General features: G+C 53.1%; 1 protein-coding gene across 9 annotated transcripts; it reads left to right on the top strand.

Annotated features, from left to right (window-relative positions):
- The first annotated feature begins 15,051 nt into the window (after positions 1 to 15,051).
- MST1 (macrophage stimulating 1) lies at positions 15,052 to 55,594 on the top strand. Of its 9 annotated transcripts, none has more exons than XM_054035377.1 (18): positions 15,052 to 15,178; positions 16,211 to 16,358; positions 25,487 to 25,599; positions 27,106 to 27,220; positions 43,084 to 43,223; positions 43,971 to 44,091; positions 44,711 to 44,829; positions 45,412 to 45,577; positions 46,562 to 46,692; positions 48,127 to 48,229; positions 48,779 to 48,915; positions 50,017 to 50,052; positions 50,309 to 50,420; positions 51,593 to 51,670; positions 53,086 to 53,232; positions 53,991 to 54,041; positions 54,486 to 54,625; positions 55,171 to 55,260. In XM_054035377.1, the coding sequence occupies exons 1-17, from the start codon at positions 15,124 to 15,126 to the stop codon at positions 54,580 to 54,582; spliced, it is 1,869 nt and encodes a 622-aa protein (XP_053891352.1). In that variant the 5' UTR covers positions 15,052 to 15,123; the 3' UTR covers positions 54,583 to 54,625; positions 55,171 to 55,260. The 9 variants fall into 9 exon arrangements, with proteins under 9 accessions (XP_053891352.1, XP_053891347.1, XP_053891344.1 ...); XM_054035372.1 differs by having other exon boundaries at positions 15,055 to 15,178; positions 50,020 to 50,052; positions 53,991 to 54,097; positions 55,171 to 55,594; XM_054035369.1 differs by having other exon boundaries at positions 15,055 to 15,178; positions 53,991 to 54,097; positions 55,171 to 55,594.
- Positions 55,595 to 60,948: the final 5,354 nt, after the last annotated feature.

Below are 60,948 nucleotides of genomic sequence, written 5' to 3'. Positions count from 1 at the left end.
ATCAATCGTCAATGAGGGTCTGGCTGGAGAATCTTGCCTGCATGCTCGGGGTTCTACTGATCGCCATATTTGGGGTCGGGAAGGAATTTTCCTCCAGGGTAGATTGGCAGAGGCCCTGGAGGTTTTTCGCCTTCCTCCGCAGCATGGGGTGGGGGTCGCTAGCTGGAGGATTCTCTGCGACTTGAAGTCTTTAAATCACAGGATTTGGGGACTTCAACAGCTGAGTCAAGGGAAAGGGGGTGGGTCAGCTTTTGTGGCCTGCGTCATGCGGGAGGTCAGACTAGATGATCATAATGGTCCCTTCTGACCTTAAAGTCTATGAGGACACTTCAGGCGAGCATCTGGGGGTGTCCCATTTTCTATTTGGGCAGTATGGTCACCCTGCAGCTTCCAGCTGCTACGGGCAGAGGGGGAACCCCACAGCTCTCAGCCACTAGGTGGCGGGGGAAATCATGGAGCTGCAGCAGCAAAAGTCATGGACAGATCACGGCTTCTGTGAATTTTTGTTCATTGCCTGTGACCTGTCTGTGACTTTTACTACAAATAACCATGACAAAATCTTAGCCTTAATCATGAATGTTAGCTTCCATGATTCTAAGGAACTGAAGGTGGAGAAAGGCTGTGAGGGGCTAGGTCAGGCACCATCGGGGAGGTGTGCTGGGAGGGGTGAAGGGCAGAGCTCAGCACAGGGGGGTTCTGTGCTGTGGGGCAGGGCTGGGGGGGGCAGGTCATGCAAAGTGAGGCTAGCAGGGGTCCCATGGGGGGTGGAAGCATCTCCACGGCCTGCTGGGAGCTGTGTCAGTACTGCTCCCGGACCTGCCAGACCAAGGGACACCATGTGGGGGGTCACCCCACAAGGGACAGTGCCAGGTGGGGAGGGATAGCTCAGTGGTTTGAGCATTGGCCTGCTTAAACCTAGGGTTATGAGCTCAATCCTTGAGGGGGCCACTTAGGGAGCTGGGGCAAAATCAGTACTTGGTCCTGCTAGTGAAGGCAGAGGGCTGGACTCAATAACCTTTCCAGCTCTATGACATAGGTATATCTCCATTTATTTTTATTATTATTATTATCTCCCCACGAGGGGCAGCATGCAGGGGGGTCTCACCCACATGGAGACTGAGTAAAGGGGGTCTCTCTCCCTCATGTCCACCCAGTACCTGGTCCCTGAGCAGTCATTTTGTTTTCATGTGTCATCATTTTTTATTTTTATTATGGCTGGGGCCTCAAAAGCTGGAAGTGGCCCGGGCCTCCCTGGACCTCTGAGAGGGCTTGCTGCTGCCCCTGCTCCCTGTGGCAAGGTGGCCACATCTCCCTGCCTGGAGGCTTGCTCCCAGGTGCAGCCCTATGCATTTGCTGTAGTTGGTATCAGGGCCATCCCCAGCTCTGATCCCCCGGGCATTGTGTCCTCTGTCCCAGCTGGGTCTCCCTGCTCAGCCCTGGGAGAGCTCGCAGGCCCCATGCTGCTTCCCACTTCCAGGGAGCCCTGGCCAGTGAGCCAGAAACTCAAATGTCTGAGTCCTTGCTTCCAGGATAGGGCCCCCGAATCAGTGCGTGTGCTCTGCGTTCTTTGTCCCCAGCCATCATATTTCCATTTCGCTGTATTCAAACGCAGCCTGTTTGCATGCACTCAGCTTACCAAGCGATCGAGATCGCTCCGTGCCAGTGACCTATCCTTTCGTTATTCACCGTGCCCCAATTTGTGTGACAGCTGCCAACTTTAGCAGTGACATTTTTCTCTGGGTCATTGATACACACGTTAAATAGCGTAGGGCCAAGAACAGAGCCCTTTGGGATCAACTGGAAACACATCCACTCGATGACAATTCCCCATTCATGGTTCCATTTTGAGCCCTATCTGCCAGCCAGCATTTAATCCATTCATCACGTGTCCTGTTAACTTTATATCATTCTAGTTTTTTACTCAAAGTGTCGTTCTGTCCCAAGTCAAAGGTCTTGCATGCATCTAAGAACCTTACATCATCACTGTGACCTTTAGCAGCCAAACTTGTCACCTCATCACACAGACTCTTGGGAAGGTACAGGTGACAGTGCTGGCTTCCCAGGGGTTACTGTGGGAGCTGGAGGAGCCCACTGCTAGGAGAGGATCATTATGGAAGCCAACAGCAGGGTTAGCCAGAGTGAGTGGTGTCATTATGGAGGCATCCCCAGCCCACAGTGCCCACATCTTGCATTGTTCCATGTGATCTACTAGCCGGGATCTGAGCAGAGCCAAGGCCAGTGCTGCCATCAAGCCCTTTGCTCTGCCAACAGCAGGCAGAGGGGGCATGGACTGGTGCCAGTTTGCCTTTTACAGTCAAGCTGGGGGTGGTTTCTGGGGCACATTCTTCTTACATTGCTGATAATGCCCCTCACCCCCCTGCTCAGCATTATCCTGCCCTCTCCAACTCTCTGCCATGCCTACCCCACAGCCACCTGGCTCCGGACACACAGGCCCTACCTTCAGAAGGGCACAGTGGGTCCCTCGAGGGAGGCAGCCTTCCTCAGAGAGTCACCTAGCACTGGGTGTCCTGCGGCACTCAGAGTCCCTGCTGTCTGCCCTCGGATGAAAGGTCCAGTACAAGGACATGTTAGTTCATACGTCATGTGTCCAACTAGGGTTGCCAACTTTCTAATCGCACAAAACCAAACTCCCTTGTCCTGCTCTCTGCCCCACCCCTTCTCCAAGGCCCTGCTCCCGCTCACTCCATCCCCACTCGCGCTCCCCCACCCTCACTCACTTGCTCATTTTCACCGGGCTGGGGCAGGGGGTTGGGGTGTGGGAGAGGGTGAGGGCTCCAGCTGGGGAAGTGGGCTCGGGGTGGGGCCAGAAATGAGGGGTTCAGAGTGTGGGAGGGGGCTCCGGGCTGGGTCAGGGAGTTAGAGTGAGGGAGGGGGTGTGGGCTCCAGCTGGGGGTGCGGGCTCTGGGGTGGGGTCAGGTATGAGGGGTTTGGGGTGCAGGAGGGGATTCCAGGCTGGGGGTAGGGCTGAGGGGTTCAGCGTGTGAGAGGGGGCCCCAGGATGAGGCAGGAGGTTGGTGTGTAGGAAGGGATATGGGCTCCAGCTGGAGGTGCAGGCTCTAGGATGGGGCCAGGGATGAGGAGTTTGGAGTGCGCTCAGGACTGAGACGGGGGTTGGGGTGCAGGAGAGGGTTTGGGGTACAGGCTCCAGAAGGAAGTTTGGGTGTGAGAGGGGGAGAGGGGTGTGGGCTCCGGGCGGCACTGATCTCAGGCAGCTTCCGGAAGCAGCTGGCATGTTCGGCTCCTAGGCGGAGGCACAGACAGGTGGCTCCGTGCGCTACCTCTGCCTGCAGGCATCATCCCTGCAGCTCCCATTGGCCGCATTCCCGGCCAATGAGAGCTGCGCAACTGGCACTTGGGGCAGAGGCAGCACGTGGAGCCCCCGTGACCGTCCCTGCATCTAGGAGCTGAACATGCCGGCTGCCAGGTAGGGAGCCTGCCACCCCTGCGCCAACTGGACTTTTAACGCCCCGGCCAGTGGTGCCCACCGGAGTCGCCAGGGTCCTTTTTCGACTAGGTGTTTTGGTCGAAAACCAGACACCTGGCAACGCTATGTCCAATGCCAGCAGCACGGGGAGGGCCCAGGCCAATGTGGCAGCCAGCCATAGCTTAGGAGAGCCTCACAACATTCCTGACACAAGGGAATGTGTTTTAGGGATGGGAGCTTCAGGGTCTCGAGGATCTCCCATGTACCAGAACTGTCCTGAGACCTCTGTCCTGGAGGCCCCCAATGCCCAGCCCACCTCTTCAATTCCATAGCATTCTCTAGCCAATCCTTTGGGCCAGGATCGTGTCAAGTCAGGCAGCTGTGTCTCTTCCATTCCATGGCTTCCAGACAGGGCTGGCTCGGGCTCGGGGCCATGCAGCTTGTCTGAGCGAGTTCTTAGACACTGATTTGTGTTTTTAAAAAGGCAGGAGGCGGGGATATTAAACAGCCTAGTGTTTGCCCATCTCAGAGGCCACCGTCACCCACCAGCCTAGACATGCACACAGAGAACCACCTGTAACAAGGGCCCATGTGGGGCCTTGGCTCTTACTCAGCTTCCAAGCACACAAAAAATCTTCTTGCCTGAAGGTGTGGGTCATGGGAAACGGGTATCATAGGCCCCTAGCTCATTTCCTTGCAACCCCACCTAGCCAGGTGTCATCTGCAAATGTTATAAGCACACTCTCCACTCCATTCTCTAAGTCATTCACTCAGTTGTTTTCGCCGTCTCTTGCTTGCACCACTTTCAAATCTCCTCTTAATAGTGATCTATCTGGTCAATATATAGCCTATCCACACTTGAAATATTCTGCTGTAAATAAGTAGCTTATCTACACTTGAAATCTTCTACTGTAAATGTGTACACAAATGCTGAATGGTACACAAATGCTGAAAAGACTTAAAATGAAGGAATCATAGAATATCAGGGTTGGAAGGGACCTCATGAGGTCATCTAGTCCAACCCCCTAATAGATTTTTACCCCAGTTCCCTAAATGGTCCCCTTAAAGATTGAACTCACAACCCTGGGTTTAGCAGGCCAATGCTCAAACCACTGAGCTATCCCCCCCCCAATAGAATACTAATTAAGAACACAAAATGACACAATCAGACAGGTTATTATCCTTATCACCAAATCAAAACTCAAGCATGCAAGGTATAATATAACAAGCTGAGCTGAAGACAAAGGGATGACATATATATATATATATATATATATATAGAGAGAGAGAGAGAGAGAGAGAGAGAGAGAGAGAGAGAGAGAGAGAGAGAGAGAGAGAGAGAGAGAGAGAGAATAAACACAGACATGGATACAGACAGAGGGATAATGTCCAAAAATTTCAAACGTGTGTCCTCACAAAACTCACTGTACAAGATTGTCCTCACAAATTTTCACCTTGAATCTGGGCCTATAGACTACGAAAGCCTATGATGATGGCCAAACTACCGAGCTAGGGCTCAACCAACCAACCAGTCACCTCTTTTAGCTACCATATGAAGATAATAATGAGGAATTCTCACACATAAATAATTCCTTAGTCAACTAGACGTAAAACTATAAAGACACTAAAATGTAACAATTCTCTACCTTTCAACACACACTTGATCCAGCACCTGCCACTAGTAGTGGTTTGTTTATATAATCAGCTGATCTGAGAGGACACATTCATCATGGTCTAATCTTGTGCCATCAGAACCGCTATATTTTTAATTAATACTTATGAACATCTTTAACTCTTTAATATGACAAAATCTAGAGAACAGACCCCTGCATCATCCTCTCAGCAAACACCCAGGTGCTCTGCCCAGCTGATCCTTCTCCTCATGGATCACGTGGGACCAGCCTCCATGGGAGAAGGGTTAGGTACACCCATTATTCTCTCTGTTCCTAGCAGGCTGCCCATCCTTCCCAGGTGATTTACACTATCCACAGAGAAGTCATCAGCTCCCCCAAAATGCAGCCAGCTCTGGAGCGGGACATGGCAGCTCTGTATAATAAGATTACAGCCAGGGTGCAGGACGGCTAAGCAAAGGAGACAATGTCCCCACCACAGCACAGGGAGCACGGCTGATGGACAGCGTAAAGTGATCCACGTTGGAGCCTTAATGAGCTCTAGTGTTTGGGGCCAGACTTTTCCATCTGAGCAGGCCAAGGCCTGCCCGCACCACAGCCTTGCCCTGCCGATGCCTGGCGAGCACCACAGCCCTGGCTGTACCACAGCCCTGCCCGTGCCAAGGCCATGCCCATCCTGAGGCCAGGCCCGTGCCAAGGCCTGCTTATGCCAAGGCCCTGCCCGTGCCACAGCCCTGCCCGTACCAAAGCCCTGCCGGTGCCAAAGCCCCGCCCACGCTAAGACCAGCCCACACCATAGTCCTGCTTGTGCCAAGGCCCAACCCACGCCAATGCCCCACCCGCACCAAAGTCTGTCCACGCCAAGGCCTGCCTGTGCTAAGACCTGCTCTGCATGCTAGGAACTGCATTTTGACCACCAGGCACTGCTCACTGGGTCAGCTGAATTCCTTGTGCTCTCTGCCTTCCGCAGCCTTCCTGGCAGGCCAGCGCCCCCCAGTGGCCGGTCTGAGGGGCACAAGAGGGAAGGCAAGCTGGGGAGCGAGGGCCAGCCCAGCTCTGCACATTTCAGCGATCTGGGTCTGGTGAAGGAGCGAGGGTTGGGGCTGCTCAGGCATTGGCCAGCAACTAACCAATCTTGGCATGAGGCTGGGGGCAGGTGGGCTGAGGCACACCCTGGGCTCTCCGGGGGGTGCAGGCAGTGGGGCAGGCCTGAGTCTGATCTCAAACTAGTTTCCCCTGAGGTAATGCTACTGCTCTCAGTGGAGTCGCTGCTGACTGACGCCAGCATCATGGTGAGCGGATCGAGCCGGCGCCAGCCTGCTCCGTGTTGGCATTAAGCAGCTGGAGTGAGGTGAGGCAATCGCTGGCCCAGCTCCAAGGGGAGGAGGAGAGCACATGCAGAGCGGGGCTCCAGCAATGAGCAACCACCCACCCCAGGGTGCGGGAGAGGCAGCCCGGACCCAACCAGGGCTCAGGACGGCAGACGCACAGTGTCCATCTGTGCCCAGTGAGGGGAAGGGGAGCTCTGGGCTAAAGCGAAGGAAGGGAAAGTTCAAGAAAGACTTGGACAAACTCTCTGGAGCCAGCGCGAGGGGCGCTTTCTGTGTGTATGTGTGTGTGTGTGTGTGTGTGTGTGTATGAGGGGCACTGTGTGTGTGTGTGTGTGTGAGAGAGAGAGAGAGAGGGGTGCTGGGTGCGTGTCTGTGGGGCAGTGCTGTGTGTATGTGCACACACGTGTGAGGGGCGCTCTGTGTGTGTGTGCGCGCGTGGGGGGGGGGGCATTGTGTGCGCATGTGTGAGGGGTTCTGTGTGTGTACCAAATAAGGCCAGGCGCAGCTGGAGGGGACTGGGTCTGGGGTGTGAGTCACCCCGCTGGCCGGTCCCGGCTCTGCCTGGACATGCTATCTGTGACCCGAGTTTATCAGCACTACTTGTCCTCGCCTCAAGGGAGCGGGGGATCCAGAGTTGGAGGCATTCTGGGGCCTGTCCCTGGCTGCTCAGGGGCCATGTACTGGGTGGACATGAGGGAGAGGAGACACCCCCACCCACTCAGTCTCTATGTGGGTGAGACTCCCCCTGCATGCTGCCTGTCGTGGGGAGATCCTGCCCCACACTGTCCCTTGTGGGGTGACCCCCCTGCATGCTACCCCTTGGTCTGGCAGGGTGGGAAGCAGTACTGCCATAGCTCCCAGCAGGCCATGGAGATGATCTGCCTCCCCTGTCCCACAGCACAGAACCCCCCTGTGTAGAGCTCTGCCCTTCACCCCTCCCAGCACACCTGACATGGGGAAAGTCTCTTACCCTTGTCCCCCGTCCCCGGGGACTTGAGGCCACTGCTTGGTGGCTGCTGCCCCAGCCCTTCCCAGGAAGCAGCTGCAGACAAGGCATCACTCTGCCCTGCTCTGGACTTGGTACTGTGCCGGGCTGGAAGGTTGAGTGGGGGGCTCCTGTGGGGCGAGGAAGCAGCTGCCCCCACCCTGGCTGTCCTGCCAGAGCGGTGAACAGGCAGTGGGCTGGGTGTACTGAACACAGAGCCTCCTAAGGCTGGGTGCTGTTCAGCGCCCCAAAGCCTGGTACCCTGGCTCCCCAACCCTCCCAGGGCAGACGTCTGCTGGGACCTTTGGGGCCTTTTGCTGCTATGGGGCTGAGGAACGTCTCATGGGCGGAGACACGGGTGCATCTGGGAAGCATGCAGCAGTCTCTGACTTGCCAACTCCTGCCCGTCACCCAGGGTGGTTATATTTCTGAGCTGGCCCATTCCACTGTCTGGCCAGTTGAAGTGGTGCTAACGGCCTTGGCAGGACCTGAGCTGCGCTGACTAAAACACTGGTGTGGGGCCCATAGCCAGAGCTTCTGGCTTTCCAGTCAGATGTGCTTCTCCCTGCTCTCAGCCTCCTTGGGGCTTACAGCACCCTGCCCTCAGGGGATCCCTGCCCTCAGGGGATCCCTGCTCCCACCAGTCCTATCTTCCCCCAAGGCCTATGAGAGCAGGGTGGGGGCAACAGTGGCTCCGCCACAGAGAGTGGCAGTCTCCAGGAAGCAGGAGTGTGAACACAAGCCACGCAGAGACACTGCACGGAGGCAACCTGGTTTGGCACCAGGGACTGAGCTCAGCACCAGTCCCATGGCAAAGCCAGGCGATGGGGAACCACAGGACCATGGTCTCTACCTGTGCTGCTGAGATTCTCTAGCGAGAACGTCCCTGGCCAGTGCACAGGTCCCTTCCGGAGCCCTGCTCTGGGGCAGATTGGACCCGGATATGGAATGATCCAGACCCAGAGCTGGGCTCCTGAGGCAGCAGATCCACTGGTCCACGTGCAGCAAAGCTGGGTGCTTTCTGTCATGCCCCACGGCAGTCCTTGTGCCACCCTGCAATGCCCGTCCTGGCGGGATGCACGCACATGCTAGGCAGAGGGATCACTGGTGAATGGACGCTGCCAGTCTCTGGGCTGAGAACTCGGGGAGACAGGTCCAGCAGGCACTGAAGTGACAACTGGAATCCAGCATGTGTCCACTGGATCTTAGTTATGCAGTGAGAGGCAATGTGCCTGAATGGGAGCAGTGTGGGCTGGGAATGCCAGGAAAGGCAGCTCGGTAGGGCATGGGACCATGTGGAATTTATCCTGTAACACACGCAGCTGGATCCATGTTTCTCAGCAGTAATAACATAGCAAAGCAAATCCAGCTGCTCCTAACCCTGTTAGCCAGCCAGCCCAGAGGGCAGAACAAATCGGTGCATGAGAGAGGAATGTGGCTAGACGGAAAGGGGCCAGAGAGAAAGAGCAGCAGGTGCTGAGCCCCAACAGATGGACAGACACCCAGACAGAACGTGTCTCTGCGAGGTGTGGGAGGAGCTGATGGGCGGGCGATGGAGGCTGGGGATGTTGGTGGGGTGGAGGCAGGTTGACGCTTCCATACACTGCTGGGGAGGTGATGAGCCATGTCAGAGGCAGAGGTAGCCAGAGTTGGCCAGGAGGAGGCAGCAGCACCAAGGAATGAGAGACTGAGCATGGCAGAGGGTGGAGAGGAAACAGCAGGGTTTGGACGTGGCCTGAATACTGGGTCCAGTGGGCAGGTGGAGTCAGAGTCTGAATGATGGGGGGGCGGGGTAGTAGCCAGGAGGGTAGAGAATGAGGAGGTGCTGATCTCTGACCCACACCATGCACAGGTTCCACTGCTCCCAAACTGTGGGCAGCTGCTAGCACTCAGTGACGCTGGCAGGCACTGCTGGGGCTGTTCTCTCCTGTGGTCCGCGATCCCTCTGAACTCACCTGCGCCATCCTGTGCCCCGGGTGCTCTGCACTGCAGGTCACTCACTGCTCATCCCAGAGCTCGCACTAAACATGGTCCTGGCTGGATCTCAGGACTGGGGACCAAGGGGGATTCAGGGCTTGAATCTATGCCCCTCAGCAGCCCTGCATACTGCCCACCTGCTCCTGCCAGCTCCTCCCTGCCCACAGTCAGGGCTGCAGACCAGCCGCTGTGGCTCCTCCCAGCCTGCTCCTCCCCAAGCTCTCTGGCTCTCTCCCTGCTCAGGAAAGTGGCCCCAGGGTCCCTTTGCCCTTCTTTTCCCCAGGTGCCTCCATGGTCACCTAGGGGTGACCCTCTGCCTGTGATCTGCTGCCCATGATCCATGTGGTAGTGGCACAGACCCACTCCCATTGCAGCTGCCACCTGTCTGGGCACAGCATCTGCCCTCTGCTCAGGTTCTGCATGGCCCCTTGCTGCAGCATCAGGGCACCCACCGCTGCCAGGGGGGCTGGGGAGGCTGACCTCAGGGCCTCGCTCTCCTCCCGGAACCCAGCCCCAGCACAGCACAGGTGGGAACGCCACTCAGTGGCCTCCTGCATCCCAGTGCCCATGCAGTGCCAGTCACACCCCACGGGATGAGCGAAATATGCCACGTCCCCATCCCCATAGACCTCATCCACAGAGCCAACCATGCCCCTACCACTGAGACCCCACCCACAGAGACCGTCACATCCCCTAACACTCGGACCCCACCCACAGAGACGGTCACGCCCCCCTAATACATCCGAACCTGCCCACCCCCCAGCACTGCCTGAGACCCCATCCACATGGATCCCAGCCAATAGCCATACCCCTGCACCCTGACATTGTCTCCAGTGTCCTGCTGCCACGCACTGCCCTTGGGAAGTGTCCCCTGGGCTTATGACTCATTACACCTTCTGCACTCCCCCCTACAGCCTCTCCTGCCTGCCCACCCCAGGCAGCTTCCCAGGCAGAGCTGCTGCCAAACCCCACTGACGTGGGGAAGGGTGAGGGTGGGGTGTCAACCCCACTGTGCTCTCACTGGGCCCAGGTGACAGCACAACTGGCTGGGGCCCACCTGCCCAGCCCCAGCGCCTGCCCTCAGCTGGGGACGAGAACCAGGCTCTGTGCTAACAGTGTTAGTGCCTGGTCCCCTCGGGGCTGCAGCCCTGGATGGCAGCTGAATGGAGCCCTGTGCTCACGAGGGTCTGAGGCTGGCGCCAGGGCGTTCCCAGCCCTGTGACTGTAACACCCACACCAATGTGACCCCCACCATGCAGGGCGCTGAGCAGGGCAGACAGCCCAGCCACGGTGCCCCTTGGCTACCTGTCCTCCCCTCCTGGAGTTCTGTGGGCCTCTGCCCATGCCTGGGGGACACCAGCCTGTGCCACAGGCTCAGCTTTCCACACCAGGGCAGTGACAGCTGGGTGATGCCTGGCTGTCCAGACCCACCAGCAGCACCATCCTCTCCCACTCCTGCACTGCCCCCTGGCAGATTGTGAGCAGCAACTGCTGTCTCTCTCAGATGCACAGTTAGTAATAAGCAGGAATCCTAGTTTTCTGTGATAAAAAACAAAATTCTCTGATAAACAACCATAAAAATCCACATTTTTTCCATGATTAAAATGAAACACTGACCTTTAGTTTCCCTAGTCGCAACATATACAAGTCTCAGGTGAACACAATATTTTATTGATATACAGCAGAGCCCCGTTTATCCGAGCCTCCATTGCACAGCTCTCCGTATTAACTGAACCACCAGCCACCTGGTGCTGACAATGGTGGGGTCTGGGGAGCTCAGCCTCCCACCACCTGAGCCCCAGCCCCCTGAGCCCTAGCCACTGTCAGCCCCAGGCTGCTGGTGGTTTGGTTAACATGGGGCTCTGGTTAACGGAGGCTCCGATAAATGGTTCTATTGTATGCCAATTTAAAGCACATTCAAAAATCAACCCCAAGAGGGGGAGGTTGTGCGCACTGAATAAGTGACACTGGTGCTGTCAGTGAAGTTTAGTTCATAGTTAATGGATGTTTTCATTTTTTCACAAAATGTAAAAACTAAAGATTCGCTGTAAAAATGCACATTCTGCATTTCTCTGTGGCAAACAGATTTCTAGGCTCCTGGGTAATAAGTTCCACTGGGCCCTGGCATGGCTGCCTGCAGACTCAAGGGGTGAAGTCCAGTAGCTCTCCACTGGAGATCTGCAGCCCCTCTCATGTGAGCTAGCAGACCTCCCTCCCCAGGCACCTTCCCCTCACCAGCCCCCCCTCGCCCGGGAATCCCCCCTACATCCTGCCTGGCCAAAGGCCCTCCCTAGCTGCACAGGGAATTGGGCCTTTCCCTATTTCCTGCCCCCTCGCTGCACTGACTGGCACATGGAAGATCCCAGACATCACAGGGGGATGTTTCAAGTACAGAGGCAGGAGAATTTGTATTACTCCTGTAAGAGGTGAGTCAGGATTTGACCTGCTGCCGATTCCCATGTCAAAGAGGAGCCCTTCCCTGCGCCTCTGGGGCTGCCCAGCTGGCCCTGGGAGGAAGTGCCTAATGGTCACAATGAGATTTGAGATGCACAGCTCAGTGAGCTTTTCCCACTTCTGCCAGAATTTAGCTAGGAAAAGAACCTGTGATCATTTGTAGACAAAGGCAGTACCTTGCCGCTGACCCACATAGGCCACCACATGGTTAACCAATTGGCCATATGGCATGAGTGTGTAAATAATTAGTGGGTCATGTAAAATTATAGGTGATAGAACTTTCACCGTGCCTGCAAGAGCTTCAAAGCTAAGATCACACGAGCAGCTAGTAAGGCCTTCATGACACTGCAGAGTTTTGTCAGCAAAAGTTTTGTCAACGATCAAAAAGCGCTGAAAGAAAATTGTTGTTTCATGTTCACACCGTCTTTCTCTGTTGGCAGAGTGCATCCACACTTGGGCAGTAGCACTGACAGTGAGAACAGTGTACAGTGGGTAGCTATCCCACACTTCTGCCCCAGGTCTTCTAGGAAGGTGGAGTGGATTGCAGCGCATCATGGGTCTGGGCTCAATGTCCCATGATGCTTTCCACCCCAGCATTCCATGAGCTTCCATCTTCGGTTTGTGGCATTTTTCAACAGCCCTTGTTTGCTGTTCACCTCGCCATCTCTGTGTGAAAGGATGGGTCCCCCACTGCTCTCCACTGCTCTGCTAGCTGTCAGTAGCACATCGCGAATGGCAGTGCAGTTAATCATGAACTTCTGAACTCAGCAGGATTCACACTTGCCTGACATCGATAGGGGCAGTGTTTCCCCCAGGAATTTAAATGAGGGCGGGGGGGGGGGTTTCAAAAATACAAGGTGGGGGGTGAGGACCGATGAGGGGTGAGACGGTTAGAGTGAAGGTGGGCTGTATGGCACCATAGTAAAAACTGAAAAATGTTTCACAACCATTTTATTAGCTTTAACTCATGTTTTTAAATCACACAAAGTAAAGTTGACTACACAAGCCTACTATGAAGCACTATATCTACATCTTTCTTGGTTTCTTGTAATTTTGCACAACTCTGTTAATGAACTTCTTGAATGCAGTGTGTTCATTTTTGGTGGCTTTTCATTTCCAGTACTTCCAGTCCTTCATGATATGCTCATGATCATGCAGAAGGTGACTTCTTTCAGAACACAAAATTCTATTCAATGAGGAAAAAGAATGCTCAACTGTAGCTGTTGTGACTGGGAGTAGAAAGAGATGAATTCCTATTTTTTTTCATCCCATGAAACATAGCACAAAGATTGGGTCAAACCACTAGTGATGATAAAGAAGTTGAAGTCAAATCTTTATTCGTTCATCATATGATATTTATTGTGTTCAAATTCTCTATTCTGTCCTGATCACATGGCAGCCCCATTGCAGGTAGTGCCTCACTCCACTCAACTGTCAGTGTTTTATAAGACAGGCATCTGTAAAAGCTACGTAGAGTTTGATCTAAAGCCCTGCTCGGAGCTGGGCTTGGGGAGACAACTACCTGCAAAGCTAGAACAGCCCAATGCTGGCTTGTCCCTGGCCTTGGCATGGCTGATCAGAGCGTGTGCTGGGCCTGTGTTTCTACACTGCTCAGGCTGCAAGTGAGAGGCAACCCCAGAGCCAGCCGCTACCTGTTCTTTCGGTGCTGCTCTCTTCTTTCCCCTCGGGGATGTTTTTGGTTTGATTTGTCTCCTATAAAAAAATGGGTTAGACTTTATCCCCATCTCATCCCAGGTCACTGCTCCCTGTTCTCCAAAGCCCAGATATGACCATCTGCGAGCTGGCCAGACAGTGGCTCTCCTAGAAAACATTCTCCAGTTAAAGGGCCCGGGAACAAGGGACTGTGTCATAGCAAAAGCCTGACTCAGCACTTTGCATGTCATAGAATCATAGAATATCAGAGTTGGAAGGGACCTCAGGAGGTCATCTAGTCCAACCCCCTGCTCAAAGCAGGACCAATCCCCAACTAAATCCCCAAATCTCTCCCTCAAGGATTGAACTCACAACCCTGGGTTTCAAAGGCTTTAGCTGTTTTTCTGACTCTTCAGTGCAAGTTCTACAGGTTGTGAATGGTGCATGTTGCCGTGGACCTGAGCAGGCTGAGATTATGGTACGTCAGGCTCCAGACAGTGTGCATCAGTTCTTCAGTGTAAGTATGCTGCAGGGAGAGGTGCATGGAACTCTAGGCCCATTGACCCCAGCAACACTAGCCCAGTGGTTAGCCCAGGCCACGCATACATGGCCCCCAGGAGAGTCGGCGCCTGAATGACAATGATGCAGGGACAAAGCCCCTTGGAGATAGTTTAGGGACTTCACAGCCATACGGACATTTACCCGCTGGGGTTTAATGACAAAAACAGCCCTATATAGACACTGCCCCCCTGTGGAGTATTATCACAGTGCTGCAGCGACATTTCCCCCGGGAAGTATTATTGCAGTGCTGCAGAGACACTGCCTCCCTTTGGTAGGATGAAGGTCTAACCGATGTGCAGATACACAACCCACCGTGGGTATTACCGCAGTGTGGCAGAGACACTGCCCCCCTGTGGGGGTATCGCAGTGCTGCAGCAACACTGCCCCCTTGTGGTGGATTCTTGTCTCTACATTCCTGGGCTGTCTCTGACTTTGCTCCAGCGCAGGCTGGCTGCTGACCTGGCCTGGTGCATGTTCACATTCACCCTGTGGGGCCGTGTGCGTCTCTTCCCTCTGGGCTCTGCTACAGCCTTGGCTTACTCAGGGTGGCCAGGGGCTCTGCTAGCACTGCCCTGCTGCCCCCACCCCGCTCGCGGTGCCCGGCTCCTGGAGCTGTGAAAGGGCCCAGGGTCGGCTGCATGGGGTGTGGCTCCACCATGACAGGGCAGCTCTAGGAGTCATGTCAGTTATTGCAAAGAGAGGAGGGAATTATTGGCCGAGTCCTGCCGGAGATGGGCATAGAGCAGTTTCACAATCTGCCTCCTCTGGGTCGATATGGCCATGCAGGGGGTGACTGTTTATTGAAGCCCAGGAACTTTTGGTGGCAGGGAGCTGAAACCCCCATGAGCTGGGTGTGTGTTGGGGGTGAAGGCTGCTCCCCTGTGCCCTGCCTGGGATCCCTTGAATGGTGACGTTCACCCTCCCCAGAGCTGCATTATTGGCTTGTGGCCCAGAGGCAAATATTTGCCCAGTGGAGGGGATGGGGGATGGGGACTCAGGGCACAGCCCTGCTTGGCCAGTCCAACCTCTGCCAGAGCGTTTCTGTACAGGCTCCGCGACAGTCCCTGAGGCTGACAGCACAGCAGGATGATGCAGGCCAGAGCAGTGCTGCTGCTTGCCCTGGCCTGTGCCCTCAGCACAGGTAGGAGTGCCCGCCTGAGGCAGCCAGGGCCTGCTGTGAGCCTGCCCTCTCAGTGGAGCAGGGACTAGGGCAGAGGGGCCCCTCTCAGGCTGACACAGGGCCCAACACTCGCCTCTCCCTCCTGCAGCTCAGTGCTGCTGGCAGCTGCCCTGCTGAGGAGGTCTGGGGGCAGGCAGCCGAGAGTAGGGTCCAGGGGAGACCCTGGGGAAAAGCCCCATCAGGCAGGGCAGGAACAGCCTCTCTCCCCTTAGTGCTCAAGCCCCACAGAGCAAAGGACTCTGACCAGCATAGCTGGGTCATGGCCCCAGCCGAGAGAGAGGTGGACAGCAGCGAGCAGCGGTGCCCCTGAGTGGGCCCAGGCCATGGGCTCTGTGGGGCAGGGATGCTGGCAGAGCCAGTAGGGCAGTGGCCCAGTCACTGGCTGCAGTCTCAGATGTGCTCTGTCCTGGCTCGGTTGGCTGGGGCTCTGGCTCGGTTTTCCCTGTCTTTGGGCAAAGACGTGCTGAGACATCTGAGACAGTTTCTGGGGCAGGGTGTGGAGTGCGGGGGTCTGGAATCAGGGCCCCCAGGTGCTGAGGAGCTCCCATTGGCACCCCACGCTTGGACCTGGCCTGGCACTTAACAGGCCAGTCAGACTATGGCTGGGAATTTTAGTTGATACAAAACACAGCTTGAAACAGCCCCTTGCTGCAGCCATAGATGTGCCCCAGTCACACTGCCAGCCCCACTGCTGGCCACTCTGCCGGCCCGCCAGACCCTCTGCCTGCCCATCAGCCCCACTGTTGGCCCCTCTGCTGACACTACTGCCGGCCCACCAGCCCGACTGCTGGCCCTTCTGCCAGCCCACCAGCCCCACTGATGGCCCTGCTGTCTGTCCATAGCTTTGCTGCCTGCCCAGGCACCTCTGCCTCCCTGGCCCCACTGCTTCGCTGGACCCCTCTTGGTTCCATGCTCAGGACAGGGAGAGAGGCCAAAGCTGGGCACCCCCAGCCATGTGGTTGCAGGGAGTGTGTCTCTCGCTGTGTCCCCCAGGGCAGCGGCGCTCCCCTCTGAATGACTTCCAGAGGCTCAAAGCTACCCAGCTGCTCTCCATGAGCCAGCAAGGCCCTGGCCCAGAGCAGGAGGAGCCTGCAGACACCGAGGAGTGTGCCAGGCGCTGCACTGTGCTGCTGGACTGCAGGTGAGTGGGGGAGGGGCCCAGCTAGGGGTGCACACGAGTGTGTGTGGCTATATGTGTGTGAGCTCCCCGTGTGATGCATGAGCGGGGCAACACTGCCTGCCTCAAGAGAGCCGCAGTCAGGAGTCAGATCCCAAAGTGCTAGCTCAGGAACGCAGGCTGCCCCACGTTTTGCACAGGCTGGCGATTATTGCCCCCCCTCCCGTGTGTGGGTGACAATCAGCATCACCCACTCTCCCAGATCTACTGGGGGAGGGAATTCTGTCCCCCGACTTCTGCCTGTCCCCAACCTCTAAATCAGTCCTTCCCCCCAACTCCCATCTGCTCCTCCTAGGGTTTCTCACCCCCCCTCTCGCAGGCCAAGGGCTCCAGAAGGACCCTTCTCCCCCTTCCCATGTGGTGGTGGGGAGTCCAGGGGCTGCTCACCCCCCCATCACTGCCCAGGTGGGAGCAGGGTGGCAGAGTCACTGTCAATGTTCCCTCTAATTTTTCCCATACATGTGCGGGATGAATTTTGTTATGTGCATCATCGGAGGGCACATAGGTCACTGTCCCATCCCCATTTCTCCTGGGGGGCCGTGAGCTGTTGGGCACGCGCACACACACACACACTCACCCCTTTGTGTTGCTGGGGTGAGGGAGAAGAACTCTGCCTGTAGCAGGTCTGATTGGCTGTTTGGGGCCAGGAGGCTAGTTTTTGTCTGTGTTTTGTTGTACTATGCCTAGCTGTGCTGCCACTTGCTTGTGTAAAGCAGCTATGGTCTCTATTAGGGTTTGTACCCATTCATCTGTTACCACCTTCCCAACCACCAACTTTCAGGCATGCTCATTTGCCTTCCAGTCATAAGTTCAAAGGGAGTGTACCCATGGAGCCGCTTAGAGTCATTAAGATGATTGGTAGCTTTTCATCCCAATCCCTCCCTGAGCTCTTTACTTGTTTTCTTAAAGCTTCCTTTAGCACGCGATTGGTTCGTTCAACTTGTCCAGAGGACTCAGGGTGTCCAGCTATGTGGAAATATTGCTTAATACCTAAAGCCTTACATAGCTCTTGCATAACATCTCCCACAAAATGGGATTCCAAATCTGAATCAATTACTCTGAGAATTCCCATTCTTGAGAAAACCATGTAAAAGAGCCTCTTAGCAGTGACCAAGGCAGTGTTGGTTTTAGTAGGGATGGCTTCCACCCATTTAGAGAAGGGATCTACTATTACCAGGCAGTATTTATTCCCTCTACTGGTGGTGAGTAAAGGGCCTATGTAATCTATGTGAATCCAGGACCAGGAACCCTATATTTTTTGGTGCTCCAATGCATTTTTTTGAACCTGGTGATCAGCATTAACCATGGTGCACTGCAGACAATTATCACAACACTGATTTATATCCGCTTTCATGCCTGGCCACCACCCTGTATCTTTAACCCTATTTAAAGTATCCTGTTTTCCTCTATGCCCTTGCTCATGTACAAGCAGAATCAGGTCCCCCTGTACCTGGCTCGGGACTATCCAGTGACTTTGACCATCTGCATCCACTGCCCACCAGACATCTCCAACCTGCTCAGTCCTGTCTTGGCTAAGGACTGGATCTCTGTATTCCCCATCTTGAAGGGTACTTAAGCCCAAGGTATCTATTCCTTTCTCTGTTCCATTCTATATGCATCCGAAGAAGTGGGCTGTAGCCCACGAAAGCTTATGGTCTAATAAATTTGTTAGTCTCTAAGGTACCACAAGTACTCCTGTTCCTTTCTCTGTTCAACCAAAGGGGGAGCCACACAGTGATTGCTCTGGCTGTCCAGTCAGAGTCAGTGTAAATAGTAACAGAAGTGTCCCAGGATTCATAAGCTAGGACAGCTCTAACTGCCTACACCTCGGCTGCTTGCGCAGAATGGAGGCGAGCTTGTCCTTGGCGCATCTCTCCCTCATTTACCCAGCTGGCTCCATACCCTGTTTGGGGATGACCCAAAGGTAGAAACTTGAGCCATCTGTAAACCACATTTCAAACCCCTTCTGTTTAGCGTCTGCAAACCTAATGCCTCCTTTGGCTGGCCACTCAAAAGTGTTTTACAAGGGGGCGGGAGCAGGTATGATCCTCTCCTTCTATAATTAGCCCATACAGGGCTGGTGAAACTGCATGTTCTTTTTAAACTTGATTCGGTTTACTAGGGTGAGGGTCCATTGAGAAATGCGAGGGTTAGAGACCTGGCTGTCCTGTAGTTTCCCTGATATCATAGAATCATAGAATATCAGAGTTGGAAGGGACCTCAAGAGGTCATCTAGTCCAACCCCCTGCTCAAAGCAGGACCAATTCCCAGCTAAATCATCCCAGCCAGGGCTTTGTCAAGCCGGGCCTTAAAAACCTCCAAGGAAGGAGATTCCACCACCTCCCTAGGTAACGCATTCCAGTGTTTCACCACCCTCCTAGTGAAATAGTTTTTCCTGATATCCAACCTGGACCTCCCCCACTGCAACTTGAGACCATTGCTCCTTGTTCTGTCATCTGCCACCACTGAGAACAGCCGAGCTCCATCCTCTTTGGAACCCCCCTTCAGGTAGTTGAAGGCTGCTATCAAATCCCCCCTCATTCTTCTCTTCTGGAGACTAAACAATCCCAGTTCCCTCAGCCTCTCCTCATAAGTCATGTGCTCCAGACCCCTAATCATTTTTGTTGCCCTCTGCTGGACTCTTTCCAATTTTTCCACATCCTTCTTGTAGTGTGGGGCCCAAAACTGGACACAGTATTCCAGATGAGGCCTCACCAATGTCGAATAAAGGGGAACGATCACGTTCCTCGATCTGCTGGCAATGCCCCTACTTATACAGCCCAAAATGCCGTTAGCCTTCTTGGCAACAAGAGCACACTGTTGACTCATATCCAGCTTCTCGTCCACTGTGACCCCTAGGACCTTTTCTGCAGAACTGCTACCTAGCCATTCGGTCCCTAGTCTGTAGCAGTGCATGGGATTTTTCCATCCTAAGTGCAGGACTCTGCACTTGTCCTTGTTGAACCTCATCAGGTTTTTTTCGGCCCAATCCTCTAATTTGTCTAGGTCCCTCTGTATCCGATCCCTACCCTCTAGTGTATCTACCACGCCTCCTAGTTTAGTGTCATCTGCAAACTTGCTGAGAGTGCAGTCCACACCATCCTCCAGATCATTAATAAAGATATTAAACAAAACCGGCCCCAGGACCGACCCTTGGGGCACTCCACTTGAAACCGGCTGCCAACTAGACATGGAGCCATTGATCACTACCCGTTGAGCCCGACGATCTAGCCAGCTTTCTATCCACCTTACAGTCCATTCATCCAGCCCATACTTCTTTAACTTGGCGGCAAGAATACTGTGGGCGACCGTATCAAAAGCTTTGCTAAAGTCAAGGAATAACACATCCACTGCTTTCCCCTCATCCACAGAGCCAGTTATCTCATCATAGAAGGCAATTAGGTTAGTCAGGCACGACTTCCCCTTCGTGAATCCATGCTGACTGTTCCTGATCACTTTCCTCTCCTCTAAATGTTTCATAATTGATTCCTTGAGGACCTGCTCCATGATTTTTCCAGGGACTGAGGTGAGGCTGACTGGCCTGTAGTTCCCCGGATCCTCCTTCTTCCCTTTTTTAAAGATGGGCACTACATTAGCCTTTTTCCAGTCATCTGGGACCTCCCCCGATCGCCATGAGTTTTCAAAAATAATGGCTAATGGCTCTGCAATCTCACCCGCCAACTCCTTTAGCACCCTCGGATGCAGCGCATCCGGCCCCATGGACTTGTGCACGTCCAGTTTTTCTAAATAGTCCCAAACCACTTCTTTCTCCACAGAGGGCTGGTCACCTTCTCCCCATGCTGTACTGCCCAGTGCAGCAATCTGGGAGCTGACCTTGTGCGTGAAGACAGAGGCAAAAAAATCATTGAGTACATTAGCTTTTTCCACATCCTCGGTCACTAGGTTGCCTCCCTCATTCAGTAAGGGGCCCACACTTTCCTTGATTTTCTTCTTCTTGCTAACATACCTGTAGAAACCCTTCTTGTTACTCTTAACATCTCTTGCTAGCTGCAACTCCAAGTGTGATTTGGCCTTCCTGATTTCACTCCTGCATGCCTGAGCAATATTTTTATACTCCTCCCTGGTCATTTGTCCAATCTTCCACTTCTTGTAAGCTTCTTTTTTGCGTTTAAGATCAGCAAGGATTTCACTGTTTAGCCAAGCTGGTCGCCTGCCATATTTACTATTCTTTCTACACATCGGGATGGTTTGTTCCTGCAACTTCAATAAGGATTCTTTAAAATACAGCCAGCTCTCCTGGACCCCTTTGCCCTTCATGTTATTCTCCCAGGGGATCCTGCCCATCTGTTCCCTGAGGGAGTCAAAGTCTGCTTTTCTGAAGTCCAGGGTCCGTATTCTGCTGCTCTCCTTTCTTCCTTGTGTCAGGATCCTGAACTCGACCATCTCATGGTCACTGCCTCCCAGGTTCCCATCCACTTTTGCTTCCCCTACTAATTCTTCCCTGTTTGTGAGTAGCAGGTCAAGAAAAGCTCTGCCCCTAGTTGGTTCCTCCAGCACTTGCACCAGGAAATTGTCCCCTACACTTTCCAAAAATTTCCTGGATTGTCTGTGCACCGCTGTATTGCTCTCCTAGCAGATATCAGGGTGATTAAAGTCTCCCATGAGAACCAGGGCCTGCGATATAGCAACTTCTGCTAGTTGCCAGAAGAAAGCCTCGTCCACCTCATCCCCCTGGTCTGGTGGTCTATAGCAGACTCCAACCACGACATCACCCTTGTTGCTCACACTTCTCAACTTTATCCAGAGACTCTCAGGTTTTTCTGCAGTTTCATACCGGAGCTCTGAGCAGTCATACTCCTCTCTTACATACAACGCAACTCCCCCACCTTTTCTGCCCTGCCTGTCCTTCCTGAACAGTTTATATCCATCCATGACAGAACTCCAGTCATGTGAGTTATCCCACCAAGTCTCTGTTATTCCAATCACATCATAGTTCCCTGACTGTGCCAGGACTTCCAGTTCTCCCTGCTTGTTTCCCAGGCTTCTTGCATTTGTGTATAGGCACTTAAAATAACTCATTGATCGTCCCTCTTTCTCAGCATGAGACAGGAGTCCTCCCCTCTTGTGCTCTCCTGCTTGTGCTTCCTCCCAGGATCCCATTTCCCCACTTACCTCAGGGTAATGTACTTGAGTGGGGAATGTACACAGTCTGAACAATGACCTTTGACCTGCCAATAATAAATTCCCAATGCATGAGGCTCCAGACCAATGCAAGACACTCTTTTTCACAGGGGGTAAAGCCTGGCTCTATTTGATCCAGGAGCCTGGAGGCATATGCAATGACTCTGAGCTTGTCACATTGCCTTTCGTTGAGAGTAGCTCTGAGACTTGTCTCTGAGGAGGCCAATTGAATCACAAAGGGCAGGGCAAGGGCAGGTTAAGCCAGGGCAGAAGCACTAGCTAAACCTTGTTTCAAGGTGACCAGGGCAGTCTGTTGGTCTGGTCCCCCAATCCAAATCCTGTTTTTCTTTAATAATTGGTACAGAGGCTTGGCTTTGTCAAAGAACATTTCAATGAACTCTCTGCAGAAATTAAAAGTTCCCAAGAGAGCTCATAGGGAGTGCGTGTCGGTAGGATCAGGTTCCTTTCCTATCATTTTTCCCCTTTGTTGATCAGAAGTCAAGCCATCCTCCCCAAGACACATACCCAGGTACAGTATTTCACTTGTTGCTGTACTAACTGAGCCTAGGGTGCTAAAGGAGTTGGCGGATGTGATTACAGAGCCATTGGCCATTATCTTTGAAAACTCACGTGATTTGGGGGAGGTCCTGGATGACTGGAAAAAGGCTAATATAGTCCCCATCTTTAAAAAAGGGAAGAAGGAGGATCCGGGAACTACAGGCCAGTCAGCCTCACCTCAGTTCTTGGAAAAACCATGGAGCAGGAACTCAAGGAATCGATTCTAAAGCACTTGGAGGAGAGGAAAGTGATCAGGAACAGTCAGCCTGACTAACCTAATTGCCTTCTATGACGAGATAACTGGCTCTGTGGATGAGGGGAAAGCAGTGGATGTATTATTCCTTGACTTTAGCAAAGCTTTTGATAGTGCCTCCCACAATATTCTTGCTGGCAAGTTAAAGAAGTATGGGCTGGATAAATGGACTATAAGGTGGATAGAAAGCTGGCTAGATCGTCGGGCTCAATGGGTAGTGATCAATGGCTGCAGGGAAGCCTGCACTGCAAACCCCTCATCCCCGGCCCCACCCCAGAGCCCACACCCCCAGCCAGAGCCCTCAACCCCCCCCGCACCCCAACCCTTTGCCCTAGCCCTGAACCCCCTCCCACACTCCAAAACCCTCGAACTTACCCCCACCACATGAATTTTGTTATGTGCACCAATATGGAGGTCACACATCACCTCCATATTGATGCACAGAGACTCATAGAATATCAGGGTTGGAAGGGACTTCAGGAGGTCATCTAGTCCACCCCCCCCCCCCCCCGCTCAACTAAATCAGCCCAGCCAGGGCTTTGTCAAGCCTGACCTTAAAAACCTCTAAGGAAGGTGATTCCACCACCTCCCTAGATAACTCATTCCTGTGCTTTACCACGCTCCTAGTGAAAAAGTTTTTCCTAATATCCAAACTAAACCTCCCCCACTGCAACATGAGACCATTACTCCTTGTTCTGCCATCTGGTACCACTGAGAACAGTCTAGATCCATCCTCTTTGGAACTCCTTTTCAGGTAGTTCCCGCAGCCTCTCCTCATAAATCTTGTGCTCCAGCCTCCTAATCATTTTTGTTGCCCTCCACTGGACTCTTTCAAATTTTTCTACATCTTTCTTGTAGTGTGGGGCCCAAAACTGGACATGGTACTCCAGATGATCTGGACATCCCTCTATCTGCAGGCAATGCTCCTACTTATACAGCCCAAAATGCTGCTAGCCTTTTTGGCAACAAGGGCACACTGTTGACTCATATCCAGCTTCTCGTCCACTATAACCCCTAGGTCCTTTTCTGCAGAACTGCTGCCTAGCCACTCAGTCCCTAGTCCACAGCAATGCATGGGATTCTTCCATCCTAAGTGCAGGACTCTGCACTTCTCCTTGTTGAACCTCATCATATTTCTTTGGCCCAATCCTCTAATTTGTCTAGGTCCCTCTGTATCCTGTCCCTACCCTCCAGCGTATTTACAACTCCTTCCAGTTTAGTGTCATCTGCAAACTTGCTGAGGGTGCAATCCATGCCATCCTCCAGATCATTAATGAAGATATTGAACAAAACCGACCCCAGGACCGACTCTTGGGGCACTCTGCTTGATACCGGCTGCCAACTAGACATGGAGCCATTTATCACTACCCATTGAGCCCGATGATCTAGCCAGCTTTCTATCCACCTTATAGTCCATTCATCCAGCCCATACTTCGTTAATTTGCTGGCAAGAATACTGTGGGAGACCGTATCAAAAGCTTTGCTAAAGTCAAGGAATAACATGCCCACTGCTTTCCCCTCACCCACAGACCCAGTAATCTCCTCATAGAAGGCAATTAGGTTAGTCAGGCATGACTTGCCCTTAGTGAATCCATGCTGACTGTTCCTGATCACTTTCCGCTCCTCTAAGTGCTTCAAAATTGATTCCTTGAGGACCTGCTCCATGATTTTTCCAGGGACTGAGGTGAGGCTGACTGGCCATAGTTTCCCCAATCCTCCTTCCCCTTTTAAAGACGGGCACCTACATTAGCTTTTTTCCAGTCATCTGGGACCTCCCCCGATCGCCACGAGTTTTCAAAGATAATGGCCAATGCCTCTGCAATCACATCTGCCAACTCCTTTAGCACCCTCAGATGCAGTGCATCCGGCCCCATGGATTTGTGCTCATCCAGCTTTTCTAAATAATCCCGAACCACTTCTCTCTCCACAGAGGGATGGTCGCCTCCTCCCCATACTGTGCTGTCCAGTGCAGTAGTCTGGGAACTGACGTTGTTTGTGAAGACAGAGGCAAAGAAAGCATTGAGTACATTAGCTTTTTCCGTATCCTCTGTCACTAGGTTGCCTCCCCCATTCAGTAAGGGGCCCACACTTTCCCTGACCTTGTTGCTAACATACCTGTAGAAACCCTTCTTTTTATGCTTAAAATCTTTTGCTATCTGTAACTCCAGGTGTGATTTGTCCTTCTTGATTTCCTTCTTGCATGCCTGAGCAATATTTTTATACTCCTCCCTGGTCATCTGTCCAATCTTCCACTTCTTATTAGCTTCTTTTTTGTTTTTAAGATCAGCAAGGATTTCACTGTTAAGCCAAGCTGGTCACCTGCCATATTTACTATTCTTTCTGCACATCGGGATGGTTTGTTCTTGCAACCTCAGTAACGATTCTTTAAAATACAGATTCTTTTAAAATCTTTAAAAAATAAAAATTCTTTAAAATCTCCTTGACTCCTTTCCCCCTCATGTTATTGTCCCAGGGGATCATGAGGGAGTCAAAGTGTCTGCTTTTCTGACGTTCAGGCTCTGTATTCTGCTGCTCTCTTTTCTGCCTTTTGTCAGGATCCTGAACTCGACCATCTCATGGTCACTGACTCCCATGTTCCCATCGACTTTTGCTTCCACATAACAAAATTCATCCCGTACATGCGTGGGAAATAGAGGGAACACTGGGCCCATCACCACCCTTTCCGCCTGTAGTCCCGCCCCCATTCTGCCCCTTCCCCCCATGGCCACACCCTATTCCACACACAGTCTGCCCCATTCCAGCCCCGCCCCACTGCAGCCCCAGGAGCTGGGGAATGGAGCCGGGGTGCTGGAGGAGCTGGGATCCGGTGCCGGGGAGGGGGAGGAGCCAGAAGCCAGAGTCGGGGCGGGGGCGGAGCTGGGGTGGGGGAGAGCTGAGGGCTGGAGCCGGGGTGCGGGAGGACTCTGTCACCTTGCTCTGAACTCCCCCAGGTTCGCTAGCTGTGGCCAGGCATGGGTGATGACTCCTACTCTGGGGATGGAAGGTGCTGGAGAGGGCACATGAGCTGAGGAACTGGCTCTGTCCCAGCCCCTGAGGATGAGGTGGGGGGGGTCTGTCAGGGATTGGGAACTTGTGGTCCACTCTGAGCTTGGATGAGACTCTTGGGTTTGATCTTCAGGGCCTTTCACTACAACCACCAGCGCCTTAGCTGCCAGCTGCTGCCATGGACCCAGCATTCAGCACAAACCCACATTCAGAGGAACGTCCACTATGACCTCTACCAGAAGAAAGGCAGGTGGGGGCAGGGGTGAGGGGTGGGGCAGGGATGAAGGCCAGGGAGTGGGAACGAGGGCAGGGATGAAGAGCAGGGGTGAGGGGCTGGGGTGGAGTGAAGGGCAGGGAGGTGGAGGAGGGCAGAGATGAGCGCAGGGGGTGAGAAGCGGGAGAGATGGGGCAGAGGTGTAGGGCAGGGGGTGGGGATGAGGGCAGGGGTATAGGGCAGGGGACGAGGGGTGGGGGACAGCAACAGATGTGGAGATCAGGGCAGGAGGTGGAGACGTGGTCAGGGGGGCCAGGGGCAGGGGTATATAGCGGGTGTTGGGGATGAGGGCAAGGAGGCTTGGGGCAGGGGTGTAGGGCAGACGATGGGGACTATGGCAGGGTGTGGGGACAAGGGCAGGGGACAAGGTTAGTGGGGCCCAGGAGCAGGGGTGTAGGGCAAGGGTGGGGATGAGGGCAAGGGGTCCAGAGACATAGGTGTAGGGTGGAGATAAGGGCAGGGGGTGAGAGCCAGAGGGACAAGGTTGTAGGGCGGGGAGTGGGATGGGGGTGGTAGGGGCAGAGGTGGGGGGGTGGGGATGAGGGCAGGGAATGAGGCAGGACGGGAAAGTGTGTAGGGTGGGGGGTGAGGATGAGGGCAGGGGGTGAGGGCAGGCGGGAAAAGTGTGTAAGGCAGGGGGTGGGGACAAGTGATGGGGGAGTGCAGGGTGGCCGAGGCCAAGGGACAGGGCTGTAGGGGGGGTGGGGACAAGGGCAAGGGGTGAAGGGCAGGGGCAGCAGTGTTTTTGCCTAGTTTGACCTCGGGCTGATCAAATCGAACTCCAGGATCCCGCTGCTGGCTTTTGCCAACCAGGTGCTTCCTACCATGAGCCAACCCTGGGCTGGCTTTGCCCTGGAGGCTGACACAACAGTGCCCGTCTATTGCCTGTGTGTCCGGCTGCAGAGTAAGCCCAGCTGAGGGCAGCTCCCAGCCCAGCAGAGGGTTTGCAGTGAGCGAAGGGGAGCCTCAGGTAAGAGGGCAGAGTGAAGGCAGCAGTATTTCCAGAGCAGGCACTCGACGGCTCACACGGCCTGGGAGAGGGCATGGCCGTCTGTGCTGTATGACAACACGCCCGGCCATGCTCACAGCTGCCAGGCTGCTGGGTTTCAGCCTTACAGTCATTGACTCCTGCCACCCTGCCTACCCCGTGCCAGCCTCTCCTAGGGCAGTGACCTCCTGGACCCCCAAACTGGCCATCTCTGCACTCCACAGGAGCCAGCTCTCTCAAGCCACCAGTGCTCTGGTGTCTGGCTCTGTGCTCAGAGTGCCCCGGCCCGGGCTCCCGACTGCAGGGAAGCTGCCCAGTTCTGCCCTAGCTCTCTAGCTCCCCAGCACGCTTGCTACGGGGTGATGGCTGCCTGCTCCGCACTGCTGGCTGGAGCTGCTGTAGAGCTGCAGGAGCCACTCATGCTGAGCGCTGGCTGCTCTCCCCACAAACATTCTCCCTGGGCTCATGGGGGCACCCTTTTCACCCACAGATTACATGCAGAATTGCATTAGGGCAGATGGGAGGAGCTACCGGGGCATACAGTCCACGACGGAGAAGGGAAAGAACTGCCAGCAGTGGAGGCTGAAGTTTCCCCATGATCACAGGTGCTGTGAGGGTTATGCCCACCCCATGCTGGTGGGGCTCTCCCATGATGGATGGGGCTGTGCCACCTGGGGGCCCACTGGCATGGGCAATGAGTATGGAAGGCCAGGGGAGGCTAAGTCTCCCCTAACCAAGGCTGTGGCCTCGCCCATGCTTCCCCCTCTTCCCTGAAGCTGACGGAGACTCAGCTTCAGTCAGCAGCTTGGAGCTTGGGGCTCGGGCTGGTGACCAGGGGCTGGAGTATCCAAGGGCAGCTCGGGCCGGCCAGCAGCTGAGGGTGGCTGGGGTCAGCCCAGGGTCGGGCCAGTCAGCCAGGCTGGGAAGCAGGGCCTCTGGTAGCAGGGGCTAACTTTCCCGCAGCTCTGCCCCCAGCATGCTCCTCTTCTCATTGGGCTGGTATTGCAGGAGCTAACAGCTCTGGGAGTCTAGAGTAAATGGTGCCTCTGTCTACGTGCCTCAGTGGGTCACAGCTGAGTATGTCAAATTCAGGACAGACTGTGGAGAAATAGGGCAGACTCACTCCAGATTGGTGGTTGTTTTCTCATTAGATATATCAAGCCAGTAATCAAAGTAACTTCTGTCTCACCACACTGATAAACAGGAAGTGAAAGATGCAGTCTTCTTAGGCATCACTGCACTTGGCTCACCACCCAGGCACTGGACTCTATGATGAGTGGTTACTGAAAACCAATTTCATCGAACAAAGGGTCCTTTTAATCCCAAGCGATCAACCACACAGCCAGGTCAACATATAACCCAGATTTTACCCAGCAATCATGCTAGTGCCAATCCTGTAGTAACTCAAATCTAAAGATTTAATTATAAAAAAAAAAGAAGAGAATTAATAATGTTTAACAGATCATATACATAGAAGTGATTGCAAAGTCCTTTTATCAGGTTTCTAGCAGTGATGGAACAGACTGATGGCTTGTAAAGTCTCTCTGGTAACTTCCAAAAGATTGGAAGGTCCTCAGTCCATAATTCAAAATGCTCCTTTGAATTGTAAATCCACAGTCCAGAGAATCAGGGCAGGAAATGGAGGGTCAAATGGAGATATCGCAGGGATCTTTTATCTCCTCTGCCATTTGCCTGGAAATCTACTGTCTCAAACAAAGCTCACAGCACAGGTGCATGGAAAGTTACTGGCCCAAGATGGAGTCCAGGGTCACATGAGCATATCCCATGTCCTTAGATACTGGATGACCCACAGGGACAGCCATTGCCCATGTTCTGGCTGAAGCCTCCCTCTGTAGGAAGCGCTATCAGGGCAGAAGAAGTTTCTTCTATGGCCCATTGTGAGAGCTGTGTGTCCTTGATGGGACATCAGCACAAAGAGGCCTGATCTCAGTTTAAATTTTATCTGGTGGCTGTTACCCGGACAACACACATGCATGAATAGTTAATATTCATAACTTCAGATACACAAATTGTGCATGCATACCCACAGGATAATCATACTTAGCAAATCATAACTTTTCCACTGACACCTTACGTGACATACGTTGTACAATATTTGTTGTAATTGTCTAACAGTGGCAATATCAATTATATAAATGGTCATAGTCAATCGCACAGCATCACAGCCTCTCACAGAGATGGGAATGCCTGCCATTAGTGCTACACAAAGGGCACTGGGGCCTCTCAAATGTGCTGGGGCCCTCCCAAAATGGGTGGAAGGTTCAGAGATTCCCAGGTCAGAAGGGACCATTGTGATAATCTAGTCTGACCCCCCCTGTAGGACAGAGGCCAGAGAATGTCCCCAAAACACTTTCTGGAGCAGAGCTTTTAGAAAAGCAGCCTATCTTGAGTTAAAATGGTCACTGATGGAGAATCCACCATATGAAATTTAATGTTGATAAATGCAAAGTAATGCATATTGGAAAGCATAATCCCAACTATAAATATAAAATGATGGAGGTCTAAATTAGCTATTATCACTCAAGAAAGAGATCTTGGAATCATTGTGGATAGTTGGCTGAAAACATCCACTCAATGTGCAGCGGCAGTCAAAAAAGCAAACAGAATGATGAAATAATTAAGAAAGGGATAGCTAAATCCATGATATGCCCACATCTTGAATACTGTGTGCAGATGTGGTTGCCACATCTCAAAAAAAAGATGTATTGGAATTGGAAAAGGTTCAGAAAAGGGCAACAAAAATGATTAGCAGTATGGAACGGTTTCCGTATGAGGAGAGATTAATAAGACTGGGACTTTTCAGCTTGGAAAAGAGACGACTAATGGGAGATATGATAGATGTCTATAAAATCATGACTGGTATAGAGAAAGTAGATAAGGAAGTGTTGTTTACTACTACTCATAGAAGAAACAGGGGTCACCAAATTAAATTAATAGGCAGCAGGTTTAAATCAACTAAAAGAAAGTATTTCTTCACACAACGCACAGTCAATCTGTGGAACTCCTTGCCAGTGGATGTTGTGAAGGCCAAGACCATAACAGTGTTGCAAAAAGAGCTAGATAAATTCATGGAGGCTAGGTCCATCAATGGCCATTAGCCAGAATGGACAGGAATGCTGTCCCTAGCCTCTGTTTGCCAGCTGCTGGGAATGAGTGACAGGGCATGGCTCACGTCATGATTACACTGCTCTACAGCCAAAATGCTTCTGAAATAAATGTAGTCAAACTTTACTAATTCTGGATCACTGAGAACGAAAACGATGCTTAAAATTGTTGATTGGCTCTAGTTTTCAAGATATGCTATTGGGTCAGTATATACGACCCTTGACTTGGGAATGGCGGAGGATAAGTGAGTTATAAAGGGAGGGATCTCAATTTAAACCAGAAATGACTAAAATACATCTTTGACTGGATCTATGAATAAATCTATGACTGGGTTTGGACAGTACTTGCTTTTTAGGCAAAATAATGAATGATGGAATCTGAAGCTGGTATTGCGTCATACATGATATGAATTGCATCATGTTATTCCTAGAAGTCATGGATGATGCAATCATAACGAAGCTTACATCACTCTGCTGAACAAATTGCCCTATATCAGCTCTAGAAATCATACAGTGTCGTGCTCTCTTATTTGTCAGTGTTTGATTTTGCAAAGGGACAATTTCTGTTTAGCCAAAGTGAGCAGAGATGCCTCGTACTTGTGTGAACAGTGCAGATAACTTCTGCTATGTTTGTGGTGAAGTGACTTTTGCATCACAAAAGCGCAGTATAACCACTATGGTTAAGAAAGCCTTTCACCTTTATTTTGGCTGCAAAATTGGAGATCAGGACAAGAGGTGGGCCCCACACATATGCTGCAACACTTGTGCAACAAATCTTCGCCAGTGGTTGAACAGGAAAAGGAAATCTATGCCTTTTGCAGTGCCAATGATTTGGAGAGAGCCAACAGATCATATCAGCAATTGTTACTTCTGCATGGTGCCTCCAGTTGGGAAAGGTGTGTCAAAGAAGAAAAAGTGGACTGTGCATTATCCAAACATTCCATCAGCTATACGCCCAGTACCCCACGGAGAAGGACTGCCGGTTCCTGATGCACCAGAATCATTCTCACTTGAGTCAGACGAGGAAGAGGATGAAACTTCTGGTCTTGAACCATCAATGTCACAGGACCCACATTTTCTCCCATCCTCCTCCTCTGAACCACACCTCATAACACAAGGTGAACTGAATGACCTTGTCAGGGATTTGGAACTACCCAAGAGTAAGGCAGAGCTGTTGGGCTCCAGACTACAGCAGTGGAATCTCCTGGCAGGTGATGTTAGGGTTTCCATGTTCCGTGACCGTCAAAAGGATCTTGTCCCATTCTTCTTCATGGAAGGTGATCTTGTAGCCTGCAACAACATCGATGGTGTGATGGCAGCCCTCAACATCGTTCACGATCCAGATGAGTGGAGACTGTTCATTGATTCATCGAAGATGAGTCTTAAAGCTGTTTTACTGCATAATGGCAATGTTTTGCCATCAAGTCCAGTTGGTCATGCGGTCCATATGAAGGAAACCTATGACAACATGAAACAACTTTTGAGGTGCATAAACTATGACCAACATCAGTGGCAGCTTTGTGACGATTTGAAGGTTTTTGTTCTCCTGATTGGTCTGCAGACTGGATACACAAAGTACTGCTGTTTTCTCTGCGAATGGGATAGTCGTGCAAGAGATTCCCACTACATCAAGAAAGACTGGCCACTCCAACAGTCATTGGAGCCTGGGAGGAAAAGTGTTCAGTATCCACCACTTGTTGAATCAAGGAAGATTTTGTTACCACCCTTACACATCAAGCTGGGTCTGATGAAGAACTTTGTCAAGGCCATTGACAAAACACAAGCAGCTTTCAAGTACCTCCGTGGAAAATTTCCAAGGTTAAGTGAAGCTAAGATAAAGGAAGGTGTCTTTGTTGGTCCTCAGATTCGTGAACTTCTTCAAGATGATGCATTTGACCATGCACTGTGTGTCAAGGAAAAGACGGCATGGAAAGCCTTCCAGTTAGTGGCAATAAATTTTCTCGGAAACAACAAGGCAGACAACTACAGCTTGTTGGTGGAAAACCTCCTCAAGGCATACAAAAGCCTTGGTTGCAACATGTCACTAAAGATACATTTTTTGCACTCTCATCCAGATTTTTTTCCATCAAACTGCAGAGCAGTGAGCGACGAGCACGGCGAGCGATTTCACCAGGACATTGCAACAATGGAGAAACGCTATCAGGGCAAATGGAGCCCATCAATGCTTGCAGACTATTGCTGGACAGCGACAAGAGATGCTCCATTTAATGAATACAAGAGACAAGCCAAGAAGCGCCGAGTAGACACTGAATAGGACTAAACTATGTACATAACAGTTTTTTGCCTTTTGTTTCATAATAAATTTTATTTATATAACCCTTTTGCTGATTTTTAAAGTGTTACATAAACAGGACAGATGAAATATTATCATGTAAAGCAACCATAAACACATGAAAAGACCTAGGTTTACAATTTATGATTAAAACTCTACTATCTACACAATATACACAGACATAAAATGTAAAAACTTAAATATCTTAGAAACAGTAGCCAATCAGTTGTTTTAATTGTCATATTTGAATTCAGCACATCAAAATACATAATAAATAGCACATTTTATCTCTGAAGCAGATGACTTCTCAAAAATTGTAGACCAGTGTTACCTGTTCTGGTCATTCCCTCTGGGGCACCTGGCACTGGCCACTGTCGGAAGACAGGATACTGGGCTAGATGGACCTTTGGTCTGATCCAATAGGGCCATTCCTATGTTGTTACATGGTTCCAATGGCTAATTAGTCTCACCATTATAAATGTACACCTGATTTCCAGTCTGAATTAATCTAGCTTCCACTCTAGGCATTGGCCGTGTTGGATCTTTCTCTGCTAGACTGAAGAGCCCTATGTTACCAAATGTTTGTTCCCCCACTGGTGCTTATAGATTGTTAAACTAAAGAGATTGAGCTCTGTGACTCAGTTACTAATCTTTGAATCACTCTCATGGCAGGGGGCTGCATAAGCTCTGCGGGTGCAGCTTTCTGAGGCTTGGTTCCCAGTTGGGTTACTGTGCTGCACAGAGCCCCCGCAGCTGTGCCAGAGCACCTGGGGAGGCAGCAGGGGCTCTCAGAAGTCCCTTGTTGTGACCGTAATTCCAGGGAAGTCAGCGGAAGTCCCTCAATTAGGGTGAACTGCAAAGAATGGGGCAGGCAATCCCCAAAGCTGGTGGATATTCCAATACTTAGATTTACCAAGCCATCACAAAACAGCTTCTGTTATACCTCACAGGTTACTCAGAAGTCAACAACACAATTCCCTTAAAGTAACCCAGCCTCAGGCCACCCCCTAGTCATCCAAGTCAAATATGATGAGAATTAATGAAAATCTTATTCATCATTATGAAGAAGATGGCTGCCAGGCATAGCAGGGGTTAAAGAAAACCTGTGGGTTCAGCGAGCCCCTCCTCGTTATACCTGCAGCCAATGCCAGGTCTGGAGGAGGGAGAAAAGAAGGGAGCCTGGCTCAGCCAGTGGCTGACTGGCGAAGAGGCAGGAGCTCTCTGTGTGTCTGCCTGAAAGCACAGACACAACCTGCCTGCCAGCGCAGCCACTGGAAGCAAGTAAGTCTTCCCCTGCCAAGGGGAACTAACCGCCAAGTCCCAATTGTGGTGAAACTGGACTAGCAAGGCCACGCCCCAAACTAAAGGACTTACATAGGGAGCAGCTCAGACAACAGGTTCTGAGCCCTCTCCCCAGCCAGCCCATCTGAAGAACCCCCTCCAGCAGTCACTCCCCCTCCCCCCGACTCCTCCTCTAGCCTTTGTCCAGTTTCCCGGACAAAGGTGTCACCTGGCCCAACCCCCCTCCCGGCTTGGGTTACAGGCTCAGGTATCTCCCCTCAAGAAAAGTCATCCCCTGCTATCCCATCCCCAATGCAGACAGTCTAGTAAAACTAGATTTCATTACCAGGTCAGTCTGCCCCGCTCCTTACTGCGCCACAGAGAGGAAGGGAGAAAAAGCCCTTGAATGGAGATGGACCAGCTGCTGAAATGGATGGCTGAGAAAAGCACCCATCATCAAGAGCAACTCCGGCAGCAGATGGCCATGCAGCAGCGGCAGCTAATTCGTGAGTTGGCAGCCCAGCAGCAGCAGCAGCAAGAACAGGTGGCCTCCATTTTGCCATCATTGCCCACCAGAGCTGCCTAACCCCGCCTCTAGCCGGCTTGCCAAAATGGGACCTGACAATGATCCTGAGACTTTCTTAGAGACTTTTGAGTGGGCGGCCATGGTAGCCCGGTGACCCCAAGACCAATGGGCTGCAGTGCTGGCCCTGTACTTAACCAGAGTAGCATAGACCTCATATCGTGCTTTAGACTTCACCGCTGCCCAGGACTATGCCTAGATCAAGTCAGTGATCCTCGATGGCCTAGATATCTCAGAGAAAATGTTCTGGCAATGCTTCCAAGAGGAGTGGTACCCGCCGGGAGCCCAACCCCACCTGGTCACCCAGAAGCGGCGTGACTCATGCTGGAGATGGCTCAAACCAGAAGCAAAGATGGGGGTGCAGGTCGCTGAACGGGTTCTACTAGAACAGTTTGTCCAGATCCTGCCCTCTGGGGGAAGAGAGTGGGTGTTGCAGCATCACCCTAACGCCATGATGGAGGCCATTCAGCTCATGGAGAACTACCTAGGTGCCAAGTCCCTTCAGGGTTGGCTGGAACCAAGAGTCCCGTGCCCCTGAAGGATTAAACCATCCAGGGACCCCTGGATCATGAGGAACATCTGGATATAGGTCCCACAATGTCCACAGATACTCTGGCAAAGTATATAATGGGTAAAGGCTGCAGTGGTACCTTGCTAGACCCCTTAAGTCACAGCTCCTGCAGTAATTTTTCTGAGTCATACTTAAACAGCCAAAAGAAGTTCCGCCTCTACCTGTCACATGTTCTTTCGAGCCCTAAATGATCTCCAAATGGCCCATCATGAGCTAATTGAAGCAGCTCTCCCCTATACTTCTCTGGAACAACTATTTGCTGATACAGGTCTTTGGATAACCTCTTCCCTGTGGGTGCTTCCCTAAACAATATTCCATCTCTTACCAAAAAACTTCCCCTTCCTTCTTCAGTTGGGCCATTACTCTGAGCACTGGCCCTGGCCTGTTCTAATGAAACATCGCTCTGCTGGGCCGCAATAAATTCCTGCTGAGTTTCACTTAAATTCAGAACCATCTCTGGCACATCAGGAAGATTTTCACCTGATCCCCCTGCATGGGGGCTGCTAGAGGCTATAGTCAGAGGGCTGGAGGCATTTTCCTCCCTTTCACAGCTCTTTTCATTGACATCAGGCAAGCTAGAGGCGTCACCATCATACGTCCCTTGAGACCTTGTTGTGACATTAACCATATTAAACTTAGTCATAACGTCATTCCCTGTCACAATGTCCGCCGGAAGTTTATTTTGAATGCCTACCATCAGTTCACCATTAAATTCCCCCACTTCAGGTGGATCTTAGCTAAAGGAACAGTTACAGGAAACTCAGCTAGAGCCAGAGCAGTTATGTTCTTGCCTGTCAGTTTGTCCTCCTCTCAGACATAACACTCCTTAACAATCCACACTATTCACCTTTGCGCTCTTAGTAAATTTATCACTACTGCTCCAAGACTCATTTCTGACATAATTCACAAGACACTGTTGTTGCCGGCACAGAGTGCCCGAGGACAGCAACAGCGGGGTTCATTGCCCGGTGTGCTTTGTGCCAATAAACACACCAGGGTGGAGAAGCAATCAAAGTTTATTTGAGATCTCAAAGCAGTGCAAGGAGACTGGCACGTCTCAAATCAAGCACACCCATCATAAGCAGTTTCTCTCTTCTTATACATTTTTGCAGCTAAGCGTCACCCCCTCCACCCCTCCCTTCCCTGGTAACAGTTACTAAGCAAATAGCAATTACATTTAAGCAGTTAAGTCATTCTTGGCAGCTATACGTCTAGCTTGTTAGTAACTTCTTTAAACCATTATCTTGTCCTATTTCCCTTTGAACTGTTATTTTCCCTTCAGCCAGAAACATGCAGGCCTCATTATTACCGCTTGGTGCCGGTATGAGCAGGGGGTTGCACACAGATAACTGGTTGCTTACACATTCCAATTGCATCTGGCTTGTGAGGTCGATTAGAGTTTAAACATGGGAGAAGTTTGGTTCTTTTGGGCCTAGTGCAGGAAGGCTTCATTGACACTAGTGGCCTTCCACCCTCCCGAGTTACGTAGGGTTATGCCTAGTGACACCAACACCAACACTGTCCTTCCCCTACATTCTTCTTGGGGCTAGGGAGACAATGTTAACATTTACAGGGTTAGCATCTGCACTCACAGTTAAGGCATTGGCACTCACGGGAATATCAGGTCATGGGGTGATTTGGAATTTTGGACAATTTGGCTTTATGTACCCAGGCATTTCACATTGGTGTCAGATAACTGGCATTCCTTCAGGGTAAGAGGTTTTGAACTCTTGGTTCCCATGAGCTCTTTTATCCATTTGGGGTTAGGTTTACTCTGAAACCCTCTCTTTATTTTAAACTGGGGTGAATAGTGATTATTATTTCCCAGGGGCTTATTTATTTCATGACTTCGATTCTGCAGAAATTCATCTGCAATTTCAGCAGCATGCAAACAGACCTGGGCTTTTTATCACATATAGCAGCCCAGACCTCATCTGGCACCAAATTTAACATTTGTTCAAGTGTAATTCATTGCATTAATAGTTCAAAATTACTGTAACAGGGTGCCCATAGAGCCCCTCTGGATTCAGCCCCTTGGCTCCTCTCCTCCGTGAATCAGGGACACTTCAGTCTGCAGCAACACCCATGGTCTTTATTCGTGATCAGTTTCCCACCACCAGTTTCCAACTATATACAGGCTTTACAACTGCTTGGCCTACTGCAGGCCTGGTCAGCAACAGAATAGGAGGAACCTACTTCCTCTGAGTCTGACCTCCTGCTCGTAGTCTCCACCCCCATTTCCCTCACTTCCTTCCAGCCTTATAGCGCCTGCTAATGAGGTGTGGTCAGTTACCAGGCAAACATAGTGCGGTTCACCCAGCCTCAATCCATTCTTCCTGACTGGGGAGGGAGTAGCAAGAGCTGCTTAAGGGCTTCTCCAGCAGTGCCCTAACACAATTACTTCATGCTTTCTCACTAGTAAGCCACTTCCTGACTAAATTTAACAGTTTATGAGCACATTCCACATAAGAAATACCATTAGACATTTTAAAATTTCTAAATTTCAACCTGCAAGTTTCAGAGGTAACCTTAAAACGTTTAACACACTGTCTTTATAGTTTACATAATTCAATGCTTCATCCGTATCCATTTCATTGAACAGTTCCCTGGCTTTCCCAGTCAATCTGGTCAGCAGGACAGTCATGCACAATACTTCTGGGCTATTGTGAATTTCACACAAATGCTCAAAGGTAGATAGAAATTTCTCTGTGTCCTCAGTATCTTTGTAAATGGGACAAATTCTTTCCCAGTTTTTATTGTCATAAGGGGATGGATCTCCAGGTTGTGGTAGCCTTTTCTGCTCTTCCAAGACTTGGAGCTGAAGTCTGGCACATTCCTGTTGCATCTGGTGAGGCTTCTCCTCAGCAGCCAGCAATTCCATAAGCTTTAAATGGGCTTCTTTTTCCATATCGGCTATCTTTTGCAATTGAAGATCTATTAGCTTTTGTTCATGTTCCAGCTGCTGCTGGTGTCTTATTGCAGGCATTTTTGCTGGGTCTGCTTCCTTATCACTGGCCATTAACAGATTTTTCAGATCCTGCTCTGGAGCCTTTGTTTTAAACAACCCGCTCTGTAAGCACAATTTTTCAAGGGTTTTTCTGTCAAGATCTTCATATGAGTGTGGGTCACTCATTGTAACTGATTTTTAATCCTTAAACTCCCCAATATCAAAATTACTTTTTGACAAGCATGTGGTTCTGATAAAAAAAAACCAATTAACCTGTGGTAATGTGTATATGAGCATAAGTATACCACTGTGACCAGGATCCCAGGGGAGCCACCTGAGGTAACTCAATTAGGATGAACTACAAAGAATGGGGCTGGCACTCCCCAAAGCTGGTGAATAGTCCAATTTACCAAGCCACCACAAAACAGCTTCTATTATACCTCTCTGGTTACTCAGACGTCAACTACACAGATCCCTTAAAGTATTCCAGCCTCAGGCCTCCACCTAGTCACCCAAGTCAAATATGATGACGATTACTGAAAATCTTATTCATCATATAAAATAAAAGATTCTACCAGTCCCAAATGATCGGACACATTACCGCCCAGGTTAATGAATATTCCAGCTCTTACCCAAATACACGCTTACAGCCAATTCTTATTAATTAGACTAAAATTTATTAAAGAAAAGGGAGAGTGAATTGGTTAAAAGATCCGTGTACATTCAGACATTAGTCAATCTTGAGATTCAAATTCATAGCGGAGATGGTGAGCTTTGTAGATGCAAATAGTTCTTTTAGAAATAGGTTATAGTTATAGTCCAATGTTATAGGTTATAGTCGAATGTTTGTATTCAGAGCAGTCCAGTCAGAGCTGGGATCTCAGTTCTTGAGGCTTAGGCTTCTCCTGCATGAAGCCGCAAGCAGATCTGAGATGACAGGATCAGGACCCAATCCATTTTTTTATACAGTATCAGGCCTTCTTTGACAGCTCGGAGTACCTCAGTGAACAATAGACCCTCATTTCCTAAAGTGTCAGGGGTAATTATCCACACGGATCAACATCAGGCAATTGCCTGCTTTTCCACCATTCACAGATGATTTGCTATACATTTCAAAGAAAGATGAATACAGCGATATCCTAGATTTACAGTTCATTTATGTCCCTTTGATCTCTGAATTAATAGAATATGGCATAGACAGCAACTGTTTGATCACATTGTTGATCACCATCAATATATATGTAAATACACAAAAACACAAACATTATCTTCCCATATGTCTTTAAGGGTTGAATTTGTGTGAATGACATCCTACAGGATGCTTAATCATTTCCCATTATGCGTCACACTTGGCATGTGAGTTTACTGGCTCTATGGTTGCACTACAATGTGGTTGACACAAGTTACATCAGCGTACAGCTGCCAATGGTTGTATATCACGCAGGCACATTCATGCTCGGCAGTGTGCATCAGCACTGCACATGCTCACCAGGAGGGCTGTGCCAGTGCCGCACAGGTAGGCATCCCAGCACAATGCCTTCTGGGAAATTTTTGCAATGTGTTTTGGGATATAAATCACCAGGAATCTCTGGAATCTAGGGGTCACATTCCCAGCATGCAACTTTCTCCCGCTCATAATGTCATCCATATCCCATAATTTTCCTACTATTTTAAAAAATCCCACAAACCCATATGGCACTTCCCAGTCTTTGCCATATCTGACAGAAGCATGGAGCCCACAGAAATATGCACTGATCTCATGAATGTGGCAAATACAGGATGCACCATGCTCCAGGATTTGCAGGGCTACAGGAAGAACTGCAACAACGGGGGACATGACCATTTCTCTGAAGACAGTTTGCTAAGGGACATAGCAAAAAGCAACTTAGGGTTATTGGTGGCATCCATGGAGCAGCAACAGATGGTAGAGCACTGATTCGGTGCCTGAGAATGAGCACTGATTGCTGGGATTGCACCGTCATGCAGGTTTGGAAAGATGAGCAGTAGCTGCAAAACGTTTGGATACCCAAGGCCACATTCCTGGTTCTGTCTGCTGAGCTCACCCCAGCTCTTCTGTGCAGGAACACCAGAAAGCTTCACTGACCATGTAGCAATGAGTGGCAATTGCACTCTGGAAGTTTGCAACACTGGATTGCTACCAATCATTGAAAAATCATTTTGAATCTGAAAATGCACAGTGGGGCATGCAAGTGTGTAGGGCCATTAATCACCTCCTGCTCTGTAGGACTGTGACTGGATGGATTTGCAGGTGTCTGTTCCTTATCTGCAGTGAGGCAACAGAAAGGGCTGCTTTTCTATGGTTATGCAAATATTGGTGGCTCACCACAACACCTCACCGATATCAGTGTGTGCTGGTCGAGGAAGGTGCCTGACACTTGTATCCTTAAGAACTCAGGACTGTTCAGAAAGCTGCAAGCAGGGACATTTTTTTCCTGACCGGGATATTACCATTATTGTCACTATTAAAATGCCAATAGTGATTCGGGGGAACCAGCCTACTGCCCTGGTTCATGAAGCCGTACACCGGCCACCAAGACAGCACCAAGGAAAGTCAACCACCAGCTCTACAGGTGCAGAACAACAGTGGAATGGTACTCTTGGTAGACTGAAATGGTGTTTACTCACCAGATTGGCTTTCAGTAAGAAAATGATCCCGATGGTTATAGCTGAGTAGTATCTTGAGGCAAAGGGGAAAAAGCTGACACTCAGGTGGAGGGCAGAGGTGGAGTCTGCTGACTTTGAACAGTCAGACATAAGAGCCATGGAACTGTGCAGTTGACTGTTCTCTGGGCCTCGTGCTGCTGAGAACTGTGCAGTGCTTGCTGCACATTTATAAATATGACTGGGTATGTTGATGCTATTGTGATAGTGCTGCCCGTGGGAGCCAGCTGAGGTCACTCAATTAGAGTGAACTGCAGACAAACCCCAGACGCTGCTGGATATTCCAATACTTAGATTTACCAAGCCAGCACAGAACAGCTTCTATAGTACCTCACTGGTTAGTTAGAAATTCAAACAACGCAGTTCCCTTAAAGTACCCAGCCTCCGTCCAGACACACACATCAGATCTGATGATTATGGAAAATCTTATCTCATCATATAACAGAAAAGGTTCTTCCAACCCCAAAGGATCAGCCACATACCCAGGTCTAATTATAACTTAATTCTTACCCAAAATCCACGCTTATAATCAATTCTTATTAACTAAAATAAAATTTATTTAAAAAGAAAAGAGAGTGTTGGTTAAAAGATCAATATACATACAGATTTGAATTCAGTTCTTGAGGTTCAGATACATAGCAGAGATGAGCTCGTATTTGCCAAAAGTCCTTTTAGAAATAATCCATAGATTATAGTCCAATATCCATATTCAGGGTGACGCCAGTCAGTGACTGGGGATCTCAATCCCTTGTAGTTTAAGGTTTCCTCCTCTTGAAACCCAAAGCAGATCTGAGCTGCAGAAGGATCGTGTCCCAGGGTTCTTATACATTTCCAGCAGCCTTTTGGCCTGAGAAAACAATAGGCTTAACGCTCCTTCTTCCAAACATCCTGGCAATTAGCACAGGGTAATTTATCCATTAAAAAGTTCAGATACAGATTACCGCAATCTTCAAAGAGACATATAGACACTAATACTATTTCACTCAAGTATCTTCCTAAATGTTAATATTCCCTTTTTGATCTTTGAATCAAAGCTATAGCAATAGACAAGACTTCTTTGCTTACGTCCCAAGACCTGAGCAAACACCTACCCGTCTACCTCTAACAATGCAGACTTGCATTTCAAAGCTCTATTCATTTACATATCTTCCTAACCAGTTTCTAAAATTCGGATATGGGTCAGGTCAATCTGTGAGTTAATTAACTCTTTCTGGTCCTGTCACCTTCCCGTGAAATATTATATTACACTCATAACGTCACAGCTATGAATTCTATGCTGTTTGCTGTACATTTCCAAGCACTGTGTGCTTTGAGTGCTGCTCTGCACGCTGCACTATGTGCTGTGAAGTATTCTCCAAAAATAAACTTTATGAGAGGGGAAAACAATGGATTAGGGTTAGTCCAGAGCCTTCCCCGTACATCCCTCTGTCCCACAGGCTACAAACTGGCTTCCTCTCTGCAGACAGCCTCTCCTTAACTCTCCCGTGCCTCTTCTTCATGTGTGTGATGGCAAAGCAGACTCACTGGATGAGCCAGTGACTACCATGCACTGGACACCAGAATTACTTTAATTCCAGAATTAAAGTATTTCACCTTTCCAAATATTCTTCAAGAAGTGCAATATTGCTTTTTTCATAGGGCCCCATTCTCTAGACACTCTCACTAGGTACTGCAGCAAAAAATGTGATACTTTAAGGCCTCTATGTTTTTCATATAAATATCTTCTTTCATGTCCCACTCTGCACTTCCAAAGCTTTATACAGAGTAAAACGGATTAATTTGGGGTTTGGATCCCGTTGAAAGCTGGGTGTCTGGGAGCTGGTTCAGGTAACCAGCAGAGCTGTTTTCACTTAAACCATGCAGCTTTGGGGGCATAGTCAGGACCCTGGGTCTGTGTTGCAGCAGGCTAGCATGTCTGGTTCAACAAGGCAGGGTTCTGGAAGTCAAAAGCTGGCAGGAAAAACAGGCTCCAAGGTAATTTCAGCATATCAGATGACAGTCCCAAGGGGATCTCTGTGACTGAACCCGTCACAACCAGTTTCTGGCAAAAAGAGGCTCGGGATTTTGAAGCACTTCAAGAAGATGAAGATGATCAGGAACAGTCAACATGGATTCACCAAGGGCAAGTTATGCCTGACCAATCTGGTTGCCTTCTATGATGAGCTAACTGATTAGGTGGACAAGGGGAAAGCAGTAGACCTGATATAGCTTGACTTTAACATCGCTTTTGATACGGTCTCCCACAGCAGGTTAAAAAAGTATGGATTGGATGAATGGACTATAAGGTGCTAGAAAGCTGGCTAGATTGTCGAAGTCAATGGGTAGTGATCAACAGTTCGATGTCTAGTTGGCAGCCGGTATCAAGTGGCGTACCACAGGGTTTGGTCCTGGGGCCAGTTTTCTTCAACAGCTTTATTAATGATCCGGATGATGGTATGGATTGCACCCTCAGCAAGTTTGGAGATGACACTAAGCTGCGGGAAGCGGTAGATATGCTGGAGGGTATGGACAGGATCCAGAGTGATCTAGACAAATTGGAGGATTGGGCCAAAAGAAATCTGATGGGGTTCAGGTTGGAAGAATCCACACCACTCTGGTGTAAGTTAGTCAACGTAGTTAGGAGTTGACGTAACTTAGGTGAATTTACTGTGGTGTCTACATCGCACTGGGTTGATGGGAGACACTCTCCCGTTGACTTATCTTACTCTTTTCGTTCGGGCTTGAATATGGGGGTTGACCAGAGAGCGATCTGCGGTCGATTTGGTGGGTCTTCACTAGACCTGCTAAATTGACCCCAGTGCATTGATCGCCAGAGCGTCAATCTGGCTGTAGTGTAGACATATCCTAAGTCTCTGCCAGGCCACTTGCATTGACCTACTTTGTCATGTAGCCTGGCCTGAGGGCTGAGAGCTCCTCCCTTTGAGCTGTGCCCCCAGAGCCCCAGTCACTGAAACCATCCCAGCCCCCTGCGCGCTCTGTGTCCCAGCAGGTTTTCTCCCTCTCTGCGGAACGGCCTTGAGGAGAACTACTGCCGGAACCCAGACAGAGATGAGCGGGGTCCCTGGTGCTACACCATGGACCCAGCCGTCCGGCACCAGAGCTGTGGTATCAAGAAGTGTGAAGATGGTGAGTGAACCGCCTTCCCCCAAGCACAGGTGCCGACTTTTCCTTTTCCCAGGAGGTGCTCAACCCCCACTTCACCTGAGGCCCCAACCCCGCTCAGCCACTTCCCCCAAGTCTTTGCTCCGTCTCTTCCCACCTCCACTCTGCCCCCCTCCCCGAGGCTCCCACACACCCACCACTCTCCACCCTCCCCAAGTCCCCGCAACCGCCAAACAGCTGTTTGACAGTGGCACCACCCCCATCAGCTGTTGGGCAGTGGTGTTCCCCCATCACCTGATGAGCAGGGGCGGGGAACAGCTGTGGCTGGTCGGTGCTGAGCACCCACTATTTTTTTTCCATTCATGCTCCAACTCCAGAGCACCCATGGACTCGGCATCTATGGAGTAGCTATCTCCCACGTGCAACAGCCGGACATCTCACCTGCTGGATGCCCCCTCCCTCCCCACATGACAGCTGTTGCCTGTGCACCAGCATTCAGGCAACACATGCCCTATCACCCCTGCGCACCGCCATGCACAAATGTGGTGGATCCAGGGTTCTACCCACAAATCCTGGCACTAGTCTGCTGGGTGATGGTCTGTGATGTGGGGGGCTCTCCTGGGGGCAGAGCTGGGAGGATTGGGGATGCAATGGATTCTCTGGGTTCAGAGCCAGTGACATTCATCTGCATAGCTGGCAAAGGCCTTCAGAGCTGCCAGCCTGCACATGTCCTGCCTTGCTCCATGCCTGAAGCATGATTCTTTCTTGCAGCCGTGTGCGTGTTGTGCAACGGGGAAGATTACCGGGGCCTGGTGGACCACACGGAGTCCGGGCGGGAGTGCCAGCGCTGGGACCTGCAGCACCCCCACAAGCACCCATATCATCCCCACAAGTATCAGCCCTCCCCGCTTGGGGCAGGGATTGCTCATCCCCCACGGGATGGTCTCAGTGTGGGATGGGAACAGTCTGGCCTTCACGGGGGGGCTCAGGAGGGAGCAGGTCTGGGTGATAGTGGGGCATCTCAGCACTCTGTCCAGAGCAGAGAGTTCCCCGAGGTCCCAGGTTACTGCCCATGGATTCCTAGGGGCTGGGAAGCCTGAGCCCCCAGCACTACGGAGGCCCTGCAGTGAATGCAGACCAGCCAGGGGACATGGCACTCTGGGATAGGCATTAGCAGAGACCCTCTCAGCTGCCAGTGCTGAGCCCCCAGGCTGGCAGTGCAACCTGCAGAGGAGCATTCTTGGCACTGCCCAGACCCACCACCATGTACAGGCAAGGCTCAGCCCCGAGATTCTGTGGGTAACATGGATCCTGGCCATGTTCCCCCAAACAGGGCTGGTCACTGCCGAGGGTCAGGCTGGGGCTGCGCTGCAAACCCACTTCCTGGGGGTCCGAGCAGGGGAAGAGCACATCCCAGAGGCTCTTGGACCAGGAAAGGATCAGAATGTGGCTTTGTAAATATCAAGGTTTCCCTCACCTCTTTCCCCCCGCCTTCTCCCTATCCCATCCAGATATCCTGAGAAGGATCTGGATGACAATTACTGCCGCAACCCTGACAGCTCCGTGGGCCCCTGGTGCTACACCACAGATCCTGCCCGGGAGCGGGAGTACTGCCACCTCCGCAAATGCAGTAAGTGCTGTGTTGTGGGTGCCAATGGGCATGACTGGGATGTGTTGCCCACACTGCTATGTCCGTATCATTGTTAACCTCACTGACGTGCCCAATCCGGCTCTGGCCCCTGATGGTGTGAGGTCTAGCCACCTAGCAGGGCCACCCCATGCTGCAGTGCCCGGTTTGCTGCTCCCATGCCTCAGCGGAGTCGAGACATGTAGCCATGACAGACCTTTCCCTGCCAACGCCCCCCTACTGCCACTGCCCAGCACTGCTCTGCTCTGCTCCAGTGCAGGGGATGAGTAGTACCCTAACCCCTCGCACAGCGCCCACCCACTGGCACTCAGGAATATGCTCCATGCCCTTAGGGGTATTTCATAGAGCTCATGAGGTCCAACCTCTGGCTCACAGTCCTGAGTGCATGGCAAGGCCCTGCCAGCGAAGAGTCTGCAGCGTGACCAGTCCCCTGGTCAGCGGGCTGGTGCTAGGGTGCAAGGTGTCCCACCTCCCACAACATACACCACTCCTCCCTGCTCCCTGGTGCTCCCAAGCCAGCCCCCAGTGACGCTTGGCCTTTCCTGCTGCCCACATCCATGGAAGCAGAGAAACGCCCACGCCTCGCAGACACCACCACCAGCTGTTTCAAGCACAAAGGCGAAGGTTACCGGGGCAAGGTGAACGTCACCACGTCAGGAATCCCCTGCCAGCGCTGGGACGCCCAGACTCCCCACCGGCACCATTTCCGGCCCGAGGCATACGAGTGCAAGTAGGCGATGGAACACTTGGGTGGGGGAGGGAGGAGCTCCTAGAGGTCTATATGCTGGAAAAATTCAGTGCGCATCTGTGTAGAGATTGCTGGATGGTCCCTGGAGGCTAGCTGGGGGATGGGTAGCTGGGGGACAGGTAGCTGGGGTCCTGGGGGAACTATCTGGAGGAGGGGGTTGCTGGGGGTCCCTGGGGGAAGCTAGTTGGGCGGGGTCGCTGGGGTAACTGGAGGGGGGAACTAGCTGGGGGAGGGGTCCCTGGGATCCCTATGAGGGAGGAGCTAGCTGGAGAAGGGGTCTCTGGGGGGCCTAGCTGGGGGGGGGGAAGGGTTGCCAGGGGGTTCCTGGAGAGGTACCTGGGGGAGGGTTACCTGTTCCCCCCAAGATGAGGCCAGGCACCAGTGCACACTGCGCTAGCTGCCTGAATAAACATTCAGGGTCCTGGACCGCATGAATATCTGTGCTGCTCGCTTGAGATGGCTGGGTCCAGACTTCCTGGCTCAGGTCCTGGGTGCTGCAGGCTCCCTCCGTGGCTATGTAGCCATTGGTCTGACGGCTGCAGCATTGCCCCAGCCAGAGCTGGGCAGGAGGAGCTGGCTCTGCAGCTGGGCGTCACAGAGTGGGAGCCAGCCTAAGGACCCAGCCAGTGCTGGGAGTGTGGTGTGAGGCCTGGGCGGGATCGCTGGTTCTCGGGCTGCAGGGCCTGAGACTCCAGCACAGGTGTGGCCCTGGCCCAGATGGGGTGGCACCAAACTTGCAGGGGGCCTGCCTGCAAATGCCCATAGCCTGATGCCACAGCTCGGGTGGAGGTGCTCCTGGCGTGTCTGTGGGGGGTGATCTGGGCATCCAGATCCTTGGAAATTCCAGCCCGCTACCCACAGGAACACCTCCACGGCTGGGCGTGGCTCCCATGTTGGGGGCTGGCAGCTGCTGGACGCTGTATCATTGGCTGGGATGTTCCCAAGCTGAGCTGATGTGTCTACCAGGGACCTGCGGGAGAATTACTGCCGGAACCCTGATGGCTCAGAGGCCCCCTGGTGCTTCACCAGTCTGCCCAGCATGCGCGTCGCCTTCTGCTTCCAGATCAAACGCTGCACTGACGAGGTGGAGGTGGAGGGTGAGGACTGCCCTGGCGGGGAGGAGACACTGGGCTGCCCTGCGACTCTTCAACAACAAACCAATTCTCAGCGCAGTGCCCCAGAGCAACCCTACAATAACTAGTGCCCACAGCCCAGTGCCCAGGAGCGACCCTACAACAAGAAATCATCTAGTTATCTTAGGTGCCTGAATACAAAAAGCCTGGGGAACAAGCAGGAAGAATTGGAAGTCCTGGCACAGTCAGGGAACTATCATAGAAACATAGATTAGGCTTGGAAGAGACCTCAGGAGGTCATCTAGTCCAACCCCTGCTCAAAGCAGGACCAACACCAACTAAATCATCCCAGGCAGGGCTTTGTCAAGCCAAGCCTTAAAAACCTCTAAGGATAGACATTCCACCACCTTCCTAGGTAATCCAATCCAGTGCTTCACCACCTTCCTAGTGAAACAGTCTTCCCTAATATCCAACTTAGACCTTCCCCACTGCAACTTGAGACCATTGCTCCTTGTTCTGTCATCTTCCACCACTGAGGACAACCGAGCTCCATCCTCTTTGGAACCCCTCTTCAGTTGAAGGCTCCGATCAAATCCCCCCTCACTCTTCTCTTCTACAGACTAAATAAGCCCAGTTCCCTCAGCCTCTCCTCATAAGTCATGTGCCGCAGCCCCCTAATCATTTTTGTTGCTCTCTGCTGGACTCTCTCCAATTTATCCACAGCTTTTCTGTAGTGAGGGGCCCGAAACTGGATGCAATACTCTAGATGTGGCCTCACCAGTGCCAAATAGAGGAGAATAATCACTTTCCTCCATCTGCTGGCAATGCACCTACTAATGCTATGATGTGATTCAAGCACTGTCATGGATGGGTATAAACTGTTCAGCAAGGACACACAGGGAGAGAAAAGATAGAGGAGTTGCACTATATGTAAGAGAGTAGTATGATTACTCGGAGCTCCAGTATGAACTGGAGAAAAGCCTGTTGAGATTCTTTCGGTTAAGTTTAGAGGTGATAGCAACAAGGGTGATGTCATGGTGGGCATCTGCTATAGATCACCAGACCAGGAGGATGAGGTAGACGAGGCTTTCTTCAGACAACTTACAGAATCTTCTATGATTCTATGATCAGTGCGCACAGCCCAGTGCCCAGTAGCGACCCTACAATAAGAAACCAGTGCACACAGCCCAGTGCCACGGAAGGACTCTACAATAACAAAGTAGTGTGGACAGCCCGTTGCCCAGGAGCAACCCTACAATAACAGAACACAGTGTGTGTGTTACCTTCTGGGCAGTCTCTGGGGGTCTGGGTGCAGAGCAGGGGAGGGAGCACTAGGCTGGTGGTATCAGGATGATCCCTGAGTGGTGTCATGGTGGGGACTGGGGCCAGGGAGTTTGGGGTGGGGGGGGGAGCCATGCACATCCGGTAATAGGTGTCATTTCCATTTCCTTACCCCAGGCTGTTACCATGGAAATGGTGAGCTGTACAGGGGCAAGATCAGCAAGACCCGGAAAGGCATCACTTGCCAGAAATGGTCAGCAGTATCGCCCCACACACCCCAGTGAGTGCGAGGGTCTCCCTTCCTCCATCAATGTCCCCCACAGCCACTGGGAGAGGTCCCCGGTGGGGAGGTCCCTGCACTGGGCCCAGGAACCTAGGCGTGTGACCCTGCCATGGAGCCCGGGTCAAGGCGAGCAGCAGGGCCAGGGGCAGTGGGAATGGCACCGCCTCGGGGGGAGGGTTGTGGGGAGTGTTGGGATGAGGGATGAGAGTTGTGCGAAGGTTGAAGGGTTGGGGGGCTTGAGGAAAACCAGGGTAGCAGGGGGGGTTGAGGAGGCGGCAGGGGAGAGGGCTGAGGGGTGAGGAGCTGTGGGGCAGAGGCAGGAGGGTAGCTGAGGTGTGGGAGTTTGAGGGGCGGGGCAGGAGTGTGGCTCGGGGGCAAGGGGCTGGGGAGAAGGGGCAGGAGGGGGGCTGAGGGGTCTGGGTATCTGAGGGCTGAGGAGCAAGAGAGTGGCTGGAGAGGTCTGAGGGTGGAGGGGGCTGAGGCGCAGCAGAGGGGGGAGGGGTCGTGGTTGAGGGACACAGGGCTGATTTCCCCACCTTCCCCCAGGATCTCTCCCGCCATGTTCCCTGCCATGCACCTCGAGGAGAATTATTGCCGCAACCCCGACAACGACAGCCACGGGCCCTGGTGCTACACCATGGACCCCAGCACCCAGTTTGATTACTGCACCATCAAGTCCTGCGGTGGGTGCCTGGCATGCAGAGGAGACAGCTCAGTCTCATGGCTGCTGCCCCACGCCATGTTCTCTGGGCAGGGTCGGCTCCAGGCACCAGCTGAGCAAGCAGGTGCTTGGGGCGGCCAAGGGGAAGGGGTGGCATGTCGGGCTCTTTGGCGGCAATTCGGCAGAGGATCCCTCTCGGAGGGAAGGACCTGCTGCCAAATTGCCACTGAAGAAGAAAGCGGCACGGTGGAGCTGCCGCTGATCGCGATCGCGGCTTTTTTTTTTTTTCGCCGCTTGGGGCGGCAAAAGCCCTGGAGCCGGTCCTGTCTCTGGGGACTGGCGTCATGCTGCTAAGCTGAGAAAATGCAGTGAGCTCGTGGCCTGGCTCCCCTCTGCCGAGCTGGCCCATGGCCCAGCCTCCTGTTGACCCAGTGCACCACACTGGTGAGTGGCAGGGCCACTGCCACGGCCACCTCTCCAAGCCCATAGGCTGGGCTGCCCCCTCCAGGGGCCGTCTCCACAGCACAGCCAGCCCTGGCCACCTGGTGTTCGGCATGTGGATCTGAGCCTACTCAGGGCAGACCTCGGCTCTGGCCTAGGTAGAGAGATGGGCGAATTAGTCGCCACAATCTTGCTCCCTTAAACTGCCTTGTGAGTTCCAGGTACCCAGCCGTACCTGTGTCAGGCAGGTGGTGCTCTGGGGCCGCGGACAGGCCAGGGACAGAAGATGCTCGGGGGTGCACTGGAGGAGGGGATGAAGAGGTGCGAGTAAGGACTCAATCACCCTACTCCAGTGATGCAATTATGGGCTGGTTCAGTACCAGTGTGGTGCTGCTGGGCACACCCCAGAATGGCGGCTCCTTGGCGTCCGCTGCTCTGGAAACCTGGAGGCATTTTCAAAAGATTTAATCAGCAGTAAAAGGCGCTTGGTCTCTGTAAAGTGGGGGTGGGGAGCTGGGTTGAGGGCTGAGGGAATGAAGCCCCAGGACTGTGCCGTTGTCCAGCACAACCCCAGGCTGTGCTTTGGCCATTCCCCAGGCCTGGACCATCCATGCTCGGCTCACCTACTCTGACCCACGTCTTGGGGCAACTGACCTTCACCACCTTTGGTTTGTTTCCCCAGCAGGTGACAAGACACCATCCATCCTGGAGACTGCAGGTAAAGCCCGCCAGCTGTGGCCAGAGTCTGGGTGCTGGGGCCAGTTGGGGGCAGCTTAGCTTGGGGGGAGTGCTCAGGAGCAGAGGCCACAGAGCCCCTAGTTGACCCCACCTCCATCTCAGGACTGGGGCACGATCCAGATCACCAGGTGCACAATGGGCATCTGGCTCTGGCTGGGGAGTCTTTGGGGAGCTCCTACTGAGCCTGCTGCTGGCCCCGGCTCCCGAGCGCTGCCCTCATCCTCCCCATGCCTCAGATAACGTGGTCTTTGCCGAGTGCGGCAAGAGGGACGAGCGCCTCCAGCTGAAGGGCCGTATCATCGGGGGACGCCCTGGGAACTCACCCTGGACTGTCAGCATCCGCAACCGGTGAGCAGTGTCCCCCGAGATTGGGGGCCCAGCTAGGGTGGGGCTGGGGCAGGAGATCTGGAGTGTGGAACCCTGCTGGGTCATGGGGAAGCAGCTGCAGCAGCCATGTGCCATTGGTGCCTGACCAATGCTCTGGTGACTCGAAGTGGAGACTCAGCAGGGAGCTATTTGAACTCCATTCAGTGGGGCAAGAGTTTAATATGTGCGAAGCAGCAATGTGTGCATCTCCCAGAGCAGCTAGAGCCTGGCTAGCTGGCATTGCCTTTAATAGCCCCAGCCTACTCTGAGCAGCCTCCCACATGGCTCGCCAGGCATAGGCTGGGGGTCAGCAAGCCACCAACATTGGTGCCTGCTTCCGGGCCTAACAATGCACATTGCAGTTCCCCAGCATCCAGACCCCCCAGGCACTTGATAGCTGCAATAGCAGGGGCCTGGGGACTGGCACTTGCAGAACAACCAGTGGTGGTCACACCTCCTGCCATGGGTTCCCCACAGAGGAGAGAGGGGACAGGGTGAGCTGCACGGAGCTGAGCCCCACGGTACGATCTCACAATGGGCTGAAGTGCCATGCAGACCAGTTACCTCTCTCTCACTGTGGCCAATGTCACAGAGGCAGAGACTCCCCATGGGCCTCACTGTCCCATATCTGATCTGCTGGAGGTCTAGCGCGCCCAGTGCTCAGCGAGGCATGGAGATCTGGAGATTCAGACATTCCCAGGCCTGAACGGACCATCGTAATTATCCAGTCTGACTTCCTTTAGGATACAGGCCAGAGAATGTCCTCAAAACATTTCCTAGAGCCAGAAAACAGCCGATCTTGAGTTAAAAATTGTCAGTAGTGGAGAATCCACAAGGACGCTGGGTAAATTGTTCCAATGGTTAATTATTATCACCAGTCAAAATGTAAACCTGATTTCCAGGATGAATGTGTCTAGCTTCAACATCCCGCCTATGGACAGTGCCATAGTCCCTTCCTCTGCCAGCCTGAAGAGACCAGGATGAAAGCTTCAGTTCCTGTGCCGATAGTCTGCACATTGATCGAGTCACCCTTTCACCTTCTCTTTGTTACTGCTGTCAGCTGGTGCTAACTAGATTGCCAGGCCCTGTGAGGCAGGCAGGGGCGCCGCCTGGACCCTGCCTCTCCCATGTGATAAGTGCTTTCTGCCCCGCAGGAAAGGAGTGCATTTCTGCGGAGGATCCCTGGTGAAGGAGCAATGGGTCATCAGCACGCGCCAGTGCTTCTCCTCCTGGTAAGGTGTCAGCTGTGCCCTGGAGCCCCTTAGAGCAGTGGGTCTCAAACTTTTTTACTGGCGACCCCTTTCATATCACAAGCCTCTGAATGCGACCCCCCCTTATAAATTATAAACACTTTTTTATATCTTTAACACCATTATAAATGCTGGAGGGAAGCGGGGTTTGGGGTGGAGGTTGACAGCTCGCGACCCCCCCATGTAATGACCTCGCGCCCCCTAAGGGGTCCCGACCCCCAGTTTGAGAACCCCTGCCTTAGGGGGAGGAAGTGCAGTGTCCTGTGCACAAGCCATTCTGGCTGAGCGCATGGCATTGTGAGGGAGGGGCTGGAGCAGGGGACAGTCTACAGACCGTTCTGGACCCATTGGACTCTGACTGGTCCAGAGATCAGCTAGCTGGTGCCTTTGCGGTGCTCGGCACCAGTCCAAGGGTTGTTACCATCCAGTCCTCCACGGTGCCGCAGCCAGCGGGGCCGGGCTCAGTGAGGGGCCGGGGAGCAGAAAAGGGAGGTCAGATGGGCCCTATTCATTGGCACCATTGCAGCAGCTGCAGACATCATATAGTGGGTGCAGCAGTGCCTAGGTGGGCAGCGGGCAATAGGGAGCCTGTGGTTTGTCCCTTCAACCCCTACCCTCCCTACGTGCAGGCTACACAGGTGTCTGGGCAGCACTGTATTCAGCCGCTGTCGGCCTGGCCTTCCGCCCCTGTGCCGCATGGCATATATCAGCCCCAGAGCTAGCCCTTCGGCATGGGCACGAGGGGGCTGCCGTAGTGATGGTCATACACAAACTGTCTGGGAGCACCTTCCTGGGCTGTGCAGCCCTTGTCCTGCAGGGAAGGGCCAGTCCTTGCTCGACCACTCCTAATGGTACGAAAGGCAGGGCCCCAGATATGGGGGACTGTGAGAGAGCCCCTGCACAGCCATAGGGTTGCCAACAGTCAAATCAAGCAAATCCAAGCGCCCTTGCCCCGCCCCTGCCCCGCCCCATCTCCGAGGCCCCACCCTGCTCACTCCATTCCCCCCTCCCACCATCACTCACTCTCCCACTCACTTTCACTGGGCTGAGGCAGGGGGTTGGGGTGCGGGCTCTGGGATGGAGTTCGGGTACTGGAGAGGGCTCCGGGCTGGGGGAGGAGGTTGAGATGCAGGAGGACATGTAAGGTTCGGGCTCCAGGAGGGCGCTCAGGGCTAGGGCAGGTGATTGGGGTGTAGGAGGGGGTGAGGTGTGCAGGCTCTGGGAAGGAGTTTGGGTGCAGGAGGGGGCTCCATGCTGTGGCAGGGGGTTGGGGTGAGGAGGGGGTGCGGAATCTGGGAGGCAGTTTGGGTCAGGGCTAGGGCGGGGGAGCAGAGTGAGGGCTGGGGGCACTGTGCTGGAGTGATGTGCTGCAGCTTGGATCGTGCCTCCTCTGGCAGTGACACTGACCTGTCTAGCTACGAGGTCCAACTTGGGACCCTCTTCAAGGACCCCAGCCCCAGCGACCCCGACAAACAGGCCCTCCCCATCCTGAAACTTGTCTGCGGGCCCTCCGCGTCTGACCTGGTGCTGCTGAAACTGGCCAGGTGAGCAGGCTAAGGGTGGCGGCTTGGTGGGCCCCCACCCCCACCATGCAGCTCTTGCTGTGACAGCCTTTCCCTCCAACTGGGGTGCCCCCTTTCTTTGTAAGGTCCAGCTGGTTCCAGAGATTTCCTGTGCTCCCACAGAGAACCCCCAGGAGCCAGCCGGGGGTGCTGGGGACAGCCAGGGCATGCCCTGCCCAGGCATGCCAGGTGCCACGATGGGAAGGGTGGTCCAAGGCGGTGGTGGTGCAGGGGGCTGGCCCATGGGGCAGGTGTCTGCCTGTGACAGGGAGGCAGGTAGGGTAGTATATGGCCCTGGCTTTGGCTCTGCTTCCCTGACTCCCATGGCCTGGTGCAATGGCTCCGTGCAGGGGCATGCGCTAGAGCCCAGCTGGCACACCCTGGGGAGCAAGAGTCAGCTGCAGGCAGGACAGGAAACCTGGGGCAGCGTGGGGGAATCCCCCAGCAACCATCAAATTCGGGGGATGAGGATTCAGCACCCCCAGGGCTGGACAGACCTGAATGGGGCAGTTCAAACCTCTGTGAGTCATTGGCCTGGGCTCCCTGCAGCCATCCTGTTGTGCTCGGGTCACATATGGAGGCTGCTCCAGTTCCATCTGCGCTGAAGGCCTGTTCCTGCAATGGCTGTAGTGAGGGCAGAGCCTTGCGGTGCCATGCTGGGAGTTGGTTGGTAATGGACACTGGGGGTTGGCACGCAGGGAGTGGGTGGGCATCTGTATGGCACTGCTCTGTCTTGGCAGGCCAGCGACTCTGAACGATCGGGTGGCTCTGATCTGCCTCCCACCAGAGCGGTACGTCGTGCCTGAGAACACAGAGTGCGAGATCGCTGGATGGGGTGAAACCGGAGGTACAGACCCAGGGCCAGGAAGGGGGCAGCCAGGAGAAGAGGACTAGAGAATGCCATGTGGCACAGACACCCCCAAAGCCGTCCAGACTCCTCTACAGGCTGGGGCTGTCTGCAATGACACACCACCTTTCCCAGCTTCCTCCCGCCCTGCCTCTCTATACTACAGGAACCCCAGCCGGATCCGTGCCCCATGGGGCCTCCCCTCTGCTCCACACTTCGGCCCCATCCCCTCTACCACTGCCACATGAGAGCCCAGCCAATGACCCCCTCATGGCTATCCAGCCTCCCCTCCAGCCAGCCCTGTCCAGGCCGGGGGGAAGGGAGATGGGGCCACCAGTCCCTGTGCTCTAACCCCCAGGCCCCTCATCTGCTCGCCCTCTTCCTCCAGGTACCGGCAACAAGACACTGCTCAACGTAGCCAAGCTGCCCGTGTTGAGCAACAAGGAGTGCAACATGGCGCTCCGAGGCCAGGTGAAGGAGAGTGAGCTGTGTACTGCGCCTCTGCGAGCCGGGGTGGGGGCCTGTGAGGTGAGCTGGGGGGCACACTGGGAGGTGCCTGCTGGGGGGGGAGGGGAGTGCTGTGGGAGAGGGGAGGGGGGTGTCTAGGGGGGCAGGCTGGGAGGGCGTGTTGTAGGGGAGAGGAGGGGAGGGGAGTGCCATGAGAGAGGGGAGTACTGTGAGAGAGGGGTGGGGAAAGGTGTGAGAGTGCCTTGGAGGAGGGGAGGAAGTGTCGTAGGGGACAGGTTGGGAGGCAGTGTTATGGGGAGTTGAGTGCTGTGGGGGGGCGGGAGGGGAAGAGTGCCGTGGGGGGGGGGCTGGGAAGAAGTGCTATTGGGGAAGGGACGGGAGTGCTGTGAGAGCTGGAAGTGGATCCTGGGGAAGGAGGCCATGCAAGGTGAGCACAGGGAGGAGCTGTGAGGGGGCAGGGCAGGACGGGAGCACAGGAGTGGGGCCAGGGGCCCTGGGTCCTGGACCCTGCACAGTGGCACAGTGGCCTGGCACGCCTAGTCCCTGCCCATGCTGAGGGGCCAGCGCAGGGCGCAGGAGTTGATATGTTCTCTCGGCCCCTGCAGGGTGACTATGGGGGGCCGCTGGCCTGCCTGACCCATGACTGCTGGGTGCTGGAGGGCGTCATCACCCCTATCCGTGTGTGTGCCCGCAAGGACCAGCCAGCTGTCTTCACTCGTGTCTCTCTCTACGTCGATTGGATCAACAAAGTGATGAGGATGCTCTGAGCTGGTGGGGGCCCAGCTCAGGGCCCAGATGGGCAGGGACGGCCCCCAGGGAGCTAAGCGCTGCTTTCCCCTCTGCCTGGTGATGGCCGTGGGCTCTGAGATGTACATTCACCCATGCCAAACTGTGCCAAGCCCTCGCAGCGTCCCCGGGCAGGGCTCTGAGTCCAGACTGTCTGTCCCATGTGCTGAGACCAAGCCAGCCAGCCCGTCCCTGGGCTGTGGGCACTGGCATTGGGTGATTGCAATAAACATGCTCAAGGTGTCGGTGGCTGTCTCTGTCAGGTGGGCCAGGGAGGGGGGATCCCCAAGGGTTCTGGGGTACAGGACCAGCCCCAAGGACTGGTAGGAGCCTGGGCAGGACCTGGCAGGCCCCAAGTCCGCCTGGGGGAGATGGCAGCTCTGGCCCTGTCCATTTCAAGGAGCCTCTCCCCCAGGATCGGGAGGGGGGGTCTGACTCCTGAGTTGTGACCCACAGGAGCTCAGCGCCCGGCCTGGTCATGTCTCGCTGCACAGGCTGGGAGCCCCCTGTACGCTGCAGCCATGCGCACCACCAGGAGAGGGCAGCAATGGGCTGGAGTTAATGGTGGGGGGCAAAAGGAGGAGGGGAAAGGTCCTTGAGTGCTTGGGGGTGGGGCAGGAGGCAGTCCCCCGGGGGGAGGGCGGGGAAGCATGTGGCCCCTGGGGACCCTGGCGAGGCCAATCAACACATGGCTCCTGGGGGACATGGTGGGAGTAGAGGTGCTGGTTCATGTTTCAAGGTTTGTCAATAGAACATGAGCTGTGACACCTTCACCCAGAAGCAGGGCAGGGGGCTCTGGGCTGTATCCAACTGCAGGGAGGCCACAGCTGGGTCACAGCATGCATGTAGGAGGAGGGCAGGGGCTGGCTCTGGGGCTGTGACTGCCCCACTCTAGGCACAGCCCTGGTTCATCTGGCCAAGCCATAGCCGGCACAAGGAGACAGGTGTAGTGTGCTTCAGGGATGCCAGACGCCAGCCATTTACTGGCACTCCCAGTGCCCCGGTCCTCCCACCTGTCCAGCCACCTTCTCGCCGAGCCCCCCGCTTACTCCACCCATCGTGCTCTGGGGCTGCAGCCTGGGACACTTTTTGGGGTACCCGAGATATCTGGGACAAATCCCTGCCCATAGCAGGAGGGAGTGGATCTGTGTCCACCAAGGGAGACTCCCAACCCCGCCGGCTGCTGGCAGACAGGTGTACCCCCTGAGCTCCTCAAGCCCCGCTCTTTCCCCAGGCAGGCTGGCAATGTATACCCCGCCACCATGGGACACACCAGTGCCCTTCCCTTTTCTGGACTCCACCGAGTTACGGCCTGCAGGGAGTCGGGCCACCCGGCCATGGGTCTCTCCTCAGTTCACCCCTCTCCTTAGCACCCGCCTCTCAGCTGCATCTACGAAAACCAGACAGAGGTTTGTTTAGCAGAGCTGGAGCAAGACCCATGGGGCTTGGAAACCCACAGGCACAAATCAAAGAAAAGCTGTACAAATCTGGAATCTGACTCCTGACCATGAGACTTGGCTCTCCCCCAGTAGCCTGATCTTCCAGCCTGTGGCCAGTTCTGACCATCTCTGTGATGGGTGACTTTGGCCGGTTCCTCTGCTATTCTACAGATCCAGGCTGTTTCCTAGCCCAGGGTGCTATCCGTGGGCTCGTTTGTGTGTGTCAGTGCTCACGTCTCCACCTGGTCCAGACACGGATCCAAGCCTGATCTCCTTGGTGCAGCTGCAGCCACCCCACAATTCACCTCGCCGCCATGGACGAGTCTCTGGGCAGCAGTTTTGAACCCCACTATCTGCCATGTCACGCAGCTCCACAGCCACTGCCTCTGCGCACTGCTCCCACCAGCCACGCCAGTCGATTCCTGCTTAGCTTTCAGCAGAGCTCCCCATGGCCCATTTGGTGCCATACCTGCCTAGGCATATCTGTGGAACAGAGCCCTATTAGCGCCACCGTCCCTGGCCACATGGGCTGCCCCAGTCCCCTCCTCTTGCCCACTCCTTTGCACCACTGGACCCTCGGCAGTGCCTCCTGCTGGCCTGGACTTACCCGCAACACTACTGGCCCCCTTCACCATGATAGTAAAGTTCCCGCAGTCTGTTACCCCTGCTCTTGGCCCCACAGCTAGGTTTGGCCCAGGCCCATTGCCATGGCATACCGTTAAAGTGACTGTGCCAACCTTGGATCCCAGCAGCAACTGCACTGGACAATCCATTGGGCAGTTCATCCTTATGCCCGCGTTGGTCTCCATGCCAGCTGGAATGTGAATCACCTCCTGGGACGGGGGCTCACCCGTTATCGGGGAGTCACAGGCCTGGTGCTCTGGAACTGCTCTGTATGAAGCCAGCCAGGACTCTGGGGTGGCGTGACTCCCGTCAGGGCACACTGTCCAGGGCAAGGAGCCTCTTTGTCTATGGCCTTCTAAGTGTCTGACCTTGGGGCATTCAGCATCCTTGTTCACACCGTAAATTTCCCCTGGGCATATCCACCTCGGCAGGATCCCTGGCGAAGCCAGCGGGCCCTGCACCCCAGCTCCACAGTCAACAGTGACTCAGCCAGTGTATAAAACAGAAAGTTTATTAGTCTAAGGAACCTGGAGTAGAACAGAACTTGTTAACCCAGAAATCAGTGATTTTCAGCAAAGTCCATCTTGGGAGGACCCCGGGCCGGACGCCCTGGACTCCCTCATTTTCAAGTCCCCAACAGCAGACTGCCCAGCCAACCTCCGACATGCCCGGTGCCCCTCCTCCTGGTCTTTGTCTAACTTCTTGCACAAAGTGTCATCTGGTCGCATTCCCCTCCTGGGTCTCAGGTTACGAATGGCACCATCCATCGCTTATGTGCAGGTAGCTGGAGCTGCCTCACCTGGCCCAGAGGGTCTCAGCAAAAGTCACACACCCTGAGTCCCACGACCTAGGCATTGGAGCAATACACAGGGAAACTGAAGCACACAGTAGCTTAGTCTGGAAAGTAGGCCAACCGTTGATTGCCTCCACCTTGCTGGTTCTGACTTTAGGCAGCCGCTCCCCACCTTGTGGCTCAGGTACGACATCCCTGCCATCCCCACCTTACGCTTCCCAGGCATTATTGTCCATCCTGCATCCTGGAGGTGACCCAGCACCCTCTGCACCTGAGACACATCGTCCTCTCAGATCTGGCTAAAGAAACAGATATCATCAATGTACGTTAGGGCAAAGTCCTCCACCCCTCTCAGTAACTGATCCACCAGGCCCTGGGGTGTTGCAAGGGCCCTCTTCAGGCTGAGAGGTAGGACCAGGAACCCAGGTGATGGGAGCAGATTCCAACCCAGCATCTGGGTCCAAAGGGTCCCCAGTAGTCCTTGGGGAGATCCCTGGTAATGTTTCCCCCCCAACACTTGTTTAGGATCTTGTCAGGCCTAGGCATTGGGCAATCTATGCAGCGTCTGATCGATCCATCCTTCCTGGGGACCAGCACGACTGGCTATGCGCAGGGGCTGGAGGCTGGTTGGATCACCCCTAAAGTCAGCATGTCTCTGATCTCTCTCGCCAGGTCCTGGGCTAGTTTCCCAGTGACTGTGAACCAGGAACACCACCCCTTCCCCGGTGGACATTTAGCTTAGGGCACCCAGGCCTGCTGGGGAGCAGCTCCTGCTAGGGACACAGCCCCTCTGCTCTCTGCCGGCCGACAGGAGTTAGCTGGTCAGAAAGGGTAATTGATTCCAGCAGGAGGCCCTCTCCTGTCTCAGGGAAGACATCCACCAGTGCATTTCCCCCATCTTCTCTCCCTGCACATACACGTCTCCTTGTCAAAGGGTACGTCTTCACTACCCGCCGTATCGGCGGGTAGCAATCGATTTATCCGGGATCGATATATCGTGTCTCGTTAAGACGCGATATATCGATCCCCGAATGTGCTCACTGTCGACTCTGGAACTCCACCAGAGCGAGCGGTGGTAGCGCAGTCGATGGGGGAGCCGTGGCCGTCGATCCCGCGCTGTCTGGACCCCAGGTAATTCGATCCAAGATACTTCGACTTCAGCTACAACTTGAAAGGGTGGACCCCAATGAATTTCTGGGGCAGTGACCGTGCTGCAGCCCCCTCGCCTGGTGCGCTGGCTCCCCTGATGTTTGGAGAGCTGGACTTCTGAGGAACCACCAGCTGCCCCTGATTCCACAAGGTTCGGTTTTCCCAGTACTGGGTCTCTTTTCTTACAGTGATCTTTCTCTGCAGTGCTTCTCCGGCATCTTGCAAATACTGGGGCTTCCAAGAGCCCTCAGCTTCTGCAAGGAGGGATCCTTCCGCTGCTCAGTCTGGTGTTTAGCCACAAAGTCTCTTTGGATATGGCCTTCCTGGTCTCACCTCGAAGCCTTCAGCATCCCTGTTCTCACCATGCACTTCCCGCAGCGGGTCCACCTGGATGGGACCCCTGAGGAAGCCAGAGGACTCTGCACCCCAATTCCACAATCAGCAGTGAATCTCAGCCAGCGTGTAAAACAGAAGGGTTTATTAGTTGACAGGAACACAGAGTAAAGCAGAGTTTGTTAGCACAGAAATCAGGAATGTTCAGCAAAGTCCATCTTGGGGGGACCCAGGGCATGAAGCCCCTTGACTCCCTCTTCCGGGTCCCAAATAGTCGACTGCCCCTTCCAGCTGCCTGACTTCCGACACACCCATTGCCCTCCTCCCGGTTTTTGTCTTGCTTCCCAGGCAAAGTATCACCTAGTTGCCTTCCCCTCCTGGTTCTCAGGTTATGAAGGGCACTGTCCATCGCTTACATGCAGGCAGCTGGGTAACCTCACCTCCCCACCCCCCCCAAGGGTCTCAGCAAAAGTCACACGACTTTTTTCCCACCACTTAGACATTGCTGCAATAGACATGGAAACATACAAAATAATAAGACTCACTGTGATGAAGTTGGGAATTTTTATAGTGCCCACCCCAGGTTGGCAATCAGCTGTTCCTGGACAGTGGTAAGGCAAAGGGCTGTGGAGAGATGACCCTGGTGACGTGATCAACCAGTTCCAGCCAGAGGGGAACAAAGGATGGAAGAGAGCTGTCCCCAGCGACCTGTTTTACCTGGGATAGAAGACAAAGGACGGGGGAGAAGCTGTTGGGGCCGGTGATATCGAATGCCCAGCTGGAAAGCGCAGGGTCTCGGGACTGAAGAGTGAAAGAGAGAGCAGGCAGAGCCCACCTGGATGCAGGGGAGACTTAGATGTACTGTGCTGAGGGAGGCCAGGCCCAAGGGCCCTGAGAGTTTCCTATGCTGTATTCAGATGCTCAATAAACCCTCCTGTTTTATGCTGGCTGAGAGTCGCTCCAGTCTAGAGAACAGGGTTGCATCATTCCCTCTGGGAGTGGAGGCCTCCAGACCCCCTGAAGGGCACCATGGTGAGAGACAGGTGTTCTAAGGCTCAGAGAGGTGCGGTTCAAGGAGGTGGAGGGACTTAACCCCCGAGAGAGAGAGTGGTCACCCGAGAAGGGCTGTCACACTGCATAGGGAGTTCCACCCAGACACAGTATGGGACCAAGAGGTAGGCACAACCTGTGAGTCCGTGACTACATGGTAGCAGAGGATGATTGGTGGATACAACCTGTAGATAGTTGGCTGCGAACGC

Source organism: Malaclemys terrapin, chromosome 7, assembly GCF_027887155.1.
Source record: "Malaclemys terrapin pileata isolate rMalTer1 chromosome 7, rMalTer1.hap1, whole genome shotgun sequence".
NCBI lineage: Eukaryota > Metazoa > Chordata > Testudines > Emydidae > Malaclemys > Malaclemys terrapin.
Note: the sequence above shows the minus strand (reverse complement) of the source record. Positions and strands in the feature narration are given on the sequence as shown.

Coding starts and splice junctions, on each gene's coding strand:
- MST1 (XM_054035369.1), top strand. CDS start 15,124: ATGATGCAGGCCAGAGCAGTGCTGCTGCTTGCCCTGGCCTGTGCCCTC. Junction 15,179..16,210: donor GGCCTGTGCCCTCAGCACAG/GTAGGAGTGCCC, acceptor TGTGTCCCCCAG/GGCAGCGGCGCTCCCCTCTG. Junction 50,421..51,592: donor ACTGTCAGCATCCGCAACCG/GTGAGCAGTGTC, acceptor TCTGCCCCGCAG/GAAAGGAGTGCATTTCTGCG.